The 52,277-nt window shown below is 39.7% G+C and overlaps 1 protein-coding gene across 1 annotated transcript; it reads right to left on the bottom strand.

Moving 5' to 3' along the window:
* Positions 1-25,786: 25,786 nt before the first annotated feature.
* On the bottom strand, positions 25,787-47,030 carry LOC149302693 (very long chain fatty acid elongase 2-like). The gene is made up of 8 exons (XM_089482315.1): positions 47,004-47,030; positions 36,391-36,454; positions 34,506-34,693; positions 30,336-30,413; positions 29,899-30,070; positions 29,077-29,201; positions 27,315-27,449; positions 25,787-25,912 (listed from the first exon to the last, which is right to left on the bottom strand). Exons 1-8 carry the CDS (start codon positions 47,028-47,030, stop codon positions 25,787-25,789), a joined length of 915 nt encoding a protein of 304 aa, XP_089338441.1.
* Positions 47,031-52,277: the final 5,247 nt, after the last annotated feature.

The raw sequence follows: 52,277 nt of genomic DNA on the forward strand, positions 1-52,277 counted from the left end.
ATAGTAGCATGTGATATTTTATCCTCACTCTCTTGAATCCTGCTGCATACATTTTGGTGGTCTGGGCTGCCCAGCCTAAATATCCATCCGACTACACCTCCCTATTGGCGCATGTTTAAATTTACTCGCTACTGTATAATTAACCTATACCTCTTCTGCTTCTGTTGCACCACCCATGACTTCTGTTCTATTTTCCTACCACCTCTCGGTAACCTGAAACTTTCTGACGTAGTTGGGATACTTGCTTTCTTGGGTAATCCATCTATGGAGTACAATTTTAAGTAACCTTTGGCTTTACTAAATATATGCAGTGTATAGCTTTAAAAAAAAAAAATTTGTTTTTTTTTTAATAACTTTTCTCATTTTGTATGTTGTCAGAACACAAGTTTCCCAGGGCAGTCCTGATATGAAACAGGTATGATTTTAGTGTGCTAGTACCAACAAATGTAAGGGTACCCGGACATGCTAGTGTCTTCAATAAAGCTCTTGACAGTATATTTTATATGGTGCTATGTAAAAACAAAATGTGCGTTAGGAAACAAAATGTACATTGCGGTACCAGGTTGTTTTATGTGAAGGTCGTTCCCTGACATACATTATGTTACATTTGCTGTTTATTCCGGACCACTTGTGGCCAGAGGAGCTCCACGCAGCACAAAGAACAAAGTATGTACATTCTTAACAAAATTTATCAGGCCTTGGCAATGTTACCAGGGTATTACAATGGCTTGAAAAATATTTGCCCCCTTTCCTGATGTTTTCTATTTTTGCATATTTGTCACACTTAAATGTTTTTAGATCATCAAACTTATTTTAAAATTAGACTAAGACAACCAAGTAAACACAAATGCAGTTTAAAGGGAAAAAGCTATCCATCCCTACCTGGCCCTTGGTGAAAAAGTAATTGCCGCCAAGGGTGGCACAACCGGGTTATAAAGGTTATGATGAACTCTTTACCTACAGTAAATGATCTTTTAATAGCTGCAATTTGGGTTTTTACTCACGTTGTCTTATATTAAGTTTGCTTGGAAGATCTGAAACATTGAAATGTGACAAATAATCTGATGTTAATCATCCAAAAAAAAGTTATCTGACAATGAGATAATCCACACATGCTGCCAAAAATTATCTTTTTATAATTCTGTTCCATAACCATACACAGGCAAGTATGATCTATTTCGGAAAGAACAGCTATGGTTACATGTGCAGATGCAAGAAGTGTGTGTGTGTGTGTGTGTGTGTGTGTGTGTGTGTGTGTGTATATCTATATCTCCCAAACATTATTGTGCCAAAAAGAATTCTATAATAGCATTGCAGATACCAACTTTATTTTAATAAGATAAAACCAAAATTGGTGACAGATAAGGTAGGGCAACAAACTAGCAGTGGCCTTGTGTATCTTGTGATTGTACCAAGTGTTTAAGGCATGAGACTGCACGATTAACCTTTTTGTGTTTCATCAGAGTGAAGTAAGAATTTTAACTTGCTGATGTATGCAATGATATGATTATGTGAACTCCCATACAAAGTATGGCTAATCGGTGCCTACTTCCACATCCCCATATGCCCAGAAAACCGTATTTTTGGGGTACTGTTTGGCTCGTCATCTGTCCTTGTTATAGCTTTCACGTTTTTGAGATAAACTGTTGATCACAATCAGATTCTGTCTGGACCGCTGGCTTCCGATAATTTAGAAGCGCATGGTTGAGTAATCGACTATTCCTAGTCATCTCTGATCCAAATACATAGTTGTATGCAAAAACTTTCAGGTCTCACCAGTTAGTCCAGATTCTCACATCTTGGACTTTCTATGGAAAGGGCTGCGACCTGCCACTCTCCGGTACAGGTATCAGCACTCGCTCTTAGCTTTGATCAACCTACCCCAAAAAATGAACGATCAGACTATTTTATATCAAGGAAAAAACAGTAAGGTTCCTCCTCTTGGATTTAGTATTCAATCATCCAAGCCATTTCTCAGTGTTCTGGTTGAGAAACTTACTCTTTGCCACCAGAAGTTATGCCAAAGGATGTTTTAAACTTCAATTGCCAGCAAAGATTCATCTTTCTGCCCTGTCCACTCCCACCATCAAACATGGTGTATAAGACTTTGAGCTATCCTACTCTGTCCCATATGTACACTTCTGCCAGTTTTCTGTCCTCATGAGCTAAAGTCATAAGAACGATGGTAGCAAGAAGGATTTAGTAGCCTTGCGTAGCAGCTGGAAAAGAACCTGTTGTCATCAAGACTTATTCAACCTATTTGGTTGCAACATCTTGTCAAGAGCAAGTTGACTGCCTAATGCTTCATTGAAATGATTAGTAAGCGATGGTACTTGAAAGGGCAAACGCATTGGCTGAATTTCTTCGTTTTTGTAATCTTTGTTATATTTCAACAGCAGATGGTTGCATCTGATGATGACTACCACTTACTGACAATTATTCTTTCCTTCCATGTCCCTGGGGAATTTTTTTTTTTTTTTTTTTTCCATACATCTTTTCTTCCTTACCAGGGTAACGATAGAGAAATATTACTGTAACTCCTGCTTAAGTATAAGCAAAGAAAATTACCACTTATTACTAAACGACTTCACAAACCATATTTCATGTTGGGTTTTTAGTTTTAGTGCCACATTTGATTTTGCTCAGCACTTGACGAGCAGAGTTGATATGTTAACGTGAAAGGCAGCTTACAATAACATACATCGATGGGCATACATAGAGAAACCCCATACCTTTTTATTACCCCACCAATAACCAACACGAGTCGTTCCACAAGCAAACTTTGATGTGAGGCATTATCCTCAATCCAGTGATAATCCAGGAAGCTCTTTGTAGCCATTCCATCAAGATAAAATGATTCTCTCTGGAACAGATTCTGACTGGCCAGAGCTTATTATGCAAGTCTACCTCTTCATTTTATATACTTAACTTTATGCAGAGGAGTAACCAATTTTTTTCCAACGTTTTTAGACTAGTAATTGCAAAAGTCACCTTTTCTCTGAAACCAATGGAGGATCTAGTAACCATCAGAGTGAAAAGAGTTGGGTCCTTAATTTTAAGAATAAGTCTTTAACAAAGTCTGCGGACTACAGTCGTAAAAAGAAAAGGAGTAGAGGTAAACTCAAAGGTATTGTGACCTTTTTTCCCTCCCGTTACCAGCATGGTCTTTTCCCAAATCTGCATCACTTGTTACAATATATGGTGGTGGTTTCGATCTTTGGTGTGTAGCTCTACTCCAGATGTCCTTTTCCAAATAAACTGTTGTCCCCTACTTGGTGTACTGTTCAACTTCTCATGAAGGATGCTTCCTGTCTATGGGTTTGTCCACTGAATGACCTTGGCAGATCTAAAGACAGAATACCTGTTAGCAGAAAGTGTCATTTCTATGCAATATCATGGCCACTTGCATCATGCAGTGGCTAATGGGAAGATGTGCTTCGAATATAAGCAGGGGTTAGATTTCAAAATCCTGATTGTACCTTCATAGCCATTGCTTACTTACATTTCCGCACTCCCGCCTGGTCTTTCCACTCATCAAATGATCCGTGTCTGTCCTGTGCTCTGATCTCTAGTTCTCATGCATGCTTACTAAGCTTTGAATGGGGTGCCCCTATGCTCTGGAATGTCCTCTCCCAGCCTATAAAACAAATACCAAAAGCTCCCCTACCTTAGGTCTTAAACGACAGTAGGGTGTTACCCCCCCCCCCCCACTATATTGGTGGTGGTAACTTTATTTGACTTTCTTCTCTCTAGTATGAGGAGCATGGTTTATGATTAGTGGTGGAGGGATTAGGGCCCGTCACCATTTAATTGTTTTAACCGGAGTGCGTAATTGTCGGGTATATGCTTTAAACATTGATTTTCTTTCTTTCAGTTTTGCCCCTATCCTCAGAAAGTAGTGATGATGAGAAGAAACCAAACAGAGTGGGTTTATTTCTGCCCTGTACTATTTTTCTGTTATGTAGTGTATATATTGTTTAGGGAGAAAAGGCTAGAATGTAATGGTTCATAAGTGCCAATGTAAACTATAAAGTCATGATCAATGGAAATGCTACTGCCAACCGTACATATTGCAAGATTAGACAAACTAGTGGCTTGGGTAAATCTGCTGAAAGGTATTGTTTGCAATGCAAAGAACTTATAGGCTAGCAATGTATCCCCAAATGATGTAATACTTTGAAGTTATGTTTGGATAGAAAATTTGGTTTATTTTGGTTTCACGGAGTGATTTAAGGGCTTTCGTTTGTAGAAAATGGTCAACTGAGTAAAGTTAGCATTTAAACAGCATGTAAAGCTTTGTTTTTGCTAATAATTTAACCACAAGCAGAAACGGGCCGTTGGTGTCAGAAGAATAAGAACTTAATTCTTAACAAGATTACCACAATTGATGTCTTGCGAGAGATAGATAAATTTGGTTTGGAAGTGACACGGAGCTTTATTAATTACGTACTGATGATGCAGAAAGATTTGGAGCTAGTTTGTTGTAGGGATTTAAATTCTGGTGGAAGACTGTACTATGAAGTCACCAATCACTGTAGTCCACGATCTGTAATTCCTGTCTGCTACCGTATATAAAACTCCGGGTATGTATTCTGCTTAGTGGTTTATCCTATAGCTTGGCAGAACTTAATTCTAGCATTTTATGCTTAAGCTTTCCAATTTCATGCCACCTAAGCAATATACACAGCTGACCTCAACTTTGTTGACAGTAAAGGGCTCCAGGCCAAAGGGCTCCTGCTCTTTAGAAAGCTCTGTAGTGGAGTGGAGGTGGATATCTAAAATCCCGAACCTAATGCAACTTTGTATTTTTCCCATGTTGGTCCAATAAAACATAACTTCTACTAAGGACTCTCTGCGGCACTATCCATCAACATGCTATTTAACGGTACCAATCAAATAGGGGAAGAGTAGTTTCTGAGACAGTGGATGACTTTCATTTTTTTCTCTTTTCCTTTCTTGCTAAGACTTTTCTATCTATTAGGTCTTCTATAATATCTAATCTTCGTAAGGTTACTAATGTTGTGTTTAAAGACTACTGGGGGAGGATTCAAATTTGGTAAAGATGATACCTTTATTGGCTAATTGATGTATAATAGATTGCAAGCTTTCAAAACTATCTAGGTCTCTTCTTCTTATACTAAAAAAGAAATGTGATTTTTATTTTCATGGATGTTTTACGTTTATCAAATTAGTTGAATGTATTTACAATTTTGAGGAACACTTACGCTCGTATTAGCATTTCCCGAACATTATTTTTATTCAAGGGTCCATCATTATAAAGCAGAAAAACACAATTGATAACCTCCTGTACTTTGTTAAATCCCTTTAAGTATTTAATTGTTTCTATTGCATCCCTCCTCCTCTTCTTTCCTTCAAGCTATACAGATTAAGATTCTTCCTTTGGATATACACCATAAACTACAATCATTTCCCCCCTATCATTCCACATCGATTGCCTTCTCAATTACACTATTCTGGCATCCAAACCAAAAGACTGCAGTTTATTTCTAAGTGTTCTATTGGGGGACAGTGATGCATCCCTTACTGAAAACTAGACAGGCTAGATAGCTCTTCTCTGGTCTATTATCTATTACTCAGTCAAAATAAGCTGGTTTGACGGGATCTTCCTGTAGTAAACCTGTGCTGTTTCTTTTCATGCAAACCATTCTACTCCCGTCATTAGTAACTGGTTAAATAGATCTGCTAGTGGTTTTTCCAGGACACGTCAAAGCTCTTTTAATAATTTTGGGTGTATACCATCAGATCCTATAGATTTGTCTGTTTTTACTTTGGAGAGCTCGAGTAGAACTTCCTCCTCTGTAAGCACAGCTGTGTCACATGTTGCCCTATTTCTCTTGACAAACGATGGTCTCGCACCTTCATCTTCCTGTAACCGTAATAAACCAAAAAAATATATACTTTTTTTTCTGCCATTCAGTGGCAGTAACAAGATGCTTAAAAGAATAGAAAGGGTTAAGTCAAGGAGAACTCCTCCTACTTATCCATAAAAGCCGGCTTCCCCTGAACAGCCCCAGTTTTCTTCTTGTCCCGTACAGGGACGGACTTGACACTGTGCTGGGGAATTTTCCCCGAAGATCAGAAGGCTGGTGAGGCACACAGGTTGTTGCCTGGGGGTTTGCAGCCTCCGATTGCTCCCTGGGGGGTGAGCAGAGCGAGGGTTGTATCAGAGTTCCTTTTCTTCGCGGCTGGCAGAGGAGCATGCGCAGTAGGTGGAACGCACGCCCGGGTGGCGTTGCGTTCCACCAAAGATCCGATCGTGCTACTGAGCATGCGCGAATCGGATCTTCTGGAGGGCGCCAAATTCAAACCTATAAAGGTTGTTTTTTGTTCCTGTCTGTCTGCATGGGCGTTTCTCAGCACAGGATACCGTGTCACCAACCCCCCCCCCCCCACGGTTCTGAGGGTTTGGAGGTAAGATTATTTTATCTTCAATATTCTCTCTCTCTCTCTCTCTCTCTCTCTCTCTCTCTCTCTCTCTATTGACGTTAACCAGATGTCTAGTCCGGTTGCACCTGGAGATAAAGACAAGAAATCTGCTCCCATTCCTACAAAGTCCACTTTTAAATCAAAGCATGTGGCTTGCTCTGAGTGTGCTACTCCTCTGTCGGATGGATGCAGAAAAAAGATGTGTAATGCCTGCTCGGCAGAGCAACTCGCTAAAGACAAACAAAAGGACTTGCAATCCTTCCTGGGATGGTTTCAAGAAAACCTAGCACAGACCTTTGAGGCGTTCCAGGTCTCTGCGGCTCGAGCTCAGTCGAGGGTTCCGGGTAAATCTGCCCGTAAACGCAAGAGATCCCGGTCTTCCTCCAGATCAGATCTCTCATCAGGGGAAATTTCGCAATCTTCTGACTCCTCTACCTCGTGCAGTTCTGAGGACGAAGCGGTTTTTCCTCCCCAGGAGCTTCGCAGATTCACTAAGGAGGTGACTCGCATGTTATCAGACAAAGAGGTGGATAAAATCAAGGGTTTTTTCCCTATACTTCCCAAGTTGAGACAGCTAATGGAAAGAGAATGGAAATACCCAGGGAAGAGGGCTTTTCTCTCCAGGCATTTTAAGCATCTATTCCGCCTTCAAAGTGAAGAGCATTGGGATGAACCCCCCCCCCCCCCAAGGTGGACGTCCACATAGCCCAGCTGTCGAAAAAGACGACCATTCCCATTGGAGGTGTCTCAGGTCTGAAGGACTCTATGGATAGAGTCGAGACTTCAGTGTACAGCAGTGTCTAGTGCACAGAGTTGTTGGATACAGGCCCTGGAGGATTGTTTGCCGGATGATCAAGATTCCGAAATCTCCAGACTACTAAAAAATTTGCGATTATCCAACAGTTTTCTTACAGATTCCTCTCAAGAGTTGGTGTAGATATCCGCCAAGAATATGGGGTTATCGTCTGTGGCTCGTAGAGCCTTATGGCTGAGATCATGGGTGGCAGATACAGCATCTCTATGTGACTTACCTTTTGAGGGGAGTAAATTGTTTGGAGCACCATTGGAAGATTTAATCAAACAAATGTCTGAGACCAAGAGGGCTCTTCCTCAGGATAGACGTCCTAGATGGAATAGGAGATATCCTTACAAGACAACCAGGCCTTTCCAGACATCTTCCAAATCGCAGAATTTTCGGAATTTCTACGGAGACAGAAAGCTCCAGGACCGTCCCAAAAAAACAAGAGAAAAAGTTCTGACAAAGTGGGAGGAAGGCTGCAGCAGTTCAAGCATATTTGGGAACAGACTACACACAACAGTTGGATTCGGAAAATCGTTTCAGAGGGGTACAGGATCGGTTTCTTCTCCCTTCCCAGAAGTCAGTTCCTGATCTCTTCATATCCTTCCTCGGTGAAAAACTTAGGCCCGCCGAATGTAGAGCTATCTCTCCTATCAAAAGGGGTTATAGAGAGAGTTCCGATTTTCTCAACGCTTCCAAGGAGTCTATTCCAGACTGTTTCTAGTCCCAAAGCCGGACGGATCCTTTCGACCCGTTTTGGATCTAAAAAGAGTCAACAGCTGCATCCAGTATCGCCACTTTCCTATGGAGAACATTTCTTCAGTCACCCACCTTCTTCAGAAGGGAGACGTCATGGCAACTTTGGACCTGAAGGACGCTTACCTGGAGATTTTCAGAAAGTTTCTCAGGTTTGCAATCCGTATAAAAGGAAAAATACATAATTTCCAGTTCAAGGACCTTCTGTTGGGTCTGTCGTCGGCCCCAAGAATCTTCACAAAGATTTTGTGTCCCTTGACGGCTTCTCTAAGAGAAAAAGGGATTTCCATCGTTCTTTACCTGGACGACTGGCTCATCAAGGCTGAATCTTCAAGGGAGCTCCGGGCGGATCTAGTCACCACAATGAGATTGCTGGAAGTGCACGGCTGGATTATCAACCGCAGCAAATCCAACCTCATACCTTCCACTAGGATCCAATTCCTAGGCCTAGAGGTGGATTGGATTTCCCAACGTATATTTCTACCTTCCGAAAAGATCAGGAAAATCATGAAAAAGGTCAGATCGCTTCAATTACATCCGACTTGCTCTATCAGGAAGGCCATGAGGGTCTTAGGTATACTGACAGCCTCCATCCCAGCAGTCAGGTGGGCAAGATCTCAACTACGTCCCCTTCAGTGGGATATTCTTCGGGGTTGGTCCAGGCGAGAGGGTGACCTAGACCGGGACATAACTATCTCGAGTCAGGTCTTATCCCAACTTTCCTGGTGGAGGACCTCTTCTCCTCTTTCCGAAGGCCTTTCTTTTCGTCCTCGCAATTGGATAACTCTTACCACGGATGCTTCCGGTATCGGTTGGGGCGCCCATTTAAGTTATCACTTCAGGCAAGGAATCTGGTCTCCGGAAGATTCGCTTCGTTCGTCCAACTACCAGGAACTAAAAGCGGCTCTTCAAGCACTAGTAGCCTTCAGGCCCCAATTGGAAGGTCGTTCCGTGAAGATTCAGTCGGACAACTCTACAACAGTCGTGTATGTAAACAAACAAGGGGGTACACGAGTGAGGAGCCTGGAAGTTCTTTGTTCTACCATAATGAGTTGGGCCCAGCTTCATCTGGAAGACTTATCGGCTACCCACATAGGAGCCTGCGACAATGGCATTGCAGACGATCTAAGCAGGCTAAGATGGTCTCAAGCAGAGTGGTCCTTGACCGAAAGAACCTTCACCTCCCTGGTGTCAAGATTTGGCCTTCCGGATATAGATTTGAGGCCTCCAGGTGAAACAGGAAAGTACCAATGTGTGCCTCAATCAACAGGCAGGATTCGCCCGACTTCCTGGAAGGTCTGTCTATAAAGTGGAACTTCCATCTGGGATACGTGTTTCCGCCTGCATTAATTCCCCGTGTCCTCCAGAAGATTCGTACGGACAGGGCTCGGGTATTAGCTGTTATCCCATACTGACCGAACCGCAGTTGGTTCTCCCTCCTAAGTCAACTGAGTCTAATGTATTGGGAACTACCTCCATCAGATCAATTGTTGGACGGCGGCAATCTTCCTCCAGATCATCTCCAGATGTTCAAGTTGACGGCTACTGCAAGGATGATTCTTCGTGATCAGGGTGTTACGGAGGATCTTTCTGACTTGCTGTTACGATCTGTCAGGGGCTCTACTTCAAGAATTTATTTTCGGGTCTGGAAGAAGTTCCTGCTCTGGTATGCCGCTAGGGATGTTTCGGTTTTTCCTCCTTCCATCAGCTCCATTTTGATGTTTTTAAAAGATGGCCTTAGTGTCTCGACTCTAAAGGGTCAGATATCGGCTCTAAGTCATTTTTTTTCTTGAAGACCTGGCTTCTCATGTACTGGTTAGATGGTTTTTAAGGCCATTACAATTCAACGTCCTCCGAGAAGAACTCTCTTCCCGTCCTGGGATCTTACCGTAGTTCTTAACGCCCTATGTTCTGCCCCGTTTGAACCTCCTGGAAGAAGTGTCGTTGAAACTCCTCTCGTTTAAAGACTGTGTTCTTAGTGGCGATTACATCCGCCAAACGTGTAGGTGAAATCCAAGCCCTCTCATCCTCGGACAAGTTTACCATCTTCCATCAGGATAAAGTTGTTCTCCACCTGCAGCCCTCCTTTCTTCTTAAGGTCCACTATTAATCAGCCCTTGGTGCTTCCATCATTTTTTCCGTCTCCTTCCTCTCCAGATGAAGCTAAGTGGCATGTGTTGGATGTTAAGAGAGCCCTGGAGTTATATATTGCTAGGACTTCCTCCATCCTTTCCACCTACCAGCTTTTCGTTTCTAGGTCTGGTCGTTCGGCAGGTAAGGCTGCCACTAAGGCTACCTTGTCAAGATGGATCACGGAAACGATTCACATGGGCTACCATGTCTCTGACCTACCTTTATTTCCGATCACGGCCCACTCAACCAGGGCCGTGTCTGCTTCTTGGGCTGAGAAGGCTTCCGCTTCACCAGAGGATATTTGCAGAGCAGCTACATGGTCGTCTTTCAATACATTCGTTCGTCACTACCAGCTTGACGTCTTCTCATCCTCAGCAGCGGATTTTGGGCGTAAGGTGCTCCAAGCTGTTGTTTCCTTAGGAATTTATTGCCCTCCCCTTTTTTACGGGATCTTGTTACATCCCTGTCGTACTGCCACTATATGGCAGGAAAAATGGAAATTTTTTACTCACCGTAAATTCCTTTTTCCTTAATACAGTGGCAGTATGGCTTTCCCTCCCTTTATTTCTAATAAGTTATTTTTGCAAGCAGTTTTGTGTTCTTGTTACTTACTGGGGCTGTTCAGGGGAAGCCGGCTTTTATGGGTAAGTAGGAGGAGTTCTCCTTGACTTAACCCTTTCTATTCTTTTAAGCATCCTGTCCACAGGAGAGAACACTACCCAGTCGTACTGCCACTGTATTAAGGAAAAGAATTTACGGTGAGTAAAAAATTTCCGTTTTTGCAATTGTAGAAGTAACACTTTAGGAGCAGCAAAGAATTAGGAATTTAAACAATATTTCTGGGTTTCTCTGGTTTTGGTGGGTGGGGGTGTTAAGGCACCTCCTCACTCATGTATGTGTTAACTATTGATATTCTGTAATGTATTCAATTTGGAAAATGTCTTTGATGCTGGGGGTTTATTAAACAAAGTTTATACTATTAACAGGAGCCACATGTCTAGTGAAATCAGTTTATTAAATTATCAAGTTGCTGCTTTGCTCTGCTTGAGTGGCTCTTGGCAATAAGTGCTGATTTCAAGACAACCTGTGTCTGGAGGATTTATCAAATGCAGAACTAAATGTGGCATCTTTTTTATTTTTTCTAGAACTATTGCCAGATATAACAACCGAAGGGAAAAGGAGCTGATATGCTGATCAGTTCTATTTTCTTCTGTATCACCACCTTGCCCTGTCTTGCGTCCTCTCTATTCTTTAATCGGTCTGTTACCGTGCTGCCTACTTTCTCAAGGGGTAGTTCACATACTAATCTGTATTTGATATTTGCTGTCCTAAGCTTTGAATGTAATGTCTGACATATGTCCTATATTAGCCCGTCTTTAAAATTCTGAAGAATTAAAAGGCCGTTAAACATGGGGCAGAGCTACTGTCATTCTCTCTGGGCACTAGATAGCTGTTTTACAATCAATATGGCTAAATTAGAACTGCTATCACTATGAAAGCAATGCATATATATATATATATATATATATATATATATATATATATATGTATATATGTATGTGTGTGTGTGTGTACATACATAGGCCCGGGCATTTAAGCCCGAGCAGCCCATATTTATTTATTTATGTATTGTTAAAGCCCACCCTTCATGTACCATCTTTGCATTTACTCATTCACACAAATCATTAACACATTCATTAATGCAGTCTCGCAATTCATCCACACATGAATTCATTAATTGTCATACGCCTTCACACATTTCATCCACACATTTATTCATTCATTCTCAGATGCATTCACACTACCCCCTCTCCCCATCTTATCTGCCCCTTCTCACTGTTCCCCCTTTTCACTATGTACCCCTTTTCACTATGTACCCCTTTTCACTATGTACCCCCTCTCACTATCTATCCCCTCTCCCCATTTCTCACTATCTAACCCCCCTCTGCCCCTTCTCACTGCACCCCCCTCCCTCACCCTACTTACCTTGTTGCCGGAGCAAGCAGCAACTGCGGCCGGGCCCGCAGCAGGACCGGACTGACTGGGCCTATGCGGCCTCTACAGCCGCATTAACGCAGGGCATAAAGGGCACCTGCCCCTTAAGCCCACTGCGACCGGGTCCGCCACTCTAAGGGGCCGGGAAGCCCCCACCAGGGCCGACCTTAGGGGTCTGCGGCCGCACAGGGCTTACATTAAAACATTGTTTGTTTTTTTTTTTTTGTTTTTTTTTTTTTTTTTAATTTTTTTTTTTTTTTTTTACTTTAACATCCTCCATGTTAAAGTTTTTGTTAACTTTATGTAACATGGAAGATGTTAAATAAAGTGAAAAACAAAAACCCCCTCTGTTTTAATTTAAACCCTGTGCGGCCGCACACCCGTAAGGCCGGCCCTGGTGGGGGCTTCCCGGCCCCTTAGAGTGGCGGACCCGGTCGCAGTTGCGGCGGGCTTAAGGGGCAGGTGCCCCTTATGCCCTGCGTTAATGCGGCTGCATAGGCCCAGTCAGTTCAGTCCTGAATGGGCCTATTTTAAGGTAGGGGCCTGGAGCTGCAGCTCCAGCTCCATCAGCCCCTAAGTCAATCTGGCTTTGTTAAAAAGACCCATAACAAAATAATTAAGAACCCCCCCCCAAAAAAAAAACTTAATCAGTGAAGGCACTTCTAAGGAATCTCAGTAATTTGCCCGATGGCCAGTCCGGGCGTGTGTGTGTGTGTGTGTGTGTGTGTGTGTGTACATATATACCATATTTGCTCGATTATAAGACGATAACCCTCGTCTTATAATCGGGGTCGTCTTATAATCAGACCTCAAATAGGTCTGACTATGAGACGACTAAGATCCAGATCCCCCGCAGCTGCAGGGGACCTGGATCTTCCCGTCTATACCCCCCCCCGGCCCACTTACCGGTACTTCTGAGTCCCCGGTGTGTAGCTGGGGCAGCGTGTAGATGTCTACGCTATTCGCGTAGACAACTTCCGCTGCAGCAGGAAGGAGGTGTGGCTAGCAGCACCGATGCGGGGAACTCTGATCTCTGACAGCCGGGGAAGGTCTGCGCGATGGACGCAGACAACCCCCCCCTGCTGCTAGCCACGCCTCCTTCCGGCTGCAGCGGAAGTGCGTGGGATCTATAGGGGTATAAGGCATTTCTGGAGGCAGAGTGGCACATAGGGGGTCATGAGGCATATCATGGGGCACAGTGGCATATAGGGTTAAAAGGCATATCATGGGGCACAGTGGCATTTAGAGATGTGCATAACTGGGGGGCAGGTTGGAAAATAGAAGGAAATAAAACCAAAATATTTTTCTCAATCATAGCTTTTATTTAAAAAAAAAAGTTTAGATGAATTAACATTTACTGGTAACTTTTTTCCTATAGGGTCGTCTTATATTCAGGCTTTTTCTTTTTATCCTAAATTAATATTCAGATTTGGGGGGGTCGTCTTATAATCGAGTAAATACGGTGTGTGTGTGTATATATATTATAGTGTGAAGAACCAAGGGAATAGTAGATAATGAAAAGTGTTGCATTTTGCTTTTTTTTTTTTTTTCTTCTCTTTCTAACAGAGCTGGAAGAGTAACTTTAGAAGTGTTCTACTTTGCTTTATCTGTTGGAACTTAGGCTTTGTGTCCCTCACAGTAAGCAAGAAACTTAATGAGGCTGTCTTAAGCTTTCTTGTGTTTGATTCTCTTTTGTCTCCTTTTCAGACGAGCATGGATAGATTTACTTTTCTTAAAAAGAGGCCAAGAGCAGACCGAGGCAAAGCAAAGAGTCTGTCTTCTGAATTAAAACTACCTGGCGTTTCTGGTTTGCTTACTCCAGGAGACTCGCACCTACAAACCTTTAGTATGTGTCGCTGTATAGAACTGCAGACTAATATTTTGATTTTATTTCATAGTTTTATTAGGAGTCTTGTGTCTGAAACTTAATGCTTCTATTGTACTATATACATCAAACTACCATACAGTGTTGCAAGCAGGATAGCTGCTATTTTTCCCATCGTCAACAGTCTATCTTACTCATCTAAGGTCTTAGTCTACCATTTATGCTGGAAGGTTGTTCCACTTATCTACCACCCTCTCAGTAAAGTAAAACTTCCTTACATTACATCTAAGCCCATGAACCTCTACCTTTTTAGATTGTGACCTCATGTTTCTCCTCTTGAAATAAACTCACGAGGAGCTTTAGGACTCTGCATATAGATAGATATTGCCATTTATTTTTCGTTGCAATGCACTATATATATATAATTATAACTATAATTCATGAGATATGAATGTTTTATAGATTAGCTTAACATTTTTTTGTTTATCTGTGTAGTATTTTAACTCTTAGATCATTATTAAACATAATTTCAGCCGTTCTAGACCTGTCTGATTTGGGTGAGGGTGATAGAATGGATCCGCTGGCAGAAACCTCCTCGCCTCATAGCCCTAACCGCATGGAAATTCCTGCAAAGGTAACACATTGCTTGTTCAAAAACTTATATAAAACTATCCTTTTGTTTTAAGAAGAAATATGGAAATGTATAATTTGCACACACAATATCTAAACGTATTTCATACACTGTTTACAATATTTTACAGCCTTATTTAAGGAGTCCCTATAGTGCTTGTGTCACTGAAGAGGCCAAAGAACCTGCAGGTATAATTTTTCTTACCTAGCCATGATCCTGCATGCTTTGTGTGCGTCTTTTGTGGTTACGAGTGTAAGTAGTCTATGCCTGTTGTGTAAATAATGAAAAACCAAAACACATTGAAATGTATTCGCTAATAAAGTAGATTTTCAGTCTCAATGGCAGCTGGAAGATAATGATTTAAGCTGAGGAGCCCCTGTTCTGTATCAAACAACGTGGGTGGTACACAGCTATTGATTTTTTTTATTTAATATATAATTTTTAACGTCATCTGTGAAATTAAAAATCTCTTTGGTCTGACAATGCCCCCCCCCCCCCGGCTTACTATGTGAATGTGTAAATGATATCTAGGAGTTTACACTATTATAAATTATTATTATTATTAGGAGTTTATTTACCTTGCACCTGATAATCCTTCTAGGTGGCTCTGAGAACCTTAAGAGGAAAAGGTTAAATCGTGAAACAAAAGAGGGCAGTGAAGAGTTTGTTTTGAAGCCAAGAAAGCTTTTCAGCTCAGGTAGGGGAAAAGAGTGATAGTTTTCTGCAATTTGGCATGAGTTACAATTTCTGTAAAACTTGTGTTGTGTGAGAACGGAGATTCTTAAACCAACAGTTACACAATTGCAGTCAGGGACTGGCCGTTAGAACCTGGTATTCATAGTTACATAGTACATAAGGTTGAAAAAAGACCCAAGTCCATCAAGTTCAATCCTACTCTTGATCAAAAAGAAGGCAAACATATGGGGGTATAGAGCATATCTAGGGGGCCACAGAGGCATATCAGGGGGTATGTGGCATATCTGGGAGGCAGCGTGGCAAGCCTGGGCTGAAATGCGCTTAACTGGGGGGCAGTTTGGGAAATAAAAACAAAAAATGCATTTTTCTCAGTTATATTTATTCTTCTGTTTTTAACATCCTGTTTGTTAAATTATTTCAATTAAATGAAAAATGTACATTTATTTTTTAATTCGATGAATCGAAAAAAGAATCAGCCAACTAATTGATTATGAAATTAATCGTTGGTTGCAGCGCTACTCCGTTCACAGAAGATAAAATGACCAACTCCACCAGTGAGTTATATATCTGGTCACTGATGACCTATACATCTATGGTAGAATAAAGTAATTGATTTTGTCTTTGAAAATTAGCAGGTTATTTTGCACTAAAGTGTTTTTTAAACAATCCATACAAAGGTTGGTTTTATCTGCAGACCATTTTACGCCAGTGATTTGCTCTCGGTCACTTGCACACAAGTCCAGCAAACATGCATCTGATTCTATGATTAGATCTGCAACAGACCCGAAGATAGCTGTGTCGTTCCTTAGTAGTTTCATATTTGTTTGGTAGCACTCCCGCGCAGTCAATGAGAAATTTATCTATATCCATTAGCATCTGTAAGCACTGTCATGGGTCAGATTTTGACCTATGGCACATAATAGATGAAACGGATAAAGTAGGGCCATAAAGTTTTAGATTTCAAGAAATTTAAATGAGGCAATGCTGCAACCCGATTGGGTATTTCAGTCACTCTGTTCTCTATTTACCAACTCCCACAACATCATTGAAAAAATGCTATAAGCCTCTAATCATAAAATCATTTTTTTTTATTTATGTTTTGTTTTGATACATCTTTCTCACATGCTTTCTTCCTAGCTCGAGATTCAGCAGATCTAGATGATGATGTTTTTGCCTCTGAGACTACTGAAAAGGAGCTTGGTGAAGCCAGTGTCATTACAGCGTTTGAGATCTTTACCAAGGATCTTAAGAATAAGTTTATGGTGAGTTGCTATGTTTTACGATTGTATAAATAGCAAGAGAGAACTCCCAAATGAAATTTAAGTACAACGCAATGAGGTGCAAGCAACTAAATATAGGCATCACCTAATACCCATTAATAAATCCAAAATAGACTTGTATAGAGTTACACATGTATGTTCTGCACATTTATTGTAAACCACATATATTTACATTAATATAATAGTGAGAAGGCACTTACTAAAGAAATACAGCATAGATGCAAAAGATCCATCTCTTGAAAAGGGTAGTGGTTGGCTATTGAAACTTTGGGAAATCTTTTATAGTGTCTGCCTTTTGTGCCTTTGTATTTCTTTAGAAAGTGCCTTCTCACTGTGGTACTCATACTGACGTACATTTACTGGCCACTTTATTAGGTTGTTCAATTGCTTGTTAAAACAAACAGCTAGTTGGCCAATGACATGGCAGCATGTAGATGTGGTCAAGACAACTTGCTGAAGTTCAAGCCGAGCATCAGAATGATGAAGAAAGGGAATTTAAGTGACTTTGAACGTGGCATGGTTGTTGGTGCCAGATGGGCTGGTCCAAGTATTTCAGAAACTGTTGATCTACTGGGATTTTCATGCATAACCATCTCTAGGGTTTACAGAGAATTGTCTGAAAAAGAGAAAATATCCAGTGAGCGGCAGTTGTGTGGACGAAAATGCCTTGTTGATGTTGGAGAATGGGCAGACTGGTTAAAGATGAAAAAGAAAAAAAAATATATAAACACTTGTTACAACCAAGTTATGCAGAATACAATCTCTGAATGCAAAACACGTTGAACCTTGAAGCAGATGAGCAGCAGAAGACCATCCCAGGTGCCACTCCTGTCAGCTAACTTTGGCATAAACAACATGAAAGTATGGATCAATCCAACCTTGTATCAAAGGTTCAGGCTGGTGATGATAGTGTGAGGGGGCTTTTTCTTGGCACAATTTTGGTCTCCTTAGTACCAATTAAGCATCGTTTAAACGAGACAGCCTACCTGAGTATTGTTGCTGACCATGCCCATCAGCAGTGTACCCATCTTCTGATAGCTACACCATGTCATTAAGCTCACATCATCGCAAAATTGTTTCTTGAACATGACAATGACTTCACTGTACTCCAATGGCCTCCACAGTCACCAGATCTGAATCCAATAGAGCACCTTTGGGATGTGGTGGAACGGAAGATTTGCATCATAGATTTGCAGCTGACAAATCTGCAGCAACTGTGTGATGCCATCATGTCCATATGGACCAAAATCTCTGAGGAATGTTTCCAGCACCTTGTAGAAGGTATGCCACAAAGAATGAAGGCAAAAGGGGGTCCAACTCGGTACCATCAAGGTGTACCTAATAAAGTGGCCAGTGAGTGTATACTGTTTACAATAAATGTACAGAATACTTTTGTAGCTTGTCTTTGTGTATTGATATGGTTGTGCAGCCACATACAAGTCTATTGTGGAGATGTAATTTTAACATGATAATTTGACACTTTAGCACAGGGGTGTCCAAGTTTTTTCTGCAGTTGGCCACTTCATCAGAAATGTATGTGTGCGTGGGCCGCACCCATTACGGCCTTCTAGCTTTATAATGCATATTAATACAGGGTTAATTTGGCGATAATGAAAAAAGCAACTTTTATAACACACACCAGGACAGGCTCTGCCACACCGATAACTAAACACACACCAGGACAGGCTCCGCCACACCGACCCCCAAACACACACACACATACACACACACACACACACACACACACACACCCCCACCCACCAGGACAGGCTCTGCCACACCGACACCCAAACACACACATACCAGGTCAGGCTCTGCCGTGCTGAAGCATAAACAAATTTATTTTCTACACTGCTTTGTCATTAACTGCCCCTTTTTGTATTTTTGCCCCTTTGTGTATTGATGCCCCCACCCTTTTTCTATTGGCTAATGTGATGCCCAACCAACCTCTTGGCTATTGATGCCGCCACCCCCTTTTGTATTTAATTTTTGTACTAAGGGAATACCCCCCCCTTAAATATGGGTCCACTTTCCTATAACCCTAAACTATTTTTTTGGTAATATTTCGTTAGACCACCTCTGCCGGCCGTGTGGCCGCTTTGAACGATGGCACGTTGGACGCCCCGGCTTTAGCGTATTGCTTAACCATAGATAAGAATATGACCATGTTTGAATTATTAGATAGCATCATGGTTAGATTGGCAGCCTCTTCAGTTAAGCCGATCTGTAAATCATCCCAAGAGAATGGTAAGGAAATTTATATTTCCTCCTGAACTGTACATGTGTTTATATTGTCCCCTCTGTATGTCATCTTTTTGTACACCTGTATTTTGATATTTTTAGTCTAGGTACAAACAAATGGAGGTCCGTGCTCAGAATTCATTGAAAACTTCTCATCACCAGGTTTCTACCTTATTACAGCAAATCCATAAATGCAGGTAAGTGTGTATATATGGTCTGGGCGTGCTAAGTGAATAATCCAGTCGATGAACATAATCCGTGATGACTCCCCTCACTGCTTTGACCTGTGCTCATCCTAAAGTGTTGAATCTCAAAAGCAATTGCCACTGTGCCTGATATGTTTAATATATATAGTCATCCCACTGCACCAGTAAAATAAGCCATCGGCATATTCTAGACTAGGATTTAGGGTGGCAGGTTTGATGGGATGGATATCCTGACTCTCTGCCCAAAGGTTTTACAAAGACGAGAAGGCACCTCCTATAGGTGGCACTTAAGGCTCTTAGCAGCTTCAAGTGGAAACTCCACACATCTTTCATCAAACTGTTCAACTGTTATGGAAACTTTTATACATGCTTTATTTTTTTTATTTTTCAGATTGCACAAATTGAATCATTTTCATAAAATTGTTGTCCGTGAACTTTCCTGCCTTGAGAGTGAAGCACAGGCTTTGAAAGGGCTGGAAAAGGATACACTGGTGAGTATAATGATCAAAGCAGAAGATAAAACAGACCCCCATGGCTTCTTGGTCCAGACGTGTGCCCTTTGAAGCTGGCGCTGATGAGTGCTGTAATTATGCCAGGCATATGCAAGGTATCTGTACAAGCACGGTACACAAATGAGCAAGAGATGTGACAAAATTGTGCATATTTGTTCCATAATGTAAGGTAGTGCCTGTTGCACCACAGTGCATGTTCTTATACAGAGCCAATTAGAGACAAACCAGTATGAAAAGACTGGAGAGCGTGCTTGGGAAATGATGGAACGTGTTGTGGAATGATTTTTAATGCTTCATGTGTGCAACCTCAATATTTATGTGCTTTTAGATTACTTGTATTCATTATATAGACAAATCCTGAGAGTCATGTGTGGGCTTTTTCTAGTGTTTGTATAATTGAAACCATTAAGCCATTCACTAAATATTATGGAAATACATGGCAATGACTTTCTCTTGTTGCCGCCATGTTGCATTGACCTTGCATCATACAAAGTGTTTTGCATTATTTCTGGACAGGAGTTCTGGGAGCATCAGTCTGTAAAAATGAACATGTTCTGTAAAAATCAAAAACAAAGGTAAATATTATTCTAATGTCAATTCATATCTCTATATTCATTTTATTTCTTGAAAAATGTATATATGGCAACAGAAAAACTAAAATTCCTTCGAGTGAAGCCAAAGTAGACCATGCTATACAAAAAATGTAAACAAAGGCGAGATTGCACAGTCCACGTTGCGTTGCAGGATTCCTCTGATAGCAGCATTGCTTCAATATGTCATTCACCTGTAGTCTAGCAAGGAATGTTATTTAGATTCCTTCTGTTACGAGCATTCACTGAATAATAAGAGCGGACGAGGCTCCTGATGATCAGCTGTTTTGTGACTGTTCTTTTTCTGGATGATGTGTTATTAAATATATTTTCAGGATTAAAACCATTGATTCGGCATTTGAGGAAACCGTAAGCAAACTGACAAGTGCTCTTCAGAAAACCACAAAGGTACATATATTGATGCCATTGTAAATGTGTTGCACAAACTGTACCAGTACGTGTAATGTTTTGAGGGACAGCAAATATGTTAACGTGTTTATGATGTGTTCCGTTTATTAAATTATTCGTGGCTTGCATTTTATTGCCGTGATTTCCACCAACACATTGAAATGCAAATGTTACATCATTTCCCAGGATCCCTCCATGTCAACATGCCTTCTATTCCCAATGGTGCGGAGGATTTCCCAGTACACATGTTTGTAGTTTTTATCTCTATGCTGTTTTAAGTCTCACCTGTATAAATGCTTTCCAATTTACTACAGCAATGTTTAGGTGACACCCAGGGCCGGCCCAAGACTTAATGCCGCCTGGGGGGGCGAGGCATTTTAAACTTCGCCAACGCCATTATCTACCCTCCCTATTATCTACCCTATCCCCCCCCCCTTTATACTTGCCTTTAGACAGTCCTGCGTCGAGTCTCCCTGCTCTGCCACGGTGCCGGCTTGCAATGCTGAGCGCCGGAAATTGACGTCACTTCCGGCGCTCAGCATTACAAGCCGGCACCGAGACCGAGCTAGAGGGCTCGCAGAGAGAGAGAGGGGCGCCGAGCGGGTAAGCGAAAAAACCACTCGGCGCCCCTCTCTCCTCTGCTTCAAAAAAAAAAAAAGTGCTTGGGCCGGCTCTGGTGACACCTTATTTCCTACAAAGTGATGGTGTACTTCTATTTATAAGAAAATTAAATTGTTTTATATGCTGTGTATAAGAATATGGATGAGAAATCGTTTTGAATGAAAGTTTTTCTTTTTATTTTTGTACTTTTTCTCATTATGTTAACAAGTAGACTTACAATATGATTTTCTCCTTTCATTCATAATTTTTGAGAAATATGATCTATGTAGATATCTATGGATGCAGCTGCTCACCAGTAAGCTTGTTGTATTAGCTGAATATGTAAAAAGTGAAGTCTGTATCTTTTCTCTTTATAGGATGAACAGCTGGTCACTAAAATAGAAGATATGTCCATAAAGATGAAATGAAGAGTTGAAAAGTCTTCTATGCTCTTTTTGGTTGTAAAATTACTTATTTTTTCCCCAAAAATGTGATAAACACCATCACATTTACAATATTTCCAAATGCGTTCATAAAGCTTGACTACAGCTGAAATTGTGGTTGGTTTTGATGCCCTGTTTAAAATGAAAAAGTTATATTATGAGAGAGAGTAAGCCTGTGCAAGAATTGCTTTATATTTATCAGTGTTAAACTGTTCAAGTGCTTGGAAGGTTTGGTGAGGAGAGCTTCACATTTAGTGGCCTTTTTGGTGTCTGCCAAATGGCTGAAATAAAGTAATATGCCCAAAGTAATAGGTGTAGGTTTATTAAATAAGATTGGCCATATTACCACCAACAGATTGACCCCATACATCAAGGGGTCTACATCAAAGTATATATTAAAACTATAAGGCCGAACACAACAGTGATCTTCACCTACAAATACCAGGAAAAAGTTCAGCTCCTTAAGAGAAATACATGTCACAATAAAGGAGAGTTTAAGATTACTTTAATGGTTTAACCATCCTGGATTTCTGTAATAATTAAGACAAAGAGAAATAAAGTATTCATTTATTTAGCACAGGGATAAAGGGCTGAAACTGCAATTTTCCCTTTAGTGAATAAATCCCGTTATTGTGATCTCTGCAGTGTGACTAAAACTCTGGTTTCTTCATGAAATTGGATTATACTTTTTGTGTTTGGTAAATTTGTTTTTTTTTTTTTTTTTGCTTCTGTTCTGTTCACCCAAAAAAAGGCCACAGATGCAGCTTAATAAAATGTATAATATCAATAGTTTGCAGGTAATGTGTGATTTTATCTGAGAAGTACCGGAGTAGAACAGTTAGCATTCAAAGCAGTGTGTTTTGGGTTAAGTGACTTCTAATAAAATGTGTGTGTGATAACTGGTTCTCCTAAAGCCCTGAAACCAAAAATGGACAAATTCTAGCACTGTTTTCTTAGGGCAAGAGTCAATTTGGTTGCCTGTAGCCACCATACATCTCTATGAGCCATCCAAGGCACTCCTAACACATTTGACCACCCAGTTCTTGCATGTGCCCAGACTGTTTGTGGGCTTAACACCACTGAAACGCAAACACCACTTTGCTAGTGCTCTCTGATTTGTACCCCATGCTAGAGTTTTTAATTATCAAGTACCAAGCATTTAATGTTCATCAGCTTTTCAATTTGTAGAGGATGATTGTTATGAACTTTTGTGTCCAGCAGGGCCCCTGCCATCATTGCACGCTCACTGTGGCCACCAAAGAATCCAAACGCAAACTGTTCCTTGGTTGTGTTTGACAATATGTTTTATATTTTTTTCCTTTTTGTTCAGTACTGACTACAAACTTAATTTGAAAATGTCCATGAGATGGAGTTACTCTACTTCTTGTGGTGTGGGCAGAGCAGTAGCATGGAGCCTGGTACACCAGCCCCAAGTAGGTTAAAACAGATACTCTTCTCAAAGATGGGCAGGCACCTTCCTTACTCTGAATAAAAAAAAAGTCATCAATATTGTGCAGTTTTTGGGGACATTTCATCCTATACCATGTGGTTGGGTGTCCCTGCCTGCCACTGCCCTCCCAGTGCCCTGATAATGCTGCTGCTCTATCCCCTTCCTTACACTGAGTAATCAGTTCCTCAACATTGTCCAATTTTAGGGATGTTTTAGCCCCATAACATACCAGGAAGCAAAATTCATCCAAAAAAAGTGACAAAACCAAAATAATAAATCTGATTGTTGTAACTGCTCCCATAGTAACAGTACCGCTGTATAGCTGTTGGGAGCAGACCGTTTTTGGGATCAGCTGGCCAGTTTGCAGGAATAATGTTTGATAGGACCTTTTCCTGTAATGTGTTGATTCCTTCATGGAAATAAGGATAAAGAAATTAGAAGGGTATCATATCCCTGCTCCATCTTTTGTTCTGTCATCATATTTTATTATGCCTGTGGAGTGAATAATGCTTTTTATACTCCTTGGCACACAAATGATTACCCATATCTGCAGAGGTGATGTTTCAGAGCCTGCGTATCCGGAACTCATGACTAGCAGCGCAATGACTAAGAGTTATTTGGTTCAGCAGGTATATGGCCTAGGGTCAGGTAGACCTTTTCTCCATGCAGCCCCTAACTTGTGATCTAACAGGCCGGTAGCAGATTATGTTACGTAAAATGCAGATACCCCTACTCTTTGTAGTCTGATGTATGGATTTTGCAGGGGCATGACATCATAAACAGTTTCCCTGACCTATGGTCACTCACCCATATGATGTATCAAAACAGTACAACAGTAGTGTCTCTGGTGTAAGACTATAATGCCTAAACAGTACTTAAAATCAATGTAAAATTAATAAGGTGATCTGTGTATTTTGCATTGCAAGCAAATGCATACTTCAAGATAAACGGGGAATGTGTTTTGATGAATGTGGCAATTAGGCGATAGCACCAACACCAATACGTTTTTTCGCTCGGTTACTGTAAATATTTTTTCCTGTGCTAATATTTTTCTAGCCAGTGTACAAAAAAAAGTAAATCTTAGTAAGCCCTATTATACCAACTCAAAAATTTAGGTGTCAGGAGACATGGGGGTTTGAACCAGCAACCCTGCCTCTGGTAGTCGGGTAGACCCCCTAGCCCTCTGCCTGTTCTACAGAAACTGTTGCTATGAGCCTGTTAGACAAGTGTTTTCAGTTGTGTCTACAGATGGTACCAACGAGAGCCAAAGGCTAAAGCAGAGAGGCATCTGCTTACAGTTTGTTCAAACAGGGAAAAGAAAAAATGTTGGTGCGCTAAGCTAGTCTCAGGCTCAAATAATACAAATGTATAATATGAGGCCTACCGAACAGTGTGAGCATGCTGCAAATACAGTGTGTTGGCTGTACAATGTATGCAAAAAACAAAATACTGTCTGCGCTTCTCACCCTAAAAAAAGTTGGCAACAAATATATAAACATAATATAAATGAGAGGTTTTGGTAGCAGTATAAACTGCTTTGTATGCCCACTATGTAGGAGGTGAGAGTAGGTTCTCACCCTATTGAGAGTGTGCCTTGACGTGGCGGGTGAGCTTAATTATGCTTTGGCCAATTCATATAACCAAAACCTCTCATTTATATTATGTTTATATATTTGTTGCCAACTTTATTAGGGTGAGAAGCGCAGACAGTATTTTGTTTTTTGTATACAGTTTGTTCAAAGCCAGATCCTGCCTCTGCACAGGAACTCTGACCTGGCACCTGTGCCCCTGACAGCAGGTAAATAACATGCATAGTTGGTCAGGTTCCGAGTACATAATCTAGTCAGTGAACTTGACCACTGGGGAGAGTCCACAAAATTAACTCCCTTGCACCTGTTATATTTAAGTAATTCTTCCTTAATTGACTTTATGGTAAAATGGTGTCCATTGTGACGCTAAACATGGCAGCGATGGATTTTAATACAACCAAAAGAGGAAATCCACAGAGCTCTTATTAGACTGTCTAGCTGTGTGCTTTGATTATAAGTATGTTTGTTTTTTTAATTTCCATCTAAATAGTGTTGGAGATAATCTCAATCACAAAATCTGCCCTGGTCTGGTTTTCCAGGAGAGGAGCATGAGCTGCACTGTCATTTGGTGTATGTGGGGAGTAGATGGGTTAACTGGTACTTATCTGCCATCAAATTCTATATTTCAATGTTTGTCTCTGGAGATGGGCTTTCTCATCTTGTGCATGGACTTAAGTTGTCCAATCCATCTTGTGCTCTCCGGCAGCTGCATGACCACCTTTATCTGTACATGCCTGTTTCTAGCTAGGAAGCACAATAGAAATTGTGGAACTAGTAAAGTGTTTCAGCCAGTTATCGTATAAATCCACAACAATTGAACCATTTCTTTATGTCCAGGATTTGGTCAGTTGGGGAGTAACATAAAGCAAGTCTTTTCCAAATAATTAAGAATTTTAGTACATATAAAGCCCTATATCACAGTTAAACTTTTAAAAATGTAAAGGATTTTAGCAGGAGGGTAATAAGGCATTTTCTGGACTACAGTTCTGTATTATATTAGTTATTGTGGCAAACTGACAACAGAACCTCAGGTTTCAATTTGTCAAAACCTACATGTCAACACATTAATAGAGTTTGGATGATTATTACTTTGTTTTTACATTTCTTTGAAGGCTATCAGCATGTTTTAACACTGTTTTAAACAGGGATTGTGTGTTTAATCATCATTCAATTTGATATGATCAGCTAGTTTTCCTTCTTATGCAGAACCCCATTGCTGGCATAGGCATAGTCTTTATGATATCCATTCTTCTGTTCTGTAAGTGCTTCTGTTCCATTTGGGCCACTTTTGTAAGCATTCTTTCTGTATGTCTAGATGAGAATAAAAAGAAAACAATGTGACAAAACCAGACTAAGGTCCATCAGAAGTTTAATGTTAAACGATTGTACATTTGCTTTATAAGTGTGTGGGAAACGTCTCTCTCTCTCTGTAGAATAAAGCTAGAACTTCTGCAGCATGGCTTGGAGGTGGGAATTTCTGATTGGACCCTCTAGCCAACCGTTCACCATTTGCCAACTCTATCTCCCTCCCCATGGTTGCCCTCCAAACCTAGCCCTGTATGTTGTAATTGGTTCCCTTCATCCAGGCCCGTACTGGGACAAAAAATAGGCCTGGGCATTTAAGACTGAGCAGCCCATTTTTATTTATTTATTGTTAAAGCCCACCCTTCATGTACCATCTTTGCATTTCCCCGAATCACTTAAACATTCATGATAGACACAAACACTTACTCACTCATTCACACAAATCATTAACACACATTCATTAATGCAGTCTCACAAATCATTCAAGCAATTCATCCACACATGAATCCATTAATTCTCATACGCATTCACACAATTCATCCACACATTTATTCATTCATTCATTCATTCTCATACACATTCACAATACCCCCTCTCCCCTTCTTACTATGTTTCCCCTTATCCCTATGTACCCCCTTCCCCACTTCTCAATATGTACCCTCTCTCACCAGCTATCCCCTCTCCCTCAACCTTCTTACCTTGTTGCCGGAGTAAGCAGCAACTGCGACCGGGCCCGCCACTCTAGGGGGCTGGGCAGCCCCCACCCGGGCCGACCTTAGGGGTGTGCGGCCGAATTAAAACATCGGGTTTTTTTGTTGTTTTTTTTTAACTTTATTTAAAATCCTCCATGTTAAATAAAGTAAAAAAAACTTTATTTAACATGGAGGATGTGAAATAAAGTAAAAAAAATAAAATAAAACCTCTCCCCCCGATGTTTTAATTTAAGCCCTGTGCGGCCGCACACCCCTAAGGCCGGCCCTGGTGGGGGCGGGCCAGGTCGTAGTTGCTGCGGGCTTAAGGGGCAGGTGCCCCTTATGCCCTGCGTTAATGCGGTCCTGACTGTGCCTATTTTAAGGTAGGGGCCTGGAGCTTCAGCTCCATCAGCCTCTACGTCAATCCGGCCCTGGGCCGCCTGGCGTGCCCGATGGCCAGTCCGGGCCTGCTTTCATCCCTTTTGATAACTCCGGTAGCTCAAGCGTGCATTTTTAAATATGAATTACCTTGAAGCAAGCAAAATGAAAAACATAGGTTTTGGCCTAACGCGGGTCCAAAACTCTGTAAGAACTGGCTCTGTAGAAAGCATGTTTGAATGTCCAGCAGCCAGCATTGTCTGGAACACCAAAATCTATTAGTATTATGCCCCACTTGAAAATAAGCCATTCAAATAATATAGGGTTTTCCTACTTACCTTCAAATAAAAGTTTACAAATAGAATGACCAGTGTTGTCATGTATGATGACTGGAACATCAAGCAGCCAAATGGAAACCCACAAGGTTTAACCGCTGCACTAAGAGTATGCGTAATAGTGAGTAAGAACTGGATCTGTAATGACACCATAAAATAGATTAAAATATTTCTTAATTTACATTTTGTAGTTCTGGATGCATTGTAGAGAATCATCAGCATAGAAAATGTACTGATACAAAATCAACTGTTACATAGTGGGAGGATCTTTTGGTTTGCAGTGTGGCCAAAAGACTCCATCCAACTTCAAAATCAACCACACAGGCTGCCATCTCCATAGACAATGACAGTAGTATGCCTTGTACTGAAGAGCTCAGTGACTTTAAATGTGGTACTGTCATAGGATGCCACCTTTGCCACAAGTCAGTTTGTGAAAATTTCTGCCCTGCTAGATCTGCCCCATCTGCTGTAAGTACTATCTTTCAAGTAAAAGCATCTAGGAGTAACAGCTCAGCCCTGAAGCGAAGTTGGAATGCCAAGGGCTGAAGCGCCTAAAGCCTAAAAATCGCCTGTCCGCTGTAGCATCACTCACTACAGAGTTTCAAACTGCCGCTGGAAGCAATGGCAGCGAAAGCAACTGTGCATGAAATGGGTTTCCATGGCAAAGAAGTTGCACACAATCGGTATGTACAATGCCAAGTGTCAGCTGGAGTAGTGTAAAGCACACTGCCACTGGACTGGAAACATGTACTCTGGAGTGATGAATCACTGGAAGTCTGATGGACACATCTGTGTCTGGCAGATGCCAGGAAACCCTACCTACAGCAATGCATATTGCCTACAGTAAAGTTTGGTGGAGAAGGGATAATAATCTGATGTTGCTTATCAGAGTCTGTGCTAGGCCACTTTGTTCCAGTGAAGGATAATGTTAATGCTACAACATACAAAGACATTTTGGACGATGCTCTACTTTCAAATTTGTGGCACCAGTTTGGGGAAGGCATTTCCTGTTTCACCATGACTGGGCACCTGTGCACAAAGCAAGGTCTAGTAAGATATTGTTTGACAAGTTTGTGGTGGAAGAACTCGAGTGGCCTGCACATAGGCCTGACTTTATCCCCACTGAACACCTTTGGGATGAATTGGAATGCTGACAAAACCAGGCCTTCTCATCCAACTTCCATGTCTGACCTCACAAATGTTCTTTTTGCTGAACAGGCACATATTCCCACAGATATACTCCAAACTCTTGTGTGACCTAGGTGTGATGGTCAGATGTCCACATACTTTTGGTCATATAGTGTGTGTATATACTGTCTGTGTTTCCAAGCGTGGCTGATTCTGTAATACAAAAGCTACCCAGATGTCTGATTTTAGGCCACTGCTAAGCACAGTAGAGTTAAGTAAACAAGTGTGTCAAATTGAGGCGTGCACTGTAAATGTTTTGCTGGGTAGAACCATGCATGGAAAAGGATGTTGTAAAGGGATAATAGTAAATAAGACTATTAATATGATATATAGGACTAAGTTTCTCTTAATTCTGTAAATATGTTTGCTTGATCAATATGACTTTATCGTGCCCATGTTTTGCTTATGGAAGATACCTAGAGTCTGATTCTTTTTCATATCAGAGTCTAGCTTGTACACATTTATACATACATATTGTGTTATTTGCACCAATCACAATAATTTCACTTGTGGGGAACACATAAGGACAGATGTATAATGCAAAGAAATGGGTAAAACAAATCCTTATTAACTGTACCAGTTGTGCCTGAGTTAGATACTTCTTCCACCACAGGTATTTGTGCATAGATGGAATAACTGATAAGCCGTAGTATGAGTACATGAGGACGTGGATAAAACTATTCAGTGTGGGCCCAAAGAAACCTGTAAAAGAGACACATCATATCCCCATTAATTATACTCTTCTTTCTACATTGTTCATTGGAAAGTAGACCCAATAATTTGGTATTCTGATTAGTAGTGCAGCATCTTAAGCTGGTTTTGGTAACCTTGGCATTTTGTTTCTGTTCTTGCTTTAGTTATATGTTACACAAACACACGATTCCAAAAATGGATGACATTTTAGGAGGCAAAACACTATTAATATTCTTTGGCATTCTTAGCAGATCACCAGTGAAGCCTACCCAATCAATTTTGAGTAAAACGATAACATTACTGCATGTTCTGTGTCCTAAGGTGAGGTTCTAAAATGTTCTTTCAAAATCAATGAAAAACAAAATATATTAAGGTTTAGGTATACATAACTATTCTTGTGAAAAATGGTGAAGGTGGTGTAATCATCAGGAGCATTCAGTTTGCTATGTTAATTATTCCACTCATACTATTTGGCAAAATAATTACTGTTTATGTATAACAACTACCCGCCACCCCATTTTATGTCTTCATCGCTTTTTTTGTTCTTTTATTCATCAAAATAATTTGCCTTCCAAATTATTTTTTGGGGGGGGGGGCTGGCTAATATGTCCCCTACATGTTTGTATTGTCACATAGAAGGACCTCTATACCTGGAGGGCTTGGCCACTGTTAAGGTCAGTACCTGAGTACCTTGCATTAGACTTACTCTGTCCACATGGAATCCAGTTCAGGACGCACCACCATATATTAAACATTGTGGCATGGTGGTAAACGTGAAGGAATGTAATCTGGCTATTCTTTTTCCGAAGAACAAAGAAAACAGTGTCCATGAACTCAATTGCTTTGGAGAAGTAGTACCACCATAGCACCTTGGCTACCTGTAATAATCATTTAAAAAATAAGTCAGTAAATCTCAAAGCTAATCAATTAATAGCCTTGATACAAAGCAGTAGAGAAGTGGCAGTGGGAGAATCTATTATGATAGCTTCCCCTTTTTATATGTTTGCAACAAACATGATGGGACTATTAAAAATAAATCAGATTAGCAAATGTATGAATTCAACAGCAAAATAAAAAATATACATATGCAGTGTGATTTTTACATAGATTTAAAGCATTAAAGCAAAAACTGTTACAGCTCACCCGAATGTCTGGTTCTCCTGCACTGTCCAGGTTCTGACACTGTAAATTATATCCTCCTTCCCATGTTGAAAGAATAAGCTTTAAAAAAAATGAAGCAAATGTAAATTACCAATTTGGAAGTAAATAGAATACACACAAAAGCACTGCAGTTTCATCCTGCACATGACTGAGGACCAGGAGCAATAGCACCAACTTGCGTAATAATAAGACTTCACCTGGTGCAAATATTCCACACTGTGATTTGTCATCATGAAGTATTACAATCACAGGAATGATTGAGGTTCAATGTAATCTGATACTTATTGTTCATATAAATTGATAATATGTGTCCATATGTGTTGGCCAGCATAATGTGGCACTGTGTTATAGCTGATCTCCTCATAAACCTAGTGGGAGAGATGAAGATTCTCTCTACCATCGACGGTTGTATGTTTCCACTGGGAATAAAAAACGCATAGCACATCCAAATTATCGCGTATTGTACCCTTGTATCGTACGTCAGCATCATGTCCCATAATAACCTGTTTAATAACATTGTTTGTAATAAGATAATGCCTATTTCTAGTAGTAGCTACCTGTCATTTATACAAAAGGACATCCCTCAGGGTCAATCAATAGCACATATATACGGTAACTAATTCTGCATAGAGTAGGACTGTGTAAAATTAATTGATAGAGATGACATACTTCCAGAAAGGAAGGCAACCAGCAATGTGCTGGTTTATTTATATTACCACAAGCAGGGAAGATGGTCTTACTCTAATGTGCATATGACATTCCTCTACCATTAGAGGTTACCTTTTACCTTGCATGTGTATTTTAATGTAAGCCACCTATTAACTGGGTTGTTTAAGGGACATAGAAACATTTTATATATATCTGCTAGAGCACAGAGTCAGTTGCTTAGGCTTGTTGGGCAGTCAGACTCCTCAGTGCGCCCTTAACTCTAGTATGGTTACAGGGCCCAACCAGCTGACACTATGGAGGTCTGTGCCTAGCCGGTATAGCATCCATAGCATGTTGTATGAGTGCCGTATGCCCTTAAGAGGATGGTAACAGAGGTAACTGGTAGCTAGGGTGCTGCATTGGGACAGGCCAAGGACAATATAGGGCAGCCCTCAACAAAAATGCATTGCACTTAATCCTGAATAGCCCTATCCATGCACATAATATATGCTATCGTGCAATGAAAGGTCATATTCTCTCAATAGAACAATTGTACAAATTACTTCTTCTATAGGACCGTTATTAATTGCTGGGTCACTTTCTACTGGTTAAGTGACAAATGTATTTGGAATATTAAGGTTTTAAATAGAATTGTATACTCTGCTTTGGAGGCAATGTCCCTCCCAACTACTGACCAGCCTGTCCCTGCCTTGTATCTTAATATCCAGGGATATTGAGTATAGATATGTATAGTACAGATGACAAAGATTATGCAGTTACGTCTGTGACGAGGGGGGGGGCAAATGTGCATTTGTAGGACGCTCAAGTGGCTGGACCAAGTGCAGATGCCCATTTGGTATATGGGAGACCAAAAATGACCTAAATAATTATCTATTAACAACGTTGCACTGGGAAAATGCAGATGCCTCTGGTACGGCCACATAATTTGCATGTTACAAGAAAAAAGGTTGTTTTGTCTGCGCATTGGAAAACAAACCTCATTATTCTTAGCAAGTGTATGAGCTGAATGTAACTGGCACTTGTCCTTATGTTCCTAGGCTGACGACCTTTGGCACACATAAGTGATTCCCAGAGACTGTTTGACTGTTAATACAGCTCTGGCACACACTTGATCATGGATAGCAAGTATGCAGTTCCTGAGTATATGATAAAACCCAAGGATGCCAACTATTTATCCCATAGGGATCCTGCAGAACCCCTCCATGCATTTACAAGGGCTATACCACTGAAATTTAAAGGGACATATCTTATTCATTACCAAGTGACCTATAATGGCTTGTGTCCCTTTAAAGACACATACTAGGCAAATCGTGAAACATGCTAGGTAAAACGGAACGAAGGTTGTCCACCATACTCTAAATGGGCCAGTTGGGGAGATCAAATATCTCCCTTGTAACTGGCCCACTGTGCAGCAGCAGAGAGTTGCCTCACCCTAGACCCACCACCCTAGCCTAGTCGGTCTTGGCCAGAATACAGCCTGCTACTGATATTGGCTATTGTTAGTTCTATTTAATTTACACTTAGGTCTAGTTTTAGCTGGTAGGAACTTTTTGGGGGATTTTTTTTTATTTGCATACATATATAATCTCAAAATTTTCTTTACTGGGAACCATACCAATTCCAGCTGAGACCAATGCAAATAATCTAGATGAGGGATGAGGGGAAAAAAACAAGATGCACGAGTAGATTATTTTTGTTTTTGCAAGGTATATCTGACCACCTGCCAATCTCAATCTATAGGTTTACCAGCACATTGGCTAGCACAATGTAATTAGGTGAAATAGTATTCCATGTCTGACACTGTCATTTTTTGATGGCAGGTGCACTTTAAATGTGATAACATTTGACTCCATGATCCAGCACAATTTGTTAACGTGCAGAACACAAGCAAAGTTCTTTATACCGAACTGCTGAAAAGGTCATAGTAGCACCAGTAACATTCAGAATACTGGCCAGATTAACACACAGCCTACAGTGAAGTGGACCATGTACCCCACTGAGTAAATAATAATCGGTCAATTTATCTTTCTGAGAAATGAAGGTAAAATGAGGCTTGACAGATAACTGTGTCTCTTAGTTATGGGTTGCAAATGTATCTATTTGTTAATTCACAGAACTGGTGTCCACTCTGTATGTACAATTGTGGCTGTACATGCATAAATAGGAAGGTAGGGTGAAATGCTCCACGATATCACACTTAAGTTTTTAAGTATGCGTGCAAATAAAACTTTAGTGTGGACCTACCCTGTCTAAACTCAAACTGGACAAACTGCAGCTCACCGTAAAGGATCTACACCTTGAAGTCCAAAAAAATGAATGCATGGAATTAAATGGTCTAAAACCCACCGGAGCCCTGGGACGGGACTGCATTGCATTAGAATGGAAAAAGAATATGTAGCCCTGTTTGTTCTTGCTTTGAATGCCCTCTAACTGTATGGCATTTCTCTAGCTCACATTTTTCAGCATGTCTTTTTTGAAGGCAGCCCTCTTAAGAGTGCCTTTGTTTTCACGCACAGTACATTCACACAATGTGCTAGTACATTCCCTATTCTGCTGACTTGCTTAGCTTTCCCATAAAAGAAGTAAATGTGTTGAATGTTCTAATGTAGTCCGAAGAAAGAATATTGAATTAGAACAACCACAGAGGTCACTTTACTCTGCTATAAATGGGTAGTTAGTGGACATTATTATCTACATAAATTGTTTTATTTTGTGTAGGAATGGAACACACCATGCCTTAATTTGCATTTGTTCTGTGCATGTTCCTCATGTTGTGATTGTTATAAAAGCACAGCGAGACTCTAAAGAATTAAATTCTATGTACATATTATACATAACTCATGTATATTATATCCTATAAAATTAGCGATATACTGTGCATTGCAACACCTATCTTTTGAGAAGGCCTCCAGAACTCATGAAGAGGCGATGGTCATGTTACTCCAGGAACAACAGAGGTGGACCTCAAGGCACAGGATATCGCAGTATATATTTTTTGAGTCCTTGGGTTTAAGTTTTATATTACTGCTTTGATGTGTACAAAGCTTTCACATTTTTTATCATATTTTTTCATTTTTCACAACTAGAGATCCTTTCAATGCCTACCCCTAGGATCCTTCTTGTAACTTCAGGGTCCCCCTGATGAAATGATAGCATATCTGTGACCCTTTAAATACTTTTCTTATTATTATTATTATTATTATTCCGCACTGATCTCTATGTATCCTGTGTTACATATATATTTCAACACATACAAGAGATTGGCAAATGTCTTTATACACTATTGACAAAATTAATAAACCAGGGTGTGGGCTTAAGCCATTGATTTAATCAGCCTCCGTCCTCAAGAGGACAGAAGCGAGAGCTGAAGCCGAGCCAACTGCAAATACCGCCTACTCTTTGGTATTTTTGTCTTAACATCTTTATCAAAACTGTGAAATAAGAATGTACATATACACATGGAGCACTAGAGAGCAAACTTACTTCTATTAACATGTACAAGGAAAGCAAGGTAACTCCAAGATTGTAAACAATTAGATGACCCCTGAGTGAGAACGCTGGTCTGTCATTCATATATTTGGTCCCCAACCATATGAAAATTAAATATAGCACACTCAGAAGAAAGGTTGGTAAGTAGGAGTCCAGCATAAACCATCCTTTGACTCTAGGATCTGAAAAGGCAAAAAGAAAAAACCAGTGAAGTGACCAATGCAGCACTGTCATACACTTATCATACACCTGGACACTAAATGCTGCTAAAAATATTATAGATTCCTTACAATGAAATACACTCATCTGATGTTGATTAGGCACAATGTAATTAGAAACAGATATTTAAACATAAGATGGTATATGATTTAGTTACTAAAACTTTACATATATATATATATATATATATATATATAATTAGTATTGAGATTTTAGTGTGAAATAAAAATTAACTCCAAATATTAATGAAATATGGTAGTAACATGTGTAATATGTATGCTTTTATTTATTTAGCTCTAGAAGATGTACTTAGTGCTTTACATGAAATACAATAAGTGCAGAAATATAAGTATAGTAGGCATACAGACATTATATTATCAGTAACGTACTGTAAAAAATACAATAAAGCAGATGGAAGACTGCAAAGTAATATTTGATGAAAAAAAATAAAATTACTTTCTAGTGTCTGAAACTGGGACAGGCTGGCCCAGGAAGGCAACTGCCCCCCAGGTCTGTCCTAATTTTTCAAACAGGTCTGGCCTCCCCAGTGAGGTGGAGCTTAGTCGGGTCACATAACACAACTTTACTTGGGGTACAAACTTGGTGTTAGTGGAGTGGCAAGCTCAGGCTTCATGTGTTGCAAAAGTATTTGGACACCCTTCCTAATTATTAAGATTATGTGTTTCAGCCACACCCATTGCTAACAGATTTATGAAATCAATTACATGGGCAGTGATATCCATAGACAAACATTGGCAGTAGATCATACTAAAGAGCTTGGTACTGTGATAGGCTACCTCCTTTGTCACAAGTCAGTTCATGAAATTCCTGCCCTACTAGATTTATACCGGTCCACTATAGGTGCTGTTGTGACGCCATCATCCCAGTCCAGCCCTGATTAATGATAAATACCCAGACTTCAGCTTTTTATAGCAACAGAATGAGACATACACTTTTGACTTTTTAGGGCACAGGCTGAACGAGATACTGAGATCTAATCACATGAATTTTGTTAAGCAATGGAATGCATAATTCTGAAAGGTATATATTTATAAAACCAGATGTCATATTGTTTCTGCCTACTCTTTTTACTGTGAATTAACATTTAATGGAATGTCGGATGTTTTGAGCATACTTTAGACACTAAGAGTAACTCAACAAGGTTTTGGAGAAATCCAAGATATCTCCTTCTTTCTGTGAGTGATTTTGCACGAGAATGCAGGAGCGGGGGCAAAGTAGGCAGAAAGAAAAAAGAAACCAAAGAAAAAGAAACCGACCCAAAGACCTGCGAAATCAAGGCTTTATATGGAGACTCTAGTTCAATTGAGAGGTGTGCTGGTAATTATGACTCCTTACTAGGATATTGTACATTGTGCACAGCAGTAAACCCACAAGCGAGGATGAGTCGAGATTTATAAACAATTATTTAAAAGTCTGACATAGATAAATTTGTAAGCAGACACAGAAGTCAACTTGTGTCTGTAACGACAAATTAAAATACTTATATATTCCTTTGTTAGAAGCTCAATATTTCAGTATAACACGGGTGAAAATCATCCCTGAAGACCAACGCAATACAAACATATCTATCTTGTTAATGGAAATGGAATTTGCTTTTTAATATCTTGTCCGTTATGATATAGTATTTCATATTACTAACCTCTTGGTCCAAACAAATACTCCACAAAGACATTAACTTCTCGGTCTATCGTCTGTATGTGTTCCTGAAAAACAATTAGCAATATATTATTTTCATATGTACAATCATCCAGGTGTGGAAACTGAGCATAAAATATTATCACAAACAGTTACATTATATTAGCAATATAAATAATGTTGATGCAGGGAGGACTTTTACAGCCTAATGTAATTTGTGGTATATAAAAATATAGGGCACCAAGAAAATATCCACCTTTCCTATAGTTACATCCAAATTAACCCTGAAGCACAGTATGTGCTCCTTATTCCTTTGGCTCTAAACATGTTAAATATACCGTATATATAAACAGTATTGTTAATTAACCTGAGTTCATAGAACAAGGGATTTCAATTCTCTACAAAAATTGGAACAGTGGCAGTTCATTTTCTGCTAATCCGTAATAAGCTTCCAACAATATTCATTAACATTTATGTTTATGAATCAATGTCTTCAGCACATTGTGGAAAACTAATTGTCTCCATTTGACACATGAGATAAAGAAGCACTAATAACAGTTTAAGGCTAATTAGTCTTGAAGGACACTGTTAGATCGTAGGGAGTGCTTTCTTAATAAAGTGACAAGATTTTGCTAATTGGGTCACTTGATTATCCAGGATGTGCACGTGCACAGTAAGAATAACTTTTTCAGGCGTCCCCATTCCCTCCCTGATTTCTTTTCTAGGAGTTTGTTTGGTTTATATGAAAGTGTCACGTGTCATGTCAGGAAAGACTAAAGGATCTTCATGTAATGAATGTATGTGATAAAAATATTTAAATATGTTAACGTACAGGACAGAAGTTTATTTCAAAATAGAATTGTTAGAACAAGAATTGTAATCTACTGTAAAACGGAGAGGGTGGTAGATAAATAGAACAGACTCCTAGAACAAGTGATAGAGGCTAATACAGTAAGTGAATTTAAACAGGTGTGGGATAGGCATAAAGCCATCCTAAAGCTAAGACATGACCAAGGACTGATTAAGGTCTGAGTCTTTACATGGAAAGATGAGCAGACTAGATTTGCCGAAAGGTTCTTATGTGCCATCTACTGTATTTGCTCGAATATAAGACAAGTTTTTTTTCAGAGCAAGTGCTCTGAAAAATACCCCTCATCTTATATTCAAGGTCATCAAATAGAGGTCTGACTACAAGACTAAGATCCAGATCCATAAAGTACGCAATAAGTAAAATATAATTCTGAATGCACTATGCGGATCAATTTTTCTTTCAGCCATAGCGATTCACCTAAATGTAGTGAACAATTTAAGCTAACAATTTTTGCTCAGGAGAATGAACAAGAATAACAAAAATGTTTTCAGAGACAAACAACTATTTCCAAATCTAGTGCTAAATTAGCATAATCTATTGATTTCCATATTTGCAATACAGTTCTGCTTACAAAGCAGATCAATGCAATCCTTTTAACGTAATCCTGAGCAAACCCTTTCTTGCTTTATCCCAGTGCATGAGGCTTAACTAACCCAGCAGCACATTTAAGAGTATATCGATCTAGAGCAGAAATAATACACGATCATTCTTTTTGTTGTATATGGGATATTTGTGGATATGGATTGCATTTTTTTCACATTGTTTTTTTTTTTCTAACATAATAGTCTTTAAAAGTATGAGATTAATGGTTGTGTTTACGAAAGCATTTAATAACAAATCCAAGCTGACATCAAAAGAATCTATTTGTATCTGAACACCAACAATGATTATAGGGCAGACATATTTTTCTGGGTTTTTTTTTTAGCTTCTAATACTTTTAAGAGTGGATCCACCCCAAAATATGACCCAAGCGCTTAATAAAAATGAGCTAAATGAGACGAAAAGCAAAAATTTGAGATGCTCCAAAACTTGACAATCACCACAGGCCAAACTAGTTAACGTTGCCCTGTCTAGTGTTTACGTCTTTTGTTACAGGCCACATGGAGACACCCTTGCATGTTGTTTCAAGAGGGATACACACCACACTATACTGATAAGGCATACATCTGGCCAGTGGCCTAGGCTGACAGGTCTAGTTGAAAACTTTACAAAGGCATAAGCTTTGTGATTGATCTCCCTAGTTTGCCACAATTCTCAATTGGCTGGCCAAGGTGGTCAAAGACCTCCCTTGAAGCTGGCCCATTTATATTGCCAAGGTCCTCCGTGATATTTGTTTTTTTAATCCATTCAGGCAAAATATCTGGGTATATTCACTAAAGGAAGAGTTGATAGGAGAGTTTTGATTTCAACCCCTTGACTTCCCGATAAATTATGAAGAGCCATCCCCTGTGAGCTTCCGTTCGTCCTCTGTAATGCATAGTTTAATTAGCGAGATTAGAGAAATTTCAGTTACCTGGGGAAGTGACATAAAATATGAATGACAACAAAGCCAGCCTCCAGGTCTTCAGATTCAAAGTTTATTGAAAGAAAATGAAATAAAATGCTAAAGTACTTTACTGTATACAGCACTGTATTGAACATTGAAAGTTTTTTTTCTAAAGATACTTCCCCTTTTAAAGTGAGCCTTTGTGCCACTTCAAAGGAAATCTATCATGAGAAGTTTCTTCTTTCATAATTCAGTCACACGTTGTGGGAGTCAAAATACATGAAGTTGATTTGTAGCATATAAGATGCACATACATTTAATATTACTTCTAAAATGTGTAAGAAATATGGTTGAATAATTCACTAAGGCTGCGCATTGTGTTAAGCTATCAATGTGATGGTAGCCAGTTAGATTTCACTGGGAGAGCTGTTAATAATGCAGCTTTGGTTGTTGATTATTTAATAGTTCCTGGGGCAAGAAATTAAATACGCTCAGAGGGATGTTCAAGACGGTATGGAGCCTGGATCGGAATTTCAATCCCTTAGTATAACCTTCCTTGTTGGGCTAGAGGAGCCGGAATCATCTACTCCGTTCTCTGAAACCTTCTAAACAGAAAAAGGCTTAAGGCAATATATCCAACACTGAAGAATATACATATATTTATAGTGTTGAAATTTAATAAACTAATATCAAAGTAGATACATGTAACAATGAATAGAATCAATATATTCAAGCTATATTCTCGTTACGCTATATCTGATGATATCCAATATTTTAGGTTGACCTTTTCCTACTGTGACCACTCAGTTTAATCAATTCCTTGAAATAAGTAGAGGATAGAGTATCATTATTAAACCCATGGGAACTGATTTTTGAACCAGCTGGTTCTAACATTCCTGGCAAGCCAAGGGACCATGCTGGCAAATTTCCCCTGCAAGGTCTAAGTTTGCCTAATGTAATGCATAGTTTAATCAATGAGACGACTTTCAGTAAATCGTACAGTTTTATACATTTTTATGCATTATGCACAGCCAACGAGGCCTATTTTAAGGTATTTGCTCTATTATAAGATAACCCTTAAACTTTAGTCTGAATATAAGAAGATGGGGGTTATCTCACTCACTCTCACACACAGTCTCTCATACTCTCCCCAATGTCTCCCTACCTTCTCCGCCGACTGCTCCTGTTTCCGTCTCCTTTCCTGCAGCTCTGCTTCTTCTCTTTCCTCTTTTTGTTCTTCTATCTTCTTTCTTCCTTTTTCATCTGCTTCTCTGTGATACATGCCTCCCGGAGCACTTCTGCAAAAGAGCGAAGCCTCCTGGCATACCCTCTTCCCCAATTTGAGAAATGGGGTAGAGGCTGTACCAATTTCTCCACCCTTTTCCGAAAGGCCAGAATAATGAAGACGGATTTTCTGAGAAAGAGAAGCGCTTCTGCACTTCTCTTTCTCCGCAGATTTATCTGCATTATTCTGACCTCTTGGAGTACTTTCATAAAAAAAGCTGGAGCCACGGGGGCAGCCTCTCCCCTCATTCCTACAATGGGGGGAGAGGGTGTGCCCAAAGGCTCTGGCCTTTTTTGCAGAAGTTCTCCAGAAGGCATGGTTCACAGGGAAGCAGGTGCAGAAAGAAGACAGAAGAAAGAAGATCATGAGGAGGCAAGAGAAGAAGCAGGGCTGCTGGAAAGGAGACGGAAACAGGAGCAGTCGATGGAGAAGGTAGGGAGACATTGAAAGAGCGTGTGAGAGAGTGTGGTGAGAGTGACTGCTTCTTCCCAATTTAAATTTGTGTGCATTTCATTTATCTTTAAGCACATCTATTACTAATTTTTGTTTTCGTTTTCACTCAATATGACATCAATATGACTGGCCACTTTATATGTAAAATATATTTAAGAACAAGGTCTCCTGAGCCTTGTCAAGCAATAATGCCTCCCCTAGACTGGGATTATTTTACACGCGATAAGCCTCCCTGTTACAGCTTGAGGGGATCACTGCGGATTTTCTAACACATGCTCACAAGCTCCGGCACAGTACGGTGCAGAACTGCCAGATGAAAGAACGAAGGACCAACAGCAGAGTTCTCGTATTACAAACAGTGCTATCCCCAGACACTGATATATGAAACCTATCATGGCTTTGCTTGAAATGCTGACTTAACAAATGGTGCTTTTCCACTGTCTCACAGTATGCTGACTGTACTAAAGGTGTAACCTACAGCACAAACTATATTATTCCTTTCTACGTCAGCGAGGCTCGCAAGGTTTATAATCTTTATTCCATCAGCCCTTTATGGCTCTGAAGGATTAACCCTTTAGCTCCCAAAAAGTATTTAACCTCACTAAATAAGACACCTATGATAACAACGGGCTTGTAAAATGAATTCTACTACAACTCATGTATCCTTTTGATTTTGGAGGATGAAAACCCACGACGTTGTCTGCTAGTACTACAATAGTGTAAGAAAGGGATGTTGTCATGAGGATATACAGTCCACCATCAATAGTCCTGTCAGTCAGTAGTTTCCAAAAGGAGGACCTTATTATTTATAATGGAATACTATATTTGCCAATTTTAAAGAATATCCTTTAAAATTTAATTATCTTCTAAAAGTGCTAAACATCCAACACTTTATCAGTTCATTCACGTAACAGAAAAACAAAAAGCTCCATACAGCCAAACTCCAGCTAAATTTATAGTTTCTAGGTTATTCTGGGATGCAGAAAGGGCAATTATAACTAGGCCTCTAATTTTTTAGTGAATTTGGTGGGTTATCAGCTGAGAATAAAAAAACACATCTTTACAGACAAGCAAAATAAATGGTTAAGATTTTTTATTTTCGATTTTTAGGTTTTTTTGTCAAAATACTTAAAAAATATAAAAAAATTCCTTTAAGTGAACTATAAATTCCGTTTATGTAAATTAAAGTTTAAAAACCCTTGCTTGCAAAGTGCAAATTCAGATTTTATCCTCTATTTTTGAAAAGGAAAAAACAAATACATTTTTTTTTAATTTAAGTTATTAAACTAACCAAATAAGAGATACCATGCAAATTACTATTTTAGAATCGCATATTGTAAGCCTCAAGATAAAGTTTGAGTTGCCTTAGCAACCACAGAGTAAGCTTTGCAACTCTTTTCAGTGTACGCTAACCATTCTTTTTATTGTACATAGCAACACAATACCTAAAAATCGGGAGGGCCTATGGAAATTCAGCCCATGTCACAACATAGTGGTTGTTACTATGACAATCGAAACTGCATAGGGTTAAACAAAAAAAGAAGCTTTCAGTGTTCTTGTCTTGAAGCAAAACAGACTAGCCGCTCAAAAAAACTTGTTTCACAGAAAAATAATTTGATATGACAGGACAGGAATTAATTAACCTACACATTTTAATTGGAATACTACTAATTAACAAACTCAGGAGCTTTCAGGTTAAGTTTGTGAGCTTCTGGGTTTTTAGGGTGAATGATCAAATTCTCAGATCACCCAATTTGGAAATGATATCTGAGCATCCTGATTGGTCATTTTTTTTAACTGGTATGTAGCAGAGCTGAAATCCATGCTTGAATGCAGAAGATGTTGAACTCCTGACATAGAATTATTTAAATAATCTATTTTGATTTTAATAAGAATCGTTATAAGGACAGTTTGATTGCAACCATTAGCAAGTAATTAGAATATAATTTTTGTGATGGTCTATTAAAGGCAGGGGAGTGCTGGCACATTCTGGCCGGGGAGGGGGCAGGTAAAGCCAAGTGGCCCCATTAGTTCCTTGCCCCTTACCTTCATAACTAAAATACACTCCAGCACACATATTTCCATGCAAATTCTCACACTAACACACAGTTACACACTCATACTAACACACGTATACAAACACACATACACACTCATGCTAACTCAGGTCTAAGACCCAGCTTATTTGAAAAATGAATCTAAAGCACCCATGACAATTAAAAAGGGGTCTGGAAATAATGGAGTGATAACAATTCAGCATAGCAGAGGATTTTAAGCGCCCAAAATTAAAACTGCCCCCCCCCTTCCTTTTTAGCATCAGACCACCTGAAGGAATTTCACGGACAAAGTCTAGGTCAAAACAATATGGCAAAACAACAAAAGGTTTTCAGTAATTAGCTGCATTTATATTAACAATGAAAACCGATTATAGCATTAGCAAGACTGTATGATCACAAAATGTGTACTATGTAAAGTTTTATAATTGATTAAAAACACTAATTAATTCTAACACTAATGAATTATGGAATCCGGAATTCCTTCCTATAAATGATTTTCCCCAAGCTTTTAGGTTTAGGGTTAGCTTTCAGTTAATACCGAGTGTTCTGAAATGTTGAACTTCAGACTTCAAAGATAAAGTAGATTTAGTACTTTATCTCAATGTTCCTAGTGTATTAACTTTCTATTGGTGGAAACCAAAAGGTTCTAGCAATGGTCCTTATGAAAACTGTTCCTTGTGAATGCATGAACTAGACATGATTTACATAAGGCAGGTGCATGTACAAATGCTGTAACAAGCATGATTTAAATATATAAAAGCACACATACAGCACTCTGCCATGTCCTCACTGTTTTATTTAATTTGCAAGGTTGACATATTGAATCAAAAGAGCTACCTAACTCCTCAACACCAGAAAAAACAGGCCTTTTTAGGGGACCTGGCTCCACCTTGGCTTTCCAGTGTCTCCGTGCTTCATGCTATCCAAGCCTTAAGGCCAGAGGTACTTAGCCAAAGCTGCTGTTACACCCATTGGTTTAAGTAGGAGTTTGACTCCCATTAGCTAGAATGGGAGTTTTACTGGGCATGTGCAAGAAGTGTTCTGCCAGACGCTCCTCTGCTTTCAGTAAAGAGAGCTGGGGCAGGGGTTAAAGGAGACAGACATCTCATAACATATAAATTATACCTGCACCAATCAGCATGCAGTAAAATGCTTTGGGGTCCATGCAAAATGTACTGCAATATTCATTTAACATGAAAGTAGGGCTGAAGTACTCCTATAGTAGCCTCATGTATCATCACTCAAGTAAAGCATAAATGCTTACTGGGAATGAGCTACATTCACTTTATAAACAAACATCTAAATAGTATACCAATTTGGATAAAACTGATATTAGAATGAGTTGTACTGAAGAGCTCAGTGACTTTAAATGTGGTACTGTCATAGGATGCCACCTTTGCCACAAGTCAGTCCATAAAATATCTGCCCTGCTAGTTTTGAACTGCACCAGTATAAGTGCTATTAATGTGAAATGGAAGCATCTAGGAGTTATAACAGCTCAGCTATGGAGCAGTAGACCACTTGAAGGGTGGAGCTGCTGAGTGCTACAGAAGATAGCACATAAAAATCACCTGTCACTCAGTACAGAGTTTCAAACTGCTCTGAAGGCAACATTAGCACAAGAAATGTTCACCAGGAGCTTCGTAAAATGAGTTTCCATGGCTGAGCAGCTACACATAAGCCAAAGATCACTATACACAATGCCAAGCATCAGATGGAGTGGTGTAAAGTGGTGTGGAAACCTGATGGACAAATCTGGGTTACTGAATATAAGGTGTAAGATAACCATGCAATCATGATTGATTTGTGTGGCAACGCTATTCTCCCATTGATTTTGTGCATAGATATTGTTTTTTGAAATCTTTAAATTATTATAAAAGATTTGCTCTGTGAAGTAATGTTAAAACAAACAGAGATTGCATAATGGCCCTAAGCACAATAGCTTATCTATTTGTTGAGTTAGCCAACATTTTTGCATTTGTATCAAGATACAAAAATATCAAACTGTTCAGATGTACCCGTGCTTTCTATTTTTCGGTCAGTTTCTGAGCCGCAGTGATATCTGGCATGGTGAAGGATTCTTCATCTGAAAATCAGCACCATAACAACCATAACCTGAATAACCAATTACTCCCATCGGCTCCCACCAAAAAGGATGATTAACTTAAAGGTAAGAACTATAATGCAAATTTGTGAGTTCACACGTCCCTGATGTACATACCTGGGAACTTCTGAGCTCCGGCTACCATAGATTTACAAAGGGGGCACCACAGAAATTTAAGGGGAACTATTGTATGCATTAAAGTGAATTCGCTGACCAGAGTGTCCCTTTAATGTATATAGGAATTATAGAAAATTGCCACGTATGCTTACCTGGGATCTCTCTGGAGACTCCGGGTGAAGCCTATGGGGCACTTTGGGAAACTCTGGGTCGCGGGAGCAGTGTTGTGTAACAATATTGTGTGTCCCGCAACATCACAAAGTTCCCACGTATGCATATACTGTATGTTGCGCCTTATCACAATATAAATAAAAGATAATAAAATATGGAATTTTCAGATATGTCTTTTGCAAATTGTTATATATTCACCTTACAGCAGATGTGTCACTTACCCAAAGTTGACATTTTTCAGCTCAAAGTAACACAAAAGAGGTGTTGTTTTTAAATCAGTAATATATATAATATATATATATATAATGTGTGATTTTCTGCAGAAGATATTCACTGGTGATGAACGTGGGTTCACGAGCCCGAATGCAAGCGGCAGAGTACGCAGTGGAATCATCCATCATGACGATGATGATGTGAAAGCAGAGGTGCATCAGTGGATACGCGTTCAACCAAAAAATCTTTTTGCTGATGGCATTAAAAAGTTGGTACGGTGTTGGGAAAAAGGAAGGTGACTATGTAGAAAAGTGATGTAATTTGTTTTTGATGTAATTTGTTTTGAAATCATTTGTTCTCGTCTTTTTATTAAATAGTACTCCTCTTTGTTTAAAGTCGAGGGTGCCTGCATGCTTGTGAAGGAGGAAAGAAAAATATCTGGACAGAAAGCATCAACTTAAATAAAACATTAATTGAGCTCTTTATCAAATAGTCCTGGGTAGATCTGTCTAGTCTTCCCTCTAAAGGTTTTTGCATTTCTATGGAAGCAGCCCATCATTATCCACTTTTGTCTCACATGACATTTAAGTACTCCAGGCAAAAATATGAACAATGTAAAATTTTATTTAATTAATTACTTCTAGGAAGGGTCTGGACTGTCAATAAAGCTAAAAGTGGCGTATCAAATGCAGCATTTATTTATAAAAGTTTCCTGCTATATATTCCACAGTCAACGGTAAATGGTATTATTGGAAAGTGGAAACGTATAGGAACAGCAGCAACTCCGCACTAAAGTGGACGATCACGTAAAGTCACAGAGCGGGGTCACCGAGTGCTAAGGCGCATAAAAGTCGCCAACCCTGCGCTGACTCCATAGCTGAAGAGTTCAAAACTCCCACTGGCATTAATATCAGCACAAAAACTGTGCGGCAGGAGCTTCGTGGAATAGGTTTCTATGGCCAAGCAGCTGCATGCAAGCCTCACAACACCAAGTACAATGCAAAGTGTTGCATCGAGTGGTGAAAAGCACACTGCCACTGGAGCAGTGGAACAGTGTTCTGTGAAGTGACAAATCACACATTTCTGTTTGGCAGTCTGATCGGCAAGTCTGAATTTGGTGGATGCCAGGAGAACATTACTTCAAAATAAATAAAGGCTCCAGACACTCAAGGGTTCCAGCTCAGGCAGATTTATTAACGGAAGACAGCAACAACGTTTCGACCTCACAATAAGGTCTTTATCAAGGAGAACATTACTTGGCTGACTGCATTGTGCCAACTGTAAAGTTTGGCTCAAGAGGAATAATGGCCTGGGGGTGTATTTCTGGGGTTGGGCTAGGCCCCTTACTTCCAGTGAAGGGAAATCTTAATGCTTCAGCATACCAAGACACTTTGGACAATGCTATGCTTCCAACTTGGTGGGAACAGTTTGGGGAAGGTCCTTTTCTATTCCAGCATGACTGAGCCCTAGTGCACAAAGCAAGGTCCATAAAGACACGGGTCGATGAGTTTGGTGTGGAAGGACTTGACTGCCCCGCACACAGTCCTGACCTCAACATCATCAAACACCTTTCGGATGAACTGGAACGGAGATTGCTTGCAATATAATGCATAAAGAAATTTTTTTATGTTTGAAAAGTTTGTCCAAATCACAACCTTTTTTTGAAATTACAAAGCACTATTAGTTAATTGTTAATATTATATGATATTACGGAGCGATCCCCGTAATGTCCATATGTCATTACTGAGGGGCTGTATTATTGCATAAGTGTAACACTTATTTGCTTAGAATTGTAGCCGACTGAACTCTCATTCCAGTCTTTGTTATCAATATCGTTACAGCCTGACCTGTGTACCTCACCTGACATTTCACTGTGATTAGGTCCATTGTCCTTTTGCTCATGTGGCCACAATGAATACAAAATTCCTTCTTATCACCTCATTTATATGAACTTCAGCCTTTTTGCTCTAAATGACTCCTGAACTATTTTAAATACAGAGTACATCAGTAGAAAAGAACGATTTATTTATATTATTTAGACTAATGATAAGAATCGGAGGGTGCCTTTTATTTTCCCTTTTACACTCTTCTACTTCTGGCATGTGGTATGGTGAGAGGGAAGTAGAACCAGGGATGGTCTTAGGAGTTGCAGGATCAGATTGATGTGACTATTCTTTTAATAAACAAAACAAATAACGTGACAAATGAGTACAATACTCAAAATGTGTTTTGATATTAAATTAAAATGAATCAATCTATATTGATACATGCATGCAAACTCATAGCAGATTCCTACTGACAGGGAATACAGATGGCTGTCGACATACATTAAAGAGAAACTCCCGCCAAATTGTATTATTACTAGTGTCAGATAAAAAATACATTTTCAAGGTTATTTTGCAGTTTTCTTTTTCAGAACAGTTCTAGTTTTCCATAATATAATGTGGTTAGGAAGCTGCCTATCAGCCATTAGTACGTGTTCTAGCTTTGTTATGTTAGCCCATCCGGCCAGCAGATATTTTACCAGCTTGAGGAGGAGGCTTCCTCACGGAGCTGATGCTGAAGTAAAGCGGACAAAGAAAGAAGACATTGAGAGAGTGAGAGCATGGGAGAGAAGGTAAGTAAGAGTGAGTGAGTTTTGCCTCAGGAAGCTTCAGAAGTACAAACTAGGCCCCCCAGAGCTCCAAGGCCCCTAAGAACATTTCTAATAGATAATCATCCGCTGAGAGGAACGATTATCTAAATCCTAAGAATGAAGTCAAAATGGCTGCTGAAAAAAGGCGTGTACATAAAATGGCCTTAAATGCATACATTGCCTATTTTAACCTGTAAAAACCATTGCATGGGTTTATTTAGTGTCTAGAACTATAAAACGTGTGATCTGCATTAAAATAAAATGATCCTATCCAAAATAGTAACCAAGTGTCACGTATAAGACAAAAACTTTATTGCAATCCAAACTACAACTGCAGTGCTGGGGAGACTTTGGAAGTAAATCCATTATAAATGGTATGGAAATTTTCTGCTTTGCAGATAATATACTGTTGAAAATTATAAATCTATTCTCCACATTTAAGAGTACAGACCGTTAATCATTTGGGTGACGACTACAGTTTATTTATGTGGATGAAGTTAAAGGGTCTGTAACTGGAAATCTAAAAATTGATTATGTACTCGAGCCCTAAACTGACTTTACTGCATGTGCTCACCATTACATTAAAATTACTCTTTTTTTGTAATTTTTATTTTAAAAGAGACACTTTAGAGGGTGTGCGTGTTAGTAGGTGCATGTGTTTTAGTTATGCAGGAAAGTGTGCCAAGGAAATACTGCACACAAAAATACTGCACACAAGTGCCACTAATCCTAGGCTCTACCCTGGCAATTATAGATGGGTTTTTTTCGGTGCATCAGGTTGAGACTTTTTAAAAGGATTGCTAAAATAATAAATTAAATGCAAATTAGCAAATTAGAATGGACTTCTCCATTCACTACCACGGCTACAGCTTTACCATTTCAAGTCATGCCAAAAGTGGAGTTGTGTGTCACATTGGGTTGAAAAGGCAAGATCCAAGCAAGACTTGATGTACTATGATTAGAAGTGGTTGGTGAATGATGTAAAATGTTAATGCTGTTCCACACAGTATATAAATAAAATCAAATAAAAAGTTTACCCAAATCAAATGTCTAATGTGAGGGCGTATCCAAGTAATGCAGATATTGGAAGGACAGGCTATTTGGTGACATATATGGAACATATATGAACATATACATATGTGACATACAGGGAGAAGAGGTTCTGGGGTGATTGGGGAGAGGGAGTACAATATTAATGGGATGTGTTTTAGATGGTCAGGCTATTCATTGGAATATGGAGCAGAGCAGAGTGTAAGAGGAAAATACATGCTGAAAAATAAGCTAAAATTCTTTATTGGCTTCTTTAATCTTTCTTTAAATTTCCATTTGTTTGCTGTGAGCTATCTTGTGCTGTTCCAACCAAACAAGCATTAATGGCACAGTCTAGTCCCCGATGTTTTTTTAAATGCACATTGAATATAATCCAGTGCATTTTACTGCATGCAAATTAGAAAATGCATTCTTTAGCTTCTGGATTTACATGAGACTTTGGTTAACTCCTTCCCCAGCTATCTCTGCTAAAAACAAGAAAATATAGTTAATTGTATTTCATGCACATCCCTTGTATATCTCCCAATGAAGTCAGCTGGAGTACCAGCGATATCCAGCCATTCGTCGCAGTTACATCACCCGATGGCCGCTGACCTTAAAGTGCCAGGGCCGCCTCATTATCCCCAGTCCGGCCCATACATGGCGACGACACATACATGTTCTTCCATATCTTCCAAGTGTGAGAAATTGTGATTTTCGAATGTGTGAAGAATGCTGCTGCTGAAATTGATATTACAGATACAAAAGGTGTACACGCTGGCTGGTGGCAAAGAATCATCTTCCATGTAAAAAGAGGCCTTGTGAGGAACAAAATAGGGAAATGGTGAAGGAGTTTCCAACTCACACTCCTCCAAGTTTCACAAACCAGACTGAGCCAGACACTGGGCCCCAGCCAATGTCTCTCCCATCTATAAGGAGAGAGAGGAGTCAGGTGACCACCCACAATGTGTATGGCTTCTAAGCTTGAGCTGCGTATTAAGTGGAGCCTCAAGTGAACTTTCCAGCTCAAACAATCCAATGTTCCAAAGCCAACTTGGGTGTTTATCACCATGTCCCCACAGTTTTCCTTACAATCATAATAAGCAAAACAGCTGATTACTTTGTAATTGTAATATCACAAAAGCTCATTCATCACAAAACTAGACTGTGCCAGGGAACCGTACAACTAAGTTGAATTAAAAATATGACATGCTTAATCCACTTAATCATAAAATACCTCAAATTAATGGACTGACTTTCTTTCAACTTTTATTTCAGCCAATGGCAATTTACAAATGTGTACCACTGTTATATTAACTCTACAACCTCTCTCGTCTCTACTGTCCCATGTTGGTTTACGTATCTTTCCATTTCCCCTATTTACCCCCACTTCCAGTGCCAAGGTGGGCCAGATGATCTGCTGCTTGATAGTCTGATAGCTGTAAGGTCTGCTTCAACACTGTATTTGCAGCTGCAATCAAGGGGTGCATGTATGGAGCAATACCAGCAGACAGGCAGAGGTTAGAGTACAGGTTTGCCACCTTTACTACCTGGTGTAGTAAATAACTGAGTGGGTTTAGGGGACTGCCTGTTATGCCACTGTCCTTTGGGTTGCCCTCTGTTCTCTTGCACAAACATGAGCTGAAGCAGGCTGGCGTGAATATCCTGTGTTGCACTCAAGTGCATCTTCTGTGAGCTAAGGAACCGTGTGCTTGCATCAACTGCTTTCTTATTTTATCTGTTATAAATGTTGATGAGTGTAGCGTTATTTAAATGAATTGCTTGGCTTAAAAATAAAGTAAGATTATGGTCTTTCTGCAGCCATTTGATTTTCTTCTATACTGGTCCACACATGGCTGGCTGTGCATTCATGGGAAAGCAAGTATAAGAGACTGCAGCTTCTACATGACCTTTCTGCATTTAAACATAGAAGAATGGAAGAAAAAAAAAAAGAGTACCGCAATATAAAATAATACTAAAATTGCATTTTAAGAAGCTTTCGAAAGTATCAACCTCCCTTTATCAATTCTAGGGTGCAAAACTAACCACACAACATCTAATGAAGACATGTGTAGCAATATAGGGGTTAAGGATAATGATAGAGACTGCTAAGCTACATAACTCAGATGAAGAAAGAAGCTGTGGCAGCTTCTAGGCAGCATTGATCATCAGTAACCATTCTTGTTCTAGAATTTCATGTGGAGAGGTCTTTACCACCTTCTGCACAAGTCCGGGTGCAAAATATAAAAACCATGTTGCATTTATTTGTGTCACCTAATTTATGTCACTTAAGTATAAAATAATCCCTCTCCTGTTTCCTGTACTTCATCCATTATGTGCACAAGAGGGCCCAATAACCCCCCCCCACGCACAGAAAGTTTTCCCATTTTTAATTTGTGAAAGCACTTTTCTGCTCGGCAGTCGGTCCTGTTAAAACAGGACTACGGAGGAAGCATTAGCTCTGGAGCTGCTGCGTATCCTAAATGTAAATATTTTCTTTTTCCAATAGGTTAAATAATCCAGTTAAAGTACTTACAAAGCAGGTTGACTGGGACACTAAACTATCTGCTTAACATATTAGATTTCTGTTAAAGAGCTAAAAACTAGGGAGCTTGTTTTGTGTTTGTGAACTGTAAATCTTTTATTATTTAAATAAAAATGAATGCAGAATTATGTGAGCTCTCCGGATGCACATCTTTCAGCGTCAGCAGATGAATGAAAGCTTGTTCCAGTACCAAGTCAATGTGTTGCCACCCAACACTGTCAAAGAAAGCGCTAAATGAGTACTGTACCATGCATGAGGCTTGTGGCTAAACAATCTCTGAAGTCTTGATCACCAAATAACTGGTTACCCAGAGAGCTGTGGTTAGGCCTTATACAGAGTTCTGCTTTTAGCCAGTAAGCAGTGATAATGTGTAAAATGGGACACCACTAGTTTAGGATGACAATGCTATCCGATGCTATCCAGGATTATGGGGTCAGTATCTAAATTTAAGCTCTCTGAAGTACTGGAATGAGAAGCCCGTTAGGAGGCATTTCTCTGTTATATGTTGTATTATATGCACTGGGGTAAACTTGTACATCGGTAGCACAAAATATAAAAAGGAGATTATGGTGTCAGGGATATTAAGGCTGTCTTTGTACATACAGGCATAGTTGCCAACAGTCCTGAATCTGCCGGGATCTGTCCCATTGAATTCATGTCTGTCCCGGCATGAAAATCCTGCCTTTGCACAGTGCATAACACTGTGAATAGGCAGCATTGCTTTTAAACTGTTTATGTCTAAGAGCCTAAACGCTGGTAAATGAGCTTTAGAAACCCGATCTTGGAGCTCAATGCTCCAGGGTCATGCAGTGCCGCATAACCCTCCCTACTTTAGTCTCTGCTCTCATTTTTTGCCCGGCACATCAAGAGCAAAAGTTGGCAAGTATGCATACAGGGGTCCTGAGCAATCTTCCCCCAGCCCCAC

Source organism: Sceloporus occidentalis, unplaced genomic scaffold, assembly GCF_023333645.1.
Source record: "Sceloporus occidentalis isolate IW3139 unplaced genomic scaffold, rSceOcc1.0.p SCAF_18, whole genome shotgun sequence".
NCBI lineage: Eukaryota > Metazoa > Chordata > Lepidosauria > Squamata > Phrynosomatidae > Sceloporus > Sceloporus occidentalis.

What these genes read in the sequence shown, in the direction of transcription:
- LOC149302693 (XM_089482315.1), bottom strand. Translation starts at nt 47,030, where the DNA reads ATGGACCTAATCACAGTGAAATGTCAG. An exon ending in CCTTGTACATGTTAATAGAA is followed by an intron (nt 30,414 to 34,505) that starts GTAAGTTTGCTC and finishes TTTTTTTTAAAG; the next exon opens with CTTATTCTTTCAACATGGGA. An exon ending in TTGTAAACTTTTATTTGAAG is followed by an intron (nt 25,913 to 27,314) that starts GTAAGTAGGAAA and finishes ATTCTCATCTAG; the next exon opens with ACATACAGAAAGAATGCTTA.